This window comes from Lathyrus oleraceus, chromosome 6 (genome assembly GCF_024323335.1).
Source record: "Lathyrus oleraceus cultivar Zhongwan6 chromosome 6, CAAS_Psat_ZW6_1.0, whole genome shotgun sequence".
Lineage (NCBI taxonomy): Eukaryota > Viridiplantae > Streptophyta > Magnoliopsida > Fabales > Fabaceae > Lathyrus > Lathyrus oleraceus.
In genome coordinates this window covers 295243709-295315797 of record NC_066584.1, presented here as the reverse complement: position 1 = coordinate 295315797, position 72089 = coordinate 295243709, and positions in this window count along the sequence as shown.

Sequence of the window (72089 nt, the reverse complement as noted above, 5' to 3'; positions counted from 1 at the left end):
AGATTCTTAATAGGGAAATTATGCAAAACAAAGATAAGCAGGAGTCTTCTTATAAGTAGATCACCTGTGCAAAAGGCTATGATAATTCTTTACAAAGAAATCAAACAAAACCAACATCATTGGAGTTTTTCAACCACGAAAAACCTCCAAGCTTCTGGGAATTCCTCAAGATTATGAGTCATACATGACTTTCACGGAACCATCATGAAAGACATGGTAATTAAACTCTCTGTACGTGCCAAACAAACAATTGGACTTTTAACCGTAAGTAATGGATTACAACCAACTCTTAACAGATAGGTGCCAATAACAATTGGACTTTGACTGTAAGCAAGGGATTACAACCAGCTTTTAAGAGATTGGTGCCAACAACAATTGGACTTTGACTGATGTTGGTGACAACCAAAAATTCAGATACCAATTACAATTGTACTTACAAACAGACTGACAGTGATGCCAACGACGATTTGAACTTCTGAAATGATACTAGTGACAACTGGTCTTTGGGTCAAGGGATAATAATCAACAACGGGAATGAAGGGGTTACACACATGGGCACGGAGTACACTTTGAACCATGCATGACTTGATTTTTGTTTTATGCATGATATATGAATGATCATGATATGCAATGCTGACAATAGGCATACTGGGAGTTTGTATGGGCTGTTTACAGGGATTCTAATTCCTCAACACCAATAACTCAAAACCCGTACAATTAACAGGTGTATCTAGAGGAGAATCCATCATGATTCACAGTTAAATAACCAAAGGTCCATCCTTCCGGAGGATTAATAAGTTGTGTTCCATGGAGATTTTGTTGGTGATCCAGGAATATTTATGCAACCTTGAGACTTTCGGGAAAACAAATGATTTTCTCTTGATTTTCACATATATCAAAGTAATTTTGTTCTTTTCACTAATTTTCAAATTCTTTTTCAAGTTTCAAAACTTCATTATTAACAAATAAATGACACTTTGCATAACAAAGAAAGACATAGAAAAACACAATTAACAATGATTAACAGGCAAAACTTGTATTTTATTCAAGAATGGTAGCACACAAATGGCGTAGCTCCATAGAATGTTACAATCTTTTGGAAAATGGCAATAAGGAAAGGTTTACGTTGAATTCAGTGACCACTAACATCCCTAATAGATATGATTCTCCCAAAACCTTGCTTCTAAAAGGAGTAACTGGATTGATCTTCCGCCTCAGATTCTTCGGTGTTAATCAGTAACAACTGATGCAGTTTATGCCTTGTGCCCCTAAATTTTGCCTGGATCGCCCTTTCGGGTTTTCAATCCACCGGGACGCTCCTTTTTGCCTAAGTCGCCCTTTCAGGTTTTCAACTTAGCGAGCTACCATTTTTTTTATCCCTAACTTTTGCCTGGACCGCCCTTTCGGGTTTTCAGTCCACCGGGATACCCCTTTTTTCCTAAATCGCCCTTTCAGGTTTTCGACTTAGCGGGTTTTTATTAGGCATAGTATTTTTTAACTGCATCAGAATTCACGGGGTGTGAGAGCTCTTCATCATCCATAGTTGTGAGAATCAAGGCACCTCCGGAGAAAGCTTTCTTCACAACATATGGGCCTTAATAATTGGGAGTCCATTCCCACGTGAGTCCTTGTGTATTGGCAAGATCTTCTTGAGCACGAGGTCTCCTTCTCTGAATTCCCGAACACGTACTTTCTTGTCAAAAGCCCTTTTGAGCCGTTTCTGGTATAACTGTCCATGGCACAAAGAAGTCATTCGCTTCTCATCTATAAGGTTTAACTGATCAAATCTATTCTGAATCCATTCAGCCTCTTCTAGCTTGGTTTCCATCAGGATTCTCATTGAAGGTATCTCCACTTCAATTGGGAGAACTGCTTCCATCCCATATACCAACGAGAACGGGGTTGCCCCTGTTGAAGTGCGGACGGAAGTCTGATATCCGTGCAGTGCGAAGGGTAGCATTTCGTGCCAATCCTTATAGGTTTTCACCCTTTTCTGCAGGATCTTCTTGATGTTTTTATTAGCGGCTTCAACAGCGCCATTCATCTTTGGACGATACAGTGAAGAGTTATGGTGTTCAATCTTGAAGCTTTCGCATAATTCTTTCATGGTCTTATTGTTCAGATTCATCCCATTATCTGTGATGATCCGGCTTGGAACCCCATAACGGCAAATGATCTCTTTCTTGAGGAACCGTGCAACCACTTGTTTTGTCACATTAGCGTAAGAGGCGGCTTCTACCCATTTGGTAAAGTAATCAATAGAAACCAGGATGAAGCGGTGACCATTGGAAGCTTTAGGCTCGATGGCGCCAATCATGTCGATGCCCCACATTGAGAAAGGCCAAGGTGATGTCAAAACATTTAGTATGTTCGGAGGCACGTGTACCTTGTCGACATAGATTTGGCATTTATGACATTTTCTAGCATAATTGAAGCAGTCGGATTCCATGGTCAACCAGTAATAACTAGCTCTCAAAATCTTCTTAGCCATGGCATGCCCATTGGCATGAGTTCCAAAGGATCCTTCATGAATCTCCTTGATCAACAGGTCCGCTTCACGTCCATCCACGCATCTGAGCAGAATCATGTCATGATTTCTCTTGTATAACACACCATTGCTTAAGAAGAATTTGGATGCTAACTTCCTCAGTGTTTTCTTGTCAAGGGTTGTTGCATCTGTTGGATATTCTTGATTTTGCAAAAAGCATTTGATGTCGTGAAACCAAGGTTTACCATCGGCTTCCTCTACAACCGACTGGCAGTAGGCAAGCTCGATTTTCTGCTCGATCTGGATGAGGGGTGTAACACCCTTCTAAAATACCCCAATAATTAATTAATTCAACAAAATATAAATCAGAGTAGATATGCAATTTAAGGGTGTCACACTTGACACTTCACACCATTCACCATAATAACTTGTCATGCTCATTTATTAATCAAAATAAAACATTGCACAATTCGCAGCGGATAGAGATCTAATCAATCATGCAAACCATGTAATCACATTACATGTAAAACTGTCCAACAACCAAAAGGAAGACAAGGTAAAACATCCCGTCCCGATGTTACATCTACCAGAGCATGACCCACTAAGGAACTACACTAGACTCCAAGCACTAGCTTCTACTCAATCACTGCTCGTTACCTGAAACATAGTTGTAAGGGTGAGTTCCTCAATCGATATAATAAGCATTATAAAATATCATGTAATGCTAAGTAAATTAACACATTTCGTCACCCTAATCATATCACACATTCAGCAACGGCAACATCAACTCATAATCATACTCAACACAACACAACACAAAACACACGTGTAATATTGGAATACATCCATTCATATTATACGTCATACATACATTATGCAATGAGACTCCATGCATGCGGTACCGACTATTCGTGAACACATAGTTCAACCTCACCGATCAAATCCAGATACGGCTACCAAGCTCACTAGTCCCACTCATTTGAGACCTAGTGACTCACTCACTAATTCCTCACCATGGGAATTAGCTACCACCCCAAGGGCTATGCTATGCACGCTAAATCACCTAGCATGCAAACATCAACAACAATCCACAATAACTCACTCACTAATTCCTCACCATGGGAATTAGCTACCACCATAAAGGCCATACTATGCACGCTAAATCACCTAGCATGCAACCATCAACAACAATCCACAATGGACATATGCTCACACTCTAAGCCATAACCAGTCCATCCACAATTGCATACATAATAGATATATTCATAGCATTATGCATACCATCATACATTATCAGCATATTTATCACAGAATCATATCATGTCATGCCAAATAATAATTACAGTATTAGCACACTCTACTAATACCCCTACTGCTCAAAACAACGGGAAATGATCCCTACTATATCATACACCAATATAGGCCAATCATCAACTATGTACACAATATTTGAATATCAAATTTTCCCTTTTCCAACAGTGTTAACCGGTTAACGCCCTTGGTTAACCGGTTAACGCAAAACAGAACACGCTTCCTGGCACATTTTAACAGTGTTAATCGGTTAACGCCCTGGGTTAACCGGTTAACGCAAGACAGACAACAATTTTTCATAATTCATAACAGTGTTAACCGGTTAACACCCTGGGTTAACCGGTTAACGCAAGACAGAAAGCTGTTCCTGCGCTAACACGAACAGAATGCAGAATCCCCCGCATTTTCGCCGTCGGAGGACTTCCGGACCTCCGATTTCAATTCCGTAAAAAGCTACACGTCCAGAAATTTACGACTCACCCACATATAGATTCAATTACAGTTTTAACATAACTTATTCATCACCATTTACAGCATTCCTCATCCCAATTAGGGTCAATTCAATGGCTTATTACTACCCATTACATGTTAACCCATAATACCCATTAAACGACGATAAACCCCCCTTACCTGAGTTAATCCGGCAATCTTTTAGCTTCAAGCTTTTCCCTTCTTCAACCCTTGTTCTCTTGCTCTTCCTCTTTGCCCTTTTCTCACTTTCTGTCGCTTCTCTGGTTTTCACGTGAAAAACCCTTTTTACCAAATGGAACTCTTTATATATATTCCAACTTTATTATTCCAATAATAATAATCCAATAATATTCCAATTATTTAATTAAATTAATAAATATACTATTAACTTAAATTAAATAATTATCATATTTTATCGGGGTGTTACAACTCTCCCCCACTAAAAGAGTTTTCGTCCTCGAAAACATACCTCAAGCGAATAACTCTGGATAAGACTCCTTCATCTGACTCTCAAGTTCCCAAGTCACATTGCCACCTGCTGGTCCTCCCCAAGCTACCTTTACCAAAACAATCTCTTTACCCCGCAACTGCTTCAACTCTCGATCCTCGATCCTCATAGGTGATGTTTCAACAGTCAGGTTATCTCTCACCTGTACATCATCTACTTGGACCACATGCGACGGATCAGGAATGTACCTCCTCAACTGAGACACATGAAAAACCTCATGCAAATTCGCAAGTGACGGCGGTAAAGCGATACGATAGGCTACCTCCCCTATCCTCTCCAAAATCTGATAAGGACCAATAAATCGAGGTGTCAACTTCTTCGACTTCAGAGCTCGACCAACCCCAGTTATCGGAGTAACACGAAGAAACACATGATCTCCCTCTTGGAACTCAAGTGACTTCCTCCTCTTGTCGTGATAACTCTTCTGACGACTCTGAGCAATCCTCATCTTCTCCTGAATCATCTTAATCTTTTCCGTAGTTTGTTGAACAATCTCCGGTCCAACCACAGCACTCTCACCGGACTCATACCAACATAAAGGTGTCCGACATCTCCTACCATACAAAGCTTCGAACGGTGCCATACCAATGCTCGAATGAAAACTATTGTTGTAGGTAAACTCAATCAAAGGTAAATAACAATCCCAAGCACCTCCCTTTTCCAAAACACAAGCCCTCAAAAGATCCTCCAGTGACTGAATCGTCCTCTCAGTCTGACCATCAGTCTGCGGATGATATGCAGAACTCAATCTCAGCTTAGTTCCCAAAGCCCTCTGCAAACCTTCCCAGAACTTCGATGTAAATCTAGGATCTCTGTCCGAAACAATACTCGACGGAATACCATGCAAACTTACAATTTTCTCAATATACAACTCAGCTAATCTCTCTAACGGATAATCCATTCTGATCGGAATGAAATGAGCCGATTTTGTCAATCTGTCAACAATCACCCAAATAGCTTCAAAATTCTTAATTGTCCTCGGTAAACCAGAAACAAAATCCATACTGATACTATCCCACTTCCACTCTGGAATAGCCAACGGTTGCATTAGCCCAGACGGCTTCTGATGCTCAATCTTTGACTTCTGACAAGTCAAACAAGAATAAACAAAACTCGCAATTTCTCTTTTCATTCCCGGCCACCAAAATAACTTTTTCAAATCATGATACATCTTCGTAGCCCCAGGATGAATACTCAGGCCACTACGATGTCCTTCCTCAAGAATACTCTTCTTAAGTTCGGTAACATCCGGAATACACACCCGATTACCAAATTTCAAAACACCATTCTCATCAACTCTAAATTCACCACCTTGACCTTGATTCACTAGAGTCAACTTATCAACCAAAAGCACATCGGATTTCTGACCCTCTCTAATCTCATCCAGAATACCACTCATTAACTTCAACATTCCCAATTTAACACTATTGTGAGTACTCTCACACACCAAACTCAAGTCTCTAAATTGCTCAATTAAATCCCATTCCTTAACCATTAACATAGACATATGCAATGATTTCCGACTCAATGCATCAGCCACTACGTTTGCTTTACCCGGATGGTAATTCAAACCAAAGTCATAATCCTTCAGAAACTCTAACCATCTCCTCTGTCTCATATTCAGCTCTTTCTGATCAAACAAATACTTTAAACTTTTATGGTCACTGAAAACCTCAAATCTTGACCCATACAAGTAATGCCTCCATAACTTCAGAACAAATACCACAACTGCCAACTCTAAATCGTGTGTCGGATAGTTCCTCTCATGAACCTTCAGTTGTCTCGAAGCATAAGCTACAACCTGCTTATTCTGCATCAAAACACCACCCAAACCCAACAATGAAGCATCACAGTAAACCTCAAATGGTTCCGATGGACTTGGTAATATCAGAATAGGAGCAGTAGTTAACCTTCTCTTTAACTCTTGGAAACCTTCTTCACATTTTGAGTCCCAAACAAACGCTTGCCCCTTTCTAGTCAACATCGTCAACGGTAACGCCAACTTAGAAAATCCCTCAATGAATTTCCTATAATAACCTGCAAGTCCAAGAAAACTCCTTATCTCAGAAACTGACTTCGGAGCTTCCCACTTAGATACCGCTTCTATTTTAGAAGGATCAACAGCAACACCACCTCTTGAAACCACATGACCAAGAAAACTAACCTCTTCTAACCAAAATTCACACTTGGACAGTTTAGCAAATAACTTCTTTCCTCGTAGAACTCCTAAAACCACTCTCAAATGTTCAGCATGCTCTTCTTCAGATTTCGAATACACCAAAATATCGTCAATAAACACCACAACAAACTTGTCTAGGTACGGATGGAAAATCCTATTCATATACTCCATAAATACCCCAGGCGCATTAGTCACACCAAAAGGCATTACAGAATACTCATAATGTCCATACCTTGTTCTGAAAGCAGTCTTCTGAATATCCTCAGTTTTCACACGTATCTGATGATACCCCGATCTCAAATCTATTTTGCTGAACACACTCGCACCAACCAACTGATCCATCAAATCATCAATCCTCGGCAAAGGATACCGATTCTTGATCGTCACTTTATTCAGTTGCCTGTAGTCCACACACAACCTCATAGTACCTTCTTTCTTCTTAACCAATAACACTGGTGCGCCCCATGGCGACACACTCGGACGAATAAATTTCTTATCCAACAAATCTTCCAGCTGACTCTTCAATTCAGTTAACTCAACAGCAGACATACGGTACGGAGCCATCGATATCGGCCTAGTACCAGGTACCAAATCAATCGAGAACTCAACTTCACGCTCTGGCGGTAATTCATTCACTTCTTCAGGAAACACATCAGGAAAATCACACACCACAGCTAGATCGCAAATCACCAGTTTATCTTTAGCCTCCAAAGTCGCTAACAGCATAAACAACTCTGCCCCATCTGCTACCGCCTCATTCACCTGCCTTGCTGATAGACACAAACTCTTTCCTTCCTTAATCTCAGGAAAGATCACAGTCTTATCAAAACAGTTGATATAAACTCGGTTAAACACCAACCAGTTCATACCCAAGATAACATCAATCTGCACTAGTGGAAGACACACGAGGTCCATCCCAAAGTCTCTACCAAAAATACTCAAAGGGCAATTTAAACAAACTGAAGTAGTAGTCACTGAACCCTTCGCAGGAGTATCAATCACCATACTCCCATGCATCTCAGATATCTCTAATTTAAGTTTCACAGCACAATCCAAAGATATAAAGGAATGAGTTGCACCTGTGTCAATAATAGCTACAAGAGGAAAGCCATTAATATAACACGTACCTCGGATCAAACGATCATCTGCAGAAGTCTCAGAACCCGATAAAGCAAAGACCTTGCCTCCCGACTGGTTCTCTTTCTTCGGCTTAGGACACTGTGGACTGATATGACCCACCTCTCCACAGTTGAAACAAGTCATAGTCTTCAACCGGCACTCTGCAGCCAAGTGACCACCTTTGCCACACTTGAAACACTTCTTCTCAGTACTGGTACACTCATGGATACGATGTCCAGCCTGACCACATCTGTAACACTTAGCAGGGGCACTGGAGTCTCCCCCACTAGTTCTCCTCATCCCACTCTGTCTCTGGAAACCTTTGCCAGCTGCATACGGCTTCCCACGATCATTCTGATTCTTGCCTTTCCTATCAACCCTCTGCTGATAGCTCTCCGCTCTGGCCTTGGTATCCTGTTCAAAAATCCTGCAACAGTCAACCAAGTCAGAAAACACTCTAATCCGCTGATACCCAATGGCCTGCTTGATCTCGGGACGTAACCCGTTCTCAAACTTCACACATTTTGAAAATTCCCCAGTAGCCTCATCATAGGGAGTGTAATACTTCGACAGCTCTGTGAACTTAGCAGCATACTCAGTAACAGACCGGTTGCCCTACTTCAATTCTAAGAACTCTATCTCTTTCTTTCCTCTGACATCCTCTGGAAAGTACTTCCTCAGAAATCTCTCTCTGAACACCGCCCAAGTGATCTCAGCACTCCCAGCAGCTTCCAACTCAGTGCGGGCAGCAACCCACCAATCATCTGCTTCCTCTGACAGCATATGCGTACCGAACCTGACCTTCTGGTTATCGGCACACTCAGTCACTCGGAAGATCCTCTCGATCTCCTTCAACCACTTCTGAGCACCATCTGGATCGTATGCTCCCTTGAACATTGGAGGATTGTTCTTCTAGAACTCACTCAGTTGACGAGCAGCTCCCAGTCCCACAACATTCGGATTTCCTCCAAGTACTCCATCTAGCATACCCAGAGCCTCAGCAATCGCAGCATCGTCCCTACCTCTTCCAGCCATCTCTATTCTGAGAACCCAACAAGCTAAAACAATAAGTACTGATAGGGTTACACAACACCTATCCCATACAGGGAAACAAAATAATTACGACTCGACTCGACCGACTATGCTCTGATACCACTAATGTAACACCCTTCTAAAATACCCCAATAATTAATTAATTCAACAAAATATAAATCAGAGTAGATATGCAATTTAAGGGTGTCACACTTGACACTTCACACCATTCACCATAATAACTTGTCATGCTCATTTATTAATCAAAATAAAACATTGCACAATTCGCAGCGGATAGAGATCTAATCAATCATGCAAACCATGTAATCACATTACATGTAAAACTGTCCGACAACCAAAAGGAAGACAGGGTAAAACATCCTGTCCCGATGTTACATCTACCAGAGCATGACCCACTAAGGAACTACACTAGACTCCAAGCACTAGCTTCTACTCAATCACTGCTCGTTACCTGAAACATAGTTGTAAGGGTGAGTTCCTCAATCGATATAATAAGCATTATAAAATATCATGTAATGCTAAGTAAATTAACACATTTCGTCACCCTAATCATATCACACATTCAGCAACGGCAACATCAACTCATAATCATACTTAACACAACACAACACAAAACACACGTGTAATATTGGAATACATCCATTCATATTATACGTCATACATACATTATGCAATGAGACTCCATGCATGCGGTACCGACTATTCGTGAACACATAGTTCAACCTCACCGATCAAATCCAGATACGGCTACCAAGCTCACTAGTCCCACTCATTTGAGACCTAGTGACTCACTCACTAATTCCTCACCATGGGAATTAGCTACCACCCCAAGGGCTATGCTATGCACGCTAAATCACCTAGCATGCAAACATCAACAACAATCCACAATAACTCACTCACTAATTCCTCACCATGGGAATTAGCTACCACCATAAAGGCCATACTATGCACGCTAAATCACCTAGCATGCAACCATCAACAACAATCCACAATGGACATATGCTCACACTCTAAGCCATAACCAGTCCATCCACAATTGCATACATAATAGATATATTCACAGCATTATGCATACCATCATACATTATCAGCATATTTATCACAGAATCATATCATGTCATGCCAAATAATAATTACAGTATTAGCACACTCTACTAATACCCCTACTGCTCAAAACAACGGGAAATGATCCCTACTATATCATACACCAATATAGGCCAATCATCAACTATGTACACAATATTTGAATATCAAATTTTCACTTTTCCAACAGTGTTAACCGGTTAACGCCCTGGGTTAACCGGTTAACGCAAAACAGAACACGCTTCCTGGCACATTTTAACAGTGTTAACCGGTTAACGCCCTGGGTTAACCGGTTAACGCAAGACAAACAGCAATTTTTCATAATTCATAACAGTGTTAACCGGTTAACACCCTGGGTTAACCGGTTAACGCAAGACAGAAAGCTGTTCCTGCGCTAACACGAACAGAATGGAGAATCCCCCGCATTTTCGCCGTCGGAGGACTTCCGGACCTCCGATTTCAATTCCGTAAAAAGCTACACGTCCAGAAATTTACGACTCACCCACATATAGATTCAATTACAGTTTTAACATAACTTATTCATCACCATTTACAGCATTCCTCATCCCAATTAGGGTCAATTCAATGGCTTATTACTACCCATTACATGTTAACCCATAATACCCATTAAACAACGATAAACCCCCCTTACCTGAGTTAATCCGACAATCCTTTAGCTTCAAGCTTTTCCCTTCTTCAACCCTTGATCTCTTGCTCTTCCTCTTTGCCCTTTTCTCACTTTCTGTCGCTTCTCTGGTTTTCACGTGAAAAACCCTTTTTACCAAATGGAACTCTTTATATATATTCCAACTTTATTATTCCAATAATAATAATCCAATAATATTCCAATTATTTAATTAAATTAATAAATATACTATTAACTTAAATTAAATAATTATCATATTTTATCGGGGTGTTACAAGGGGCGCTTCATTATGGAATCTAACTTGGTACATTGAAGCCAACATAGCCAAAGCATCAGCAATTTGATTCTCCGTTCTCGGGATATGACGGAAAGTGACTTCGTCAAAGTATTTTATTAGTTCCATGACGTAGGCACGATATGGGATCAACTTGGCATCACGGGTTTCCCATTCGCCCTTGACTTGGTATATTACCAAGGCTGAGTCTCCACATACTTCGAGGATTTTGATTCGGAGGTCAATTGCTGCTTCAATGCCTAGGATGCACGCCTCATATTCTGCTATATTATTTGTGCAATCAAAACACAACCTTGCTGTGAAAGGAGTGTATCCCCATGTAATTGGAGGAACCATCGAACATGAGCTTCCACCGAGATCCGGGTTCAGGTCCTTCATCAAGCCCTGGGGTTTCACAATCTTTTACTACCATAATGTCTTCATCTGGGAAGTCAAACTTCAACGACTGGTAGTCTTCACCAGGCTGGTTTGTCAGGTAATCAGACAATACGCTTCCTTTGATGGCTTTCTGAGATACATATTGGATGTCATACTCAGATAGTAACATATGCCAACAGGCGAGTCTTCCAGTCAAAGCAGGCTTTTCAAAGATATACTTTATTGGATCCATTTTTGAGATTAACAAAGTAGTGTGGCAAATCATGTATTGTCTTAGACGACGAGCGACCCATGCTAAAGCACAACAAGTTTTCTCCAAGAGTGAATATCGGGTTTCACAATCGGTAAATATCTTACTTAGATAGTAGATGGCATGCTCCTTTCGGTCGGTTTCGTCATGTTGTCCCAGCACACATCGCATTGACTTTTCAAGCACAGTTAAGTACATAAAGAGTGGTTTCCCCTGAACAGGTGGAATTAGAATAGGGGGCTCTTGCAGGTATTGTCTGATCTTCTAAAAAGCCATCCGGCAGTCAGAGTTCCATTCAACTGCTTGATCTTTCCTAAGCAACTTGAATATAGGTTCACACGTAGCAGTCATAAAGATATAAACCTAGAGAAATAGTTCAAACGTCCCAGGAATCCTCTAAATTCTTTCTCTGTACGTGGAGCAGGTATTTCTTGTATTGCCCTAACCTTGTCTGGATCTACCTCAATTCCCCGTTGACTAACAATGAAACCAAGCAACTTTCCAGATCGGACATCGAAGGTGCATTTAGCAGGATTCAGCCGTAGTCGAAATTTCCGAAGACGCTCAAATAGATTTTGCAAGTGATCTATATGATCCTCTTCACTTTGGGATTTTTCAATCATATCATCTACATAAACCCCAATTTCCTTGTGCATCATGTCATGGAAAAGAGTGACCGTTGCTCTTTGGTAAGTTGCCCCAGCATTTTTGAGACCGAATGGAATTACCTTGTAGCAAAATGTTCCCCAATGGGTGATGAATGTGGTCTTTTCCATGTCATCTGGATCTATCTTAATTTGATTATAACCCGAGAATCCGTCCATAAAGGAGAAGACTGTGAACTTAGCAGTGTTGTCTACCAGAGTATCAATATGTGGCAGGGGAAAATCATCCTTTGGACTAACTTTGTTTAAATCCCTATAATCAACACACATCCTGACCTTGCCATCCTTTTTGGGTACGGGCACAATATTAGCTACCCATTGAGGGTACTTTACAACTGCTAGAAAACCGACATCAAATTGACGTTTCACTTCATCACAAATCTTGAGAGCCATGTCAGGTCTTGCTCTTCGGAGCTTCAGTTTTACTGGCGGACAATCTGGCTGTAGTGGTAGCTTGTGGACAACAATATCAGTATCTAAACCTGGCATATCCTGATACGACCAAGCAAATACATCTACATATTCTTGTAGCAACTCGATCAATCATTCTTTGATGCTTGCCCCAAGTGTAGTCCCAACTTTGACCTCTTTCTTGTCTTCCTCAGTGCCAAGATTGATTGTTTCCACTGGTTCTTGATGCGGCTGAAGGGCCTTTGACTCGTGCTCGAGCATCCTTTCCAATTCTTCAGGGAAATCACAATCTTCCTCACTATCCTCTTCCGCTTGGTAGATGGGGAGTTCAAAGTTATAGGAAGTAGTGGGGTCACCGAATTCAACTGGTTTATTGATTATTCTGCATGTTTTTTAATGATGGTTTTTTAGAAAAATGGAAATAAAATGCAAAAGAATTAAAAATATTTTTGTAGTTTTTGAAAGGATTGCCATTTTAAGAAAAACAAATGAATGAACGATAAGAATTTGAACAAAATGCTCTTTATTTGTCATAACGATTTTGAAATTTAAAGGGGCCCTACAAATGATCCATTAGCCTTGGGCAGAGCTAAGGATTTTTCAAAAAACAAAGGAAACACAATTACTTTGACACAGGAAAAACTTCTGGAATCTCAACTGCTTCCCAATTTGTTAGGGCTGCTTCACACCGGTATATCAGATTTGATGCTTCTCCATCTTCAGTGTCATCCTCAACTGTACCAACTTGATCTCCATGGATAAATCCTGTGCTTAGGAAAACTTCTTGTATGTTCCGTGCGCGGTCCTTTGCAGGGACCAGGGTTTCTCCCTTAGCAGAAGGCTTGTACCCCAAACCAAAACGATCGTTTTTCTCGCTGACATTAATGACTTTCCCCCAACCTGCAGGGCCTCCACTTTCAACTGCTGACCTTACACTATTCAAAGAGGCGAACGACAAATTGGTTTTCTCAATAGGATCCTTCACCTCATCCAGTGTGGCATTGGATATTTCAAGTGCTTGGAAAGAGGTCTCTAAGGCATCCTCATCAGCCTCGATATAACGGAAAGAGGAGAGTTAACTAATGATAAAATCTTCTTCACCCGAGACAATGACGAGCTTGTCATCGATAGCAAACTTCATTTTTTGATGCAAAGTAGAAGTCACTGCCCCAGCAACATGTATCCATGGACGTCCCAAAAGGCAGCTATAAGCGGGATTTATGTCCATGACTTGGAAATTGATGGGGAATACATGCGGTCCGATCTGGATTGGTAGCTCTACCTCCCCAACTACTGTCCTTCGAGAACCATCAAATGCTTTTACCACAAGTGCACTAGGTTTCAATTCCGAACCTTGGTAAGATAATTTAGCAAGCGCCCTCTTTGGTAGAACATTGAGGGACGATCCAGTGTCAACTAAAACTCTGACCAGAGCATCTTCTTGGCACTTTATGGATACATGTAAGGCGCGATTGTGATTCTTCCCTTCCTTGGGTAGCTCTTCATTGCTGAAACTTAGAGTGTTGCAGGCTGTGATATTGGCGACCACTCCATCGAATTGGCCAACCGTTATATCTTGGGTAACATGAGCTTGAGAAAGCACTTTCAGTAGAGCCTCCCTATGAGCTTCGGAATTTAGAAGAAAAGACAAGATAGATATTTTTTACGGTGTCTGATGTAACTGATCAACTATCTTGTAGCCGCTTTTCTTTATTATTCTTAGAAATTCACTCGCTTCATCTGCCTGCACTGCCGGCTGTGCCCCTCCATAATCTGGGGTAGGATTTGCAATTGTTGCTTCCCTGGTTGGTTCTTGAGGGTTTATATTAATACTGGAAGTGTAAATCCGACCGCTGGGGGTCAACCTGCTCGAACCTGCGATGTTAGTGATATTGGCGTCAACATTCTCCAAGCCTTTCTCACTTTCAGCAGCTTTGGGTTTTTCATCTACCACTCCATCTACCACAGTTATGTCATACTTCCAGGGTACCGCTTTGGTGCTTTCAAAAGGAAATGGGGTAGGCATACAAACTACCACGGGTGATGGATGAACAACATCTTTTCTATGATAAGTTATCTCAAACGGTTCTGGTAGATTGAAAACGGGTTCAATGACTGAAACTTCCTCGTTTGTTGTAGGACCACAAACTTGCAAAACACCTTGATCCATTAAGTTTTGAATATCAGTTTGTACCACTTTACATCCCCTTGGATGAACGACACATTCTTCACAGTTGTCGTGACATGTATCAATCAATCTAGCTCCCACCAATCTTGCATGAAGTGCTAGCAATGGAGTTTTAACATCTTCAACATTTTTGATTATACAAACATTAGAAGCATCCTCGATGGCATTAACGTCACCATGCGCCGGCAGAGGGTTACTTTTTACGTTGGGTCCGACATCCCGAAATGAAAGAAGCTTCTTCTCAACCAGCTCTCGTACAATATGCTTCAAAGCATAACATCCCTCTAAATCATGCCCAGGGGCACCCTCATGGAAAGGACAATGGGCATCTGGATTGTACCATGGAGGTAAAGGATTTGGTGGAGGACCCAAAGGTATGGGAGTCACCAACCCTTTTCGCAATAACGATGGGTACAACTCAGTGTATGTCATAGGGATTGAAGCAAACGGAAGTCTACCTCTTTGTACCCTATTTTGATTTGGAGGATTTTGTGGACGAGGAGCCTGTGCTCTTGGCTGTTGATAAGCAGGTGGTGCGGGCGCTTGCTGGTATACTGGTGCTTGTTGAATAGGTTGATAGACAGGAGCTTGTGACTGGTTGAAATTTGGTGTGATTGCTGCCACATACGGTTGTTGAACATACTGCACTGGATAAGTTGGTTGTTGCTGAGCAAATTGATGTTGCTTCTTCCATGAAAGACTCCTTCTTTGACTGGTTGACACTGCATTTGTTTCACCCTCTTTCTTTCTTTGAAAACCTCCGGTAAACTTTTTGGAATTATTACCAGATGTTTCAGAGGTGGTTATCATTTTTCCATTCTTTAATCCAAGCTCGACCTTTATGCCCACGGCAACCAAGTCAGAGAAGCTTGCCGATACACTACTAACCATCCTTTCATAGAACATAGGTTTTACTGTATCCATGAACCAATCTGCTAACTCCTTCTCAACAAGGGGTGGTTCGACTTGCGAGGCCACTTCCCTCCATCCATGTGCATATTCCTTAAAAGACTCGTTATCTTTCTGGGACATGTTGAGCAATTGCCTCTTATCTGGGGCCATATCCATGTTATACTTATAATGTTGGATGAAAGCATCAGATAAGTCTTGGAAACAATGAATTCTACTTTGATCAAGGCTTAAGTACCACTTAGAGGGAGCATCCCTCAAGCTGTCTTGGAAGCAATGTATCATAAGTTTATCGTCCTCTACGTGCGCAACCATTTTTCGATAGTACATAATAAGGTGACTTTTAGGACACCAGTGGCCCTCATACCTATCGAAATTTGGGGTCTTGAATTTTGCAGGAATCATAAGACCTGACACTAAGCACATCTCCTTAGCAGTAGCACCAAATACTTGGTCACCTTCCATAGCCCTTAACCTTTTCTCAAGAATCTGGAAATTCTCTTTCATCCCTCTTATGTCTTCCTGCCTTTCATCATCTTCTTCTGAAAAGTCTGGAGCATGTTGTTGATCCTCAAAATAAGGTTGCACATGTGGACGAACGAGAGGTGGTGCGAACGTGTGGACCACGGGATGAGTTTCATTGATGGTTGGTAGAGGAGCCGTCTGCTGAGTGGATTATGCAAAACCAGGGGTGCCTTCAACTGGAGGTGTGAAACCGGGAGGTAAACCATAGGCTGGCCAGGTGGTTGGTATTGTCCTTGCAGGTTAGGGTTCAATCGTAGCACCAACGATTTCTGAAATGACCGTCGTTTGGGTGTCCAACTTTGCCCTGATGACCTGTAGTATCTCCATGACTTGACCCATGTTTCCTCGTAGGTCTTTGAGTTCTGAGCTTACTCGCTCCAATTCTTGTTCTTGGCCCGCCATTCTTCGACGAGCGTTGGCTCTGGTGTTGTAGTGGTGTTGAGGACTCAGTGTGTAACAACTGATAGAGAAAACAGAATGAGTTTTTATTTATTTATATGGAGAAAGCATGAATGTATGTATGAATGCATTTTATGTTTATTTATTTTTAGGGATTCTTATAAACTTTGCAGTTGTTGAGCACGCACTTTGAAAGTAATGTGAACAGAAACAGAAAACAATAGTCAGAAGCTGATTCAAAAATTCAATACCCATTCATTCAATGAAGCCAAAGAGTACGAAGTACACAGTCAAAGTGGGTACAAAACATTAAGCCAAATACAAAAATTGGAAATAACACGAAGCAAACAACTTAAAGAGTCCTCTTAGCAACTCGCTCTTTGTGCGCCTTCAATTCTTCTTTGAATCTTCGCATCATCCTTTCGCAAAGCAAAACAAGGTCACGAGCCGAAGGATGAGTGTTATTTTCATCCATGTCCTCTAGAGAATTTTCTAATTTCCATGGTAAGTCTATGGCCACGCCATTACAAAACTCTATGAGGTTAGCCAACTTCGTACGGTATGCATCAAGACTTGGTTGCAGAAGGTTGATGGTGCACTCATACTCATCCAATATCTCATTCAAATGCTTCCTATGATTTAGCCAACCCATGCTTTGGCTCTTCAGAGACTCATATTGTTCCTTCCAATAACTAGCTAGCTTGTTGTTGGTATTCAACTCATCACACTTCTCTTCCCAGGCTTTAGGACATATTTGAGAGGTTCTTTGGGCTTGTTCCTTAAGACGTCTTTCACGCACCACTTCAGCTTCGGAGCTTCGAAGTTGCTCCTTCAGTTCTTGTATTTGGGCTTCAAGCTCCTCTCTTACCTCCTTCTTTTGCTTAGTGGCTAGGTCCCACCAACGCTTCCACTCTTGTCCATCTCTTTTAGCCTTAGCTAACTCATCACGGAGTGAACCTAATCCACTATCAGCCTGATCTAGGCACTCCAAGACTCTTTCCTTGAGATCTTGCTCAATTCTGTTCTTCTTACGACTCTCATCCAAAAGTTCCTTCCTTTGGTTACTCTTCCTTTTGAAAATCATATTTTTCCCAGTTTCTTTGTAGAGTTCAGATTGCAGATCATCTTTCTCCTTTCCAAGTTTAGCTACCATGGCTCGAAGTTCTTCCGTCTCTTCAAGAGAAATAGGGACTGGTTCTGGTGAAGTAGACCTTAGAGGAATCTCTATAGAAAAAGGGAGCTTCACAACTTTGATCCTCTCCGAGATCCATTGCTGATAAGGAACCCTTGCTGCATCATTCTTCTTTACTAATTCTGTTCCTTTGGTATGCACCTTTTCCCAAGATCGAATGATATTACGGAGGAGAAAAGGATCATCGGTTCCCATATCATTCAAAACCATCTCTTCTAAATCTTTATCACCGGGCTTCCCACGCATAGGGTATCCAAACTGTCGCAAAGCTAACATGGGGTTGTAGCTGATGCAACCTTTAGATCCTATTAGGGGTCATTTGGGAAACTACCACAACTGATAATGATTTCTTCAACATTCAGCTTGTGTCGGTACCAAATGATATCCTTACTAGACAAAGACACCAGAGTTCTTGCCCACTCCCCAGTGGACATTTCACTGATGTGATCATTAGGCTTGAACACATATGAGATAAGCCAATTATAGATCAATGGAAGGCAACATATTAACATTCCATTCTTCTTTTGATGTCGAGTATGCAAAGTATGAAAAGTGTCAGCTAGTAGTGGAGGAACCAAACTTTGTTTATCCTTCCAAACGGCCCAAAAGATACTTATGGCAGCTGAATCTATAAAACCTTCATGGGTTGGGAACAATACTAGCCCATATATGAGAAAAGCTAGTATATTTGCCAATGCATCCCAATGATGTATCACAAACAACCTTTCTGCTTCTTCTTCTAGGTAAGCCCTCCAAAAACCAAAGAGATTCTCCCTTTTCTTCCAATTAGCCAATGCATCAGATATGGGGATGCAGAGGGCAAGGGCTAGCATCTCTACCTCAGGTACCTGACCAATCCTATTATACGGTGTCCTTCCTTTCATAGAAAATCCCAAGATCCGGTCGAATTCCTCCAAGGTTGGAGTCAACTGAAAGTCTTAGAATAAGAAACTTCGAAGCGGAGGATCATAGAACTGAGCTAAAGCGGTGATGGCTTGTGCTAGCAACTGCGTGTTCAAAAATTCCCTGAAAACAAAATTTTGTATGAGTGTCATGATTTTATGCAAATGATCATGAATGCATGGTATTTGGTTTTGGGATAAGGTAACTAAAAACACCCTATTTGGTAGGCTTCTTAATAGATAGTTCTAAGTTGGTTACCCATAAACCCACTTACAGGATAGTTTCTACGTTTTTGATAATGTTCCCAGAGTCATGGACCATAATCGTATCAACATCATGCAATAGGCTAGCCGCTTTATGACAAGAGTGACGAAAGGTCTCTTCTGAGCGGGGTTTTCATATTGGGTGCAACAAGGAGAGGCCCTTGGAGTCCAACATTACGCAACCACCAAAGCAGAAACTGGTTCTAAGAGGGGCTCCTAGAGTCATGGACCCTTCATGAATCAACGTCATGCAACAGGCTAGCTGTCTTATAACGAGATCTAGATACAAGTCTACTCTAGGGGAGTCTTCATGCTAGGCACGCAAGGAGTGGCCCTTGGGGACTAACACTACACAACTTCCAATTCTAAACTTATGTGTTCTCTCTTCTTTTTCCAAAGCTCGGGTGTAGAGCTTTATTCATGATATCAAAATCCCAACACCCACACATAGATATATATACAGATATAAAAATGCAATAAAACAGAGATAAAGAAAGCATATAACAAAGGAAGAAAAATAAACAAACAAAGCTAACACACATACGAAAACTTAACTGAACTAGGGTTGACTGACTTAGGGATGTTCTTGTCCCCGACAGAGTCGTCATCTGTCGCACCTCGAAAAATGAGAACACGACTTTAAGCGAAGCGCAATCGCACGCTCGCAATGATGGACTGAACAGAGTCGCCACCGAACTTTATTTATTCCTAAAAAGGAAAGGGGAAATATCGATAAATCCCAAGAAAGAACGACAATGATTATGGTCGTCGCAACCAATATCAGGGTTCGGGAGTCGGTTATGCAAGGGGAATGTATTAGCACCCCTCACGTCCGTTGTATTCAACGGGAACCGTTTAGTTAGTTTCGTTTTGAATGTTAGCTTATGTTAGTCTTCTCAAGTTATTATGAGGGAAAGAAAGAATAGACGAAAGGAGAATGTTTTTTGGATTTTTCGACGAAGGACTAAACCTAAGTTTTTTATTAATGGGCCTGACAAGATTTACAAATCCTGCTCCTACGTATCTCAATAGAGAAGTCAAGGCTTAGTTCTGGGTAGAAAATGTTTGTATGTTGGTCGATTTTAGCGAAATCTATATTGTATTAATCGATGAAAAACATTATTTTACCCAAAAACAGATGAGGAGCGGACGTATACCACACATCGAACGGATTTACAAATCAACATTCGGAAAAACATCACTTATCTCGACTCAACAATCGTGGCCGAAACATTGTTTTGTATCAACTTAAGACAACATGTATTTCTTTTATGAAAAAGGTTTTTCCTAATTAATCGCACGGCGGAGAGAAAGAGTTTGATTGGTTGGATTTATTTTGAGCAATGGCGAGAACTTGGATGAGCGAGATATCCATCTCGAATCCTAGTCTCAGGAGTGCACGGTATACACCATGTTCCACTTCCACCTTTATTAAAAGAGTGTTTAATAAAGATTAAGTGTTTTGAATTTGATTGAGGAAGGGGTTTGAAGAAACCGCATTGACAATTTTAGTCAATGGCGAGAGCTAAGATAGGCAAGGCATCCGCCTCGAATCTTAATCTCAGGAGTGCACGGTATACACCATGTTCCATTTCCATCTTTATTGAAAAAGTGTTTAGGTAGGAATCAAGTATTTTTTGAGTTTTGAAAGACGAATATTTAAGAACGAGACATGAGCCCCGAGATTAATAATTCAGGGTTCCACTAGAATGCTAGATTCCAATGGTCCTTTTTCATTCGAATTATTTAAGAAAATTATTTAATGGACAACAAACACTTGATGAGAATCAAATGTTCAAAGGGTTATGCCAGAATGCTTGATCCCGACGGCCCTTATTTTGTCCAAGTTAATTATTAAGTGTTTTAAGAATGAAAGAAAAGAATGAACGGTTAATCCAAAACGTGAGGCTCAGGACTGATCATTCGAGGGTTCCCACCGGAATGGAAGATTCGAATGGTCCTCTTCTTTCGTGTTTTTTTAAAAAAGGAATTTAATAGAGTTGCAAAGATAGTTTAAAAAATAAAATAAAATTATAGGGATAAAATTAATTTTACAATTTTATATATATATCGAATTAATTTATATATATATAATCGAGTTCCCACCAGAATGCTAGATTCCAATGGGAGGAAATGAAATTAAATGTTGAAACTACGGAAAGTTAGTGAAGTTTAAATCGAAAATTTAGTGAATTTGAATGTGATTATTTACATGTGTAAAGGTATGAACATAGATACTAATAACCTAATTAGATTAACTAACACATGGAAATCAATTAACCGTACAAAATCCCATATAAAAAAAAGTCAATAATTAAGAAAATCTAAAGAAAACTAAACATTTAAAATCTAAATATCTAATTAACGATTAAATTAAATTAATCAAATTAAAATAAATAGTAAGAAGTTATAAAAAAATTAAATGAAATAGTAAGCATAAAAAATAAAAATATGAAGATGTGCTACTCCCAAGTATCAAACCCATCCCACTAAGAAAGTGAAATCGCTCTCTCTCCACTCGGCCAATGGTGGTCATTTGCTAAACCAACCAAAAGATTAGGCATATCACAAAAAAACGAAACAAAGCAGAAAAAGAAAAGAGTGGAAAGTCATAATGGGCCACGAAGTGTGGATCCTAAAAATAAAGCCCAAACAACGTTTGGACTGTGCTGAAATCGGGTCAACCAAACATTAACCAAAAAACTGGCCCACATGGAGGTGAACATGGGAATCCAATGGACAAACCCTAGCCGCATGGTTGTTGGGTGTATATGACGAGGCATATCATCATCAATGCCAGTAGACAGCAGTTAATGAAAAGCTGTTTGCAAGGTGAAGCCAAACAACTTTTAATGATACGCCATTCACCTTCCCAACAAATGAGCTTAAATGGTCTTAAACGTTAATCAAGAATAAACATTCCTATATATTTTTTAAAACATATTCCACTCAAAAGAGGAACCGAAGGTCATAAACGAAAATAGGAATGTTACAGAGTGCGAAGCGAAGAAGATGAACGGTAAGAGAGATTGACGGGAAGAAGATGGTATTTACCTATTCGCAGAGATGACAGCGGCGATGGAAAGAGCAATGTCGGATCGTCTTCTTCAAATGCCTTCCCTCATTTTGTATTCTCCTCGCCGTCTCTGAAAATACCGTTCCTAGGGTTTTTCGGCCGTCTCAAAAATTCCTTCTTCGTGGTCGCCCTCTCCTCTTTTTATACTCAGCTTGCTAGGGTTTCAGATTCGGCTTATGGAGATCAAAAGGGCATCTCTGTGAAATACTTTAGGGTGCTCAGTTTGTTTGCCCTATTTAAAGTTTGATTTGGAAACGATAATATGAATCCTACACTTTCCCCTTTTGAATTTGTCCTAATCCTTTTTGGGTTATTTGTTGAATCTTAACGCCTTGCTAATTTATTTGTTTTTTACTGCAGTGAAAACCGATGAGAGTAAAAACTCTAATTATCACAGGGATTTTTTATCGTGAACACGGTATCCACGTTTTTCACTTTCTTCAATTATGCAGGGTAGCTTCAGTTTCTGTTTTTTTCTCTAAAACATGCTTCAAAATTTTCTCTGCTTGCTCAGGCTTGGCTTTGTAGATGGGGTTAACAGACTCTAGAGTAAATTCCATGCCAGATATTTGACACATGAGCGAGATCAGCATGCAACACTATCTTGCGAGTTTGACGGTTGCATCTGAGAAGTCATTTGATTTGAAGCACAACTGAACCATGCATCTCAAACAGAACCAACATGCCAGGGAAGATTCTTAAAAATGAATGAATGATCTTATTCTTGCTCTTCTTCCTTTCTAAGTACTGATTCTTGGTTATCTAGTTTTGATAATGACCATTATGATTTGGTTTAATTTTGCAGGGCCACCGTTGTGTTTGTTGTAATGACCAAGCCTGTTGGAATGCATCAAGACCTTTATCTTTGACCATTATCAAACACAAGAATCGATCCAGACCAGAGGATACAAATAGGAGCAAACATGAGTTGACTCTGTCATGAACAAGAGTTAATGTGTATCTTGTAAGGTCAGACAATTACTTGATGAGAGGAGACTTGAACAGCCAGCCATAGCCAAAATCAGCTTGTTACAATCTCCATCAAAGTATTTTCTAAATCCTAAACTGCAGAATAGAGGAGTATATTATCTAGAAGGTTCCACTTAAGAGTTCAGGCTCAGCATCATGTGGAAGGAATATTGAAAGATTATCCAAGTTGGGAAAGCCTTGAAGTCTCAATCCATTCTCATTTTCCAAATGAAGTAGACATGTAAAGCACAAATGAGGAGATATGTCACTGATGTTTGCAGCAACATTGCATTCGGCAGGAAAATTGGCCAATAAATTCTTGAAGTATATTATTTCTTCTTGGTCCTGAACAACAGTAAATTTAGCAGATGCTTGAACTTGGTTGGCCTCGATGGCCTGAAATGCCTAAGGTTGGACCATGTTCTTATTGGCCTTATATGGTTCTTTACATATGTTTGATGCATTGTTTTTTTGTATGAACTAGTTAACATATGTTTAATGCCTTGTTTGACTGTATGATAGGCTGCAATGCCTCTGGCTAGTCCTTTTTAAGTCATGCGCCCATGGAAAGATTGTTGGATAATAGCTTGCAACATGGAGGTTCACCTATCTTGCACATGAAGTAGCGTTGCTACATGGCACAAACCCAACATCAATGGTGGAAAAGGGATTAGGGTAAGTGTTGAAAGAGTGTAATTTTGTTGTATTTTCCAAAACTGTTCTTCATTATGTTTGTAGTGTTGGTAAAATTTTGGTGACACTGAATTATTTAGCAGCTTGGCAGACGAACCAACGATTTCCTTTGAAGCTGGAGTTATACTCATCCTTTGTGACGATTCAAACTTTGTTCTGCTTGTATATGCATTTCTAGTAGCAGTGCCTGTGACAACCATTTTCTCAGCATCAAGAAACTGAACGGGATTCTCATCTGAATTTTCAAAACTAGACGAATGAACCTCGTCTAGGATATTCTCAACATTCAAATCAAGGCAGGTTTTAGCAGATTAGGAAAGGGTATTACGGTTAGAAATTTCTTATTTTTCTGTTATGAAAATTTTGCAGGTTAAGGTTGGTTTAAGATGGTAGCATGCTTTGCCTTTTTACCGTGCCATTCGTTCTATAATACTTATGCTTTTCTTTGCCATGGGCTACTGTCCATTTGTTTGTTTGGTTTTGCTGCCATGTCAGTTAGGTGAAAGATGCTAGGTTAATATTAGATGGATGGTGACGACTGAATGTTAGGTTTAAATTGATTTGTCAAGGTGAATAGTGAATGAAAACTGAATTGTGAATGTTTATTGATTGGTCGCATGTGAAGGACGTGTTTGTTTGTGCATTAGCAATTGGTTCTCTTTTTTACATTGCAGAAAACAAGTCATAACAATTCTGAACCGTTGGTTTTGTGGCAAGGTATTGGTCAAGGAGTTTGGATCGTGATCACATTTGGAGACGCACCTTTCGCTCATGGATGCTCGGAATCTTCCTATCTTGGAATTGTTGCTAATGAGCTAGGAGTTTGGCTATCATATCAAGTTGAACTATTATGGAATTTTGTTGTGAAATTTGAAATGAACCTTGTGAATTGGAAAAATGTAAAAATGTAATATATGTAATTTTTGTTGTAATTGGGTGTATGTATTTGTATGGTTTATATATGAAATGGAAAGTTTGGAAATTGGTTCAAACAATGGTTTTTGTATTGAAATGAAATGGTTTATGTAATAGGATCCCACATGTAATTGTGACTTGGGATTATTTGGGATTAGATTATGGTTGAATTATGATGTGATTTTGAATGTATGAAGAGTTATTAAATTCTATGAAAATAGTGAAATCTCATTTCCTTTTAAACGGTTTGAATGGCATTGAAAAGAGGAAATGAAATGAATCATGAATGATAGTTTGAGACTTAGGTTTGGAAATGGGTGGTTGACTTTGGTCAACACTTATATTCATCGGCTCTTCACATGGTTTGTGTTTAAGACGGTGTTGACTGCTAGTATAAACTACTAGGGGTTAATCTAGAACGGAAACTTAAGGTATTGGTATAATGGGTATTCAAATTGATCTCGCAGAAGTGAGAGATCTAAGGTGTCGGGACGATATCAATCTTGTTAGATTTTTCTCAGTTTCCTAACAGAACCTCTGTAAGACAACCGATATACTCGTAGGGTATGCATTTAATCTTAAGAACAAAAAATTTTGTTATGTCAAATTAGGTATAAATGAATGAACGATGGTAACGATTAGATAAAGACAAAAAAAAATTTGTTATGGCTAAAAATAGAAACAAGTAAAGGAAAGATAAGGATTTCCTCCCACATTTAAACAAAGCATTGTCCTCAATGCGACAATATAAATAAAAAGGGAAGAAACATGAAGATCACTACTCGTCGTCACGACGTTGGCCTCTGCGTGCTCTGGCTCTTGCCCGTGCACGCTCACTTCTTCCTCGCTGGGTAGGCATGAATTTTGTCTGTAGTAAAATTTGAAAATCCTTCCAAAAACGTGTGGTTCTTTGTTGAATTTCTCACTGAATTGTTACTGCTGTAAAATATGGATACGATGTGGTAGAAACTTGATTCTTTTTACTGCTGTAAAATTTAACTTTAACTGATTTATGATTTTAATTATCTTTGATTCAAAACATTGCCTTGTGATCTTCTGGTTTTCAGCTGATGTGAGGACTTGAAAAAAAGTTTGATTTGGATTGTGATATTGATTTTTGTTGTTTAACATTTATGTGGCGATGCTAATAATTTCCATGTTGAACATTGCATTGTTGTAAATGGGATTGAGGTTACTTTGTTGGATTAATTTTGTGCAACCTTCTGTTATTATTGTTGGTTGCCTTAACGGACTATTGTTTTTATTGGTTTGCAGGCTCATAGTAAAATCAAGATGACACAGATCATGGCGGCACCTGGAAGCCCTATAGGATACGCGGATGAGCTGCCTTATTGAGAAGCTCTCTTTGTCCTTCTTTTTGACTCAAATCATGTAATACGCGGCAAAATGTGTATTGAAATTTATACACATGGTTCATGTACCACAAACACTTGTAATGAAATGTAACAATTGACTAATACTTATGTGTTAATGAGGAATTATTTTTGGGCTCTATTGTCATATGTTTGTGAACATCTAAAATTTCAAATTAGAATTGGTAATTCAATGACCCAAAATCAAGTGAGTACTCTTCTCTCATTTCTCTTACTAGACTAAAGGCATGATTTTGTATGAAGTTAAAAATGGCCTAAATTTCACTTATAATCACTTATTGCAAAACTTGGACCTCTAATCTCAGCTTAATGCAATTTCTTATGGTATGACCTAAACATATCAAAAAGTGATAGTTGTCAAATGCAATGGAATGCTATGAGTCTCTATTAAGTCATTCATCATTAGTTTGTTGACTTTGATCAACTATTTGACAAAAAGACAACAGTTGATCATAAGTCAACCTAGGTGGACAAGATGCCAATTCAACATACACTGCTTGAAATGAGATGTAATAGACCAAAATGACGCACGAACTTGTAAATCAATCCCTCTAAAAAATTTGTTTGTAAGATGTAACTGGTACTTATGAACCATGCACTGCTTTTAAGATCTTGAACTGATGATGTGCAAGTTTTCAAGGTAACTTGTGAGTGAAGCAGATGATAATGTGGACTATGATGATATGCATCACCATGAATGGACGGCCAACAACCAATTAAGCCTTATCGTAGAGTTTTGATGGATTCTGGATTCTCATATGCAAGATGGCCCAAATCCACAATGCAAAGATACTAGGGTTTGATGCTTGGTAAAACCCTAGGTTAAGGTGATGCCAATAAAACCCTAATTTCCTCCTCTAATGAGATCCTCAAACCTTAAATTTGTGCATCACGCTTTTTGGTTATAAATGCTAATGAAAGTTTCAATCTGCCTGAACGAAATTAGGGTAAGACAAGTAGGACACACCTATTATTCTCTGAGAACCCTAACCAAATTGTTCCAAGAAAAATAAGAAAAATAATGGTTGCCTTGCAGAGCAAGAGTTATAGATATTGTATCTTATTAATATGAAGCATGTGAACTTGTAACAAGTCATTTGTATCCTATTAATACCAACATACATATATTAAACTTGAGCGAGAACTTTTTATTTTTATATTAGTTTATTATAAGTGAATCTCTCATGCTTAGGAGAATATAAGAATTTTTATTTTTACATTAGTTTATTATAAGGGAATCTCTCATGCTTAGGAGAATGAACAAGAGTATGGAAGAAATATTATATAGAAATCTTTCCGTAATTATCTTAAATTGAAACCTCATAAAGTTATGCATTAACATAAAAAGTGCTCCCCAGTCCACCTTCTGAAATATCCCTATTCAATTCCAACAAAAAGTCTTTTTATGAAAAAGCATGCCAGACTTAAGTCATCTTCATTAACCACCCCGAAATAATAGTTCTTCCATCCACTCCCAACATGCATGAGATAAATATAAATCTTGCAGAAAGGTATGAAGTAATCAAATATAAGCAATACAAGGATGCAATTGTTGTTGGTTTTGTGTGTGGTTGATTTTTACGTAACAGATTAATATATAAAAAACTCAGGACATATATTTCATAAAGGATGCAATAGCACTAGGGGTGGAAATATGCGGGGTTGAGCCAGACTTTGTTAAGTCTAAACATAGATTGTCAAAAATACTGAAGTCTAAGGTTGACCTATAATCTGTCATAACCTAATTTTAAGTCTGAGCTGGCCTTTTCGAATACCTGGTTAGCCCGTTAGCCTACATAAAAGGCTGTTTATTTAGACATATATAAATAGACAATTCGAATAATGTTTAAATAGACTAACAAACTAATAGATCAATAAAATTAAAAATTTGTTTGCATTGACTTATAACTTACCTATTAGTATAAGTTTTGTGAGACTATTTATTTAAAAGAACTAATGAAAATAACTTATGACATTGTTATAAGATTTTTCATCTTATTTTCATAATTTCTTCAAGATAACCAAATTTTATTTATGTATTTTAATTCAAAATACAAAACATAACATAGTGATAATAAAAAAAGTTATTCATATTATTTAAATAGATCGGTTTGATAGACTTTTTTTTAATGATCAAAAGCTTAGATTTTTTAATTAAATAGACTTATTAAAAAACATATGCCTTTTCTATTTTAAAAAAAAGCATGACCTGACCTGAGCCTATGTAGGCTAGGTTGTAGGTCCCTATTAGTCGGTCTGACATATTTTCACTCCTAAATAGCACATATAGTTGAGGGTTGTCAGTTTTATAAAGAGTGGACAGGTTGAGTAATCAATCATAGTTTGAAATGTGGCACAAATAATTTATTTCATTTTATTTTTTTAAAATAAAACTCATTTATTTTCTTTTATTTAATTTTCCATTCAATAACCAATCATAGTTTGACATGTGACATAAATAATTAATCAATAAATATTTTATAATTTATTAATTATATTAAATAATTTTTTATTTTAAAAATGTGACGTTGTATATACAATGTCATGCAGTGTCACGTCATAAAATGAAATATCAACAACACAAATCTGAAGGGGTCAAAAAAATGTTTTTAAAAAATATTAAATAATGGGATAAAAAGATAAACTTTTTTAAAGGGGATTAAAAAATTAAAAAATTAAAATTGAAGGAGTAATTGCGTTTAACTAGCCATGTTAGAGTGACAAAATATTCACAGTTGTTTAGGTGATTTTATTTTGTTAGACAACCTATTAGAAAATATGTGATTTATTTCCTTTTAACCCATTATTCTTAACCCAATCAGCTTAGAGCGTCCATTCTAATTTTAAAGATAATAATTATAACAATTAAAAATGACACATCAAAATATAATTATATATTAACAAAAATTAAATTAAATTATAATTATTTTGGATGTTGATCTATCCATTTTTTTCATACTAAATTTTTATCATAGTATTTTTTTAATTTATAAAGTTTTTATTATATTATTTTTTTTCTTTTTATTAATATTAATTAAAAAATTAGACTTTTAAAATTTGGCTTTTTAAATTCTGGAGCCCTGCAGCACTTGTTGCTCTGCATTGGCCTCTAGAAGTTTAGAATTCTTTACCAATTATATTAATCACATATTGTTGATTGTCATTTGAGATATAATAATATTAAAATAAAAATAAAAAACAAATTTAAGTCATTATTATATATTAAAATCAAATATTTTTAAATTATATAATAATATAATAATATATACTCTTGACTTAATTCAATAATATTTAATGTGGGTTGTGGGTTTGCGGCTAATTATAAGAGTTTTTAAAAAAAATTATGATAGATTTTTTTTTGTTAAGTAGGTTATTGTTTGAAATTTAAATCGTGAGTCTCATTGCATCATTTAATTGAATGAGTATGTGTTGTGTATGATGATGAATTGGGTGTGAGAATGATAGTTGTGCGAATATTGATGAATGTGTAGATGTTTGAATTCTACCTTGCAGCTTATGCCGTTAAGTTATTGATGTGAATTCTCACCCTCTTTGCTTTGATATTCTCTATCATGGACATCTTGTAGATAACCAGGATTAGAAGTTGTTGCTGGGAGTGGAAGATAACTTTTGAAGTTATTTCCATTTAGTGTTGTTGTTTATTTAGTGGTTATGCTATGATCATGTAACATTGGGTCTGAGACGCTTGTTTTACTTGTTGAATTCAAATTAATGTTTTGAGAAGTTTTTATGATATTATTTTGAAGTTGAGACAAATATGATTATGTTGAGTATTTTAATTTGATTTTTCTGCTGTTCACTATTATGGAAAAAACCTCTAATAACGGTTGAAAAAGTGATACAACCACGTCTGACCAACTGTTATGAGGTAATGTATGATTGTATGTATGATTCTTTCTACCACGGTCATGCGATCATGATTATAAGTCAAGTAGCGCGCAATCTATCACAACAGTTACTTTAAACAAATGTTGTTGTATGTCTCAACCTATCATAATGGTTACTTTAAAGAACCTTTGTTGTATGTCTTTTAATAAAAAAATGTTGCAGTAGAACAACAACAAGAAAAAGAACAACAACAAAAACAACAACAATAACAACAACAAGAAGAATAACAAGAACAATAACAACAATAACAACAAGAACAACAACAAGAACAACGACAAGAACAACAAGAATAACAAAAAAAAAGAATAACAACAACAACTAACATTGCTAACTTGAATCCATGTTTTCCTTGTCTCATTCAAGTCAGAGAAGAGGTGATGGAGTTTTGAAATTTGTTAATGAAAGAAATGATATTTTCGAGTTTTGTTTATGGAAGAAATGATGTTTTCAAGCTTGGTTTAGTGGAGAAATAGAGTGTCATAAACGGAAGATGATGTTTGGAGGTAGAAGACGAAGTTCGTCTAAGTTGGAAGTTCATCTAAGTTTTAGGTTTCACATCGATCACTAATGGTGGTGTCTTGAGCGTTGATACTCACTAAATGGACGATAAAGATTTGTTTAAGGACAGTGAAGAAACTTAATAAACACACTTATATTTTCCCATGATCCTGAGTGACTTTTCACCACGGTTGGAAGTTCCAACCATGGTAAAAAGTGGCTTAAAAATAAATAAAAACAAAAATGTAGGTGCTAGGATTCGAACATATGACCATGTGCCACTTTTCACCACAATTGGAAGCACCAACCGTGGTAAAAAAACGACTTAAAAATAAATAAAAAACAAAACTGTAGGTGCTAGGATTCGAACTCATGATCATGCACCACTTTTAACCACGATTGTAAGTTCCGACCGTGATGAAAAGTGACTTAAAGATGAAAATAAAAGGATAACACCTAAATGAATAGATTCTACCATGATGGATACTTTGGTCGAGGTGAAATGACGTTACAAAATGTACTTTTTATAGTAGTGACTATTTGGATAAAGTTGAGATGTTTTGAAGTTGGTAACCCTTTAACCAGCGTATAATGCTTGTTATATAAGTTTCGGGGTTAAGGTGTTACAAATATGTTTCAAAAGACTTTGAGATATTTTGGGATTAAAAAAGGATTGTACATGAGGTTGTACCATCTTATACATCATAACAAAATGGTGTTGCAGAAAAGAAGCATGTTAAAGAGGAAGAACTTGCCGAAAGAGTTATGGGGAGAAGCAGTATCCATAAGTGCCTATTTGTTGAATATGTGTCCAACAGCGGTATCCCTAATGGTCGGGATTTAAACCGAATCTGAACTATTTGAGAGTTTTTGGTTCTGTGACGTATCAACATGTTCTAGGGCAACTTAGAAAGAAGTTGTACGATAAGGGAGAAATGATGATACTTGTATGTTATCACTCATTGGTGGTTATTAGTTTTTTGATGCAATAAACAGAAGGGTTACGATCAACTGAGACATCATTTTCGACGAGATAAAGCAATTGCAACAGCTTGTGACTGGTTACGTAAAAGCTATAACTGGTTACAACTTTGAAAATTCAGATTTTGCAAAATTGGGAAGTGCAACAATGCATATTGTCGAAGCCCGCATTGAAGAGAATTTGAGAAGATCAACAAGGAAAATAGGTTTTCCTCAAAGACTCTAAGATTGTGAATTGTTCTGAGAAACGAAGTTAATGATGATAGTGATTTCGTCCATTTTACACTTATGATCGAATTCAAATCCGTTAAAATGGAAGAGGCTTTAAGTGATCCAAATGGATTTGTGCTATGAAAGAGAAGCTGGAATCTATTGAGAAGAACAATACTTGGGAGTTGGTTGATCTATCGGACAGGAAGAAGCTAATTGGTGTGAGATGGGTGTTCAAAGTGAAGGCAAATCCCAAGAGTAAAATAATCAAGCATAAATATCGATTAGTTACAAAGGGATTCTTGAAAAGAGAAGGCATAGACTTTGCAAAGGTATTCACACAAATTGTTAGGACTAAAACTGTTATGCTAGTTGTTGGTATTGGGAATAACAACAATTGGCCCATCTATCAAATGCCCGTCAAATATGTGTTTTTGAACGGATCGCTTGAAAAAGAGGTGTATGAAGAACAATTCCCTGGTTTTGTTGTGAGAAACCAAGAGCTAAAGTTCTACGAGTTGAAGAAAGCATTGTACGGATTGAAGCAATATCCAAGAGCTTGTAACAAAAGGATAGATGGTTTCCTAAAAGAGGTTGTCTTTAAGAAATGTGTATCCGAGTATGGCGTATATGTTGGATAAATAAATCCAGCGTCACCCTTAGGGATTCAAATGGGCTTAACATCCCAATCCATGGCGCTTAGAGGGAGCTTACAAACCTCACTTTAGGTGCAGCCCCTGAGGGCTCATACTATAAGGAAATAAAGTTGCACCCTCACTAACAGCAATTGCTTTTAGCGCAGTGGTAAGCGCTTGATCCTACAAGTGGTATCAGAGCATGGTCATGGGTTTGAATCCCCCCGGCTGACACTGGGGGGGAGATTGTTGGATAAATAAATCCAGCGTCACCCTTAGGGATCGAATGGGCTTAACATCCCAACCCATGACGCTTAGAGGGAGCTTACAAACCTCGCTTTAGGTGCAGCCCTTGAGGGCTCATACTATAAGGAAATAAAGTTGCACCCTCACTAACAGCAATTGCTTTTAGCGCAGTGGTAAGCGCTTGATCCTACAGTATATGTGAAGACGAATACAAGTGAATGAGTGATTATCCTTTGTCTATATGTAGACGACTTGTTGATAACAAACAACAATGGAAATTGTATTTCTAAGTTCAAGAGTGAACTTATGAAAGAATTTGAGTTGACCGACATTGACCTTATGACATACTTCCTTGGCATTGAGTTCCATACGTCCAAAAAAGGAATGCTCATGCATCAAAAAAGGTATGCGCTTGAGGTATTGAAGAAGTTTGACATGGAGCATTGCAATGATGCCATTACTCCGATTGAGTTGATGCTACAGTTGTCAAAGAGTGAGGATGAGCAACGTGTTGATTCAACTCAATATAGGGGGATGATTGAATCCTTGCATTACTCCGACTCAAATCAACTACGTTTTTGTCTAATAGATTTTGATTTTAAAATTGACTTTGAAAATCAGGTTTTGGTTTTCACAAAAGAATATTGGCAAAATACCCCTTTGGTCCCTTAATTAAACCATTGAATTCAGATTGGTCCCTTAATTTTTTTCTATGTCACCTTGGTCCTTTAACTTTTTAATAGATGTATATGGGTCCCTTCCGTATGTTTTCCTCAAACGTCCGTTTATTTAAGCTACGTGGTAGCTGAGTTGGCAATGGTAGGGCATGACTGTGCTTTTCTCTCCAGTCAATATTCTTCAAATTATCTTTTCCCATGAAGCACCATGAACAACCATGAAATGCTAAAATAGAGGAATGAGGAATTTCATGTTGGAGTCAATTTCTCCAAGATCAGCTCCAATACTGTAATTAAGCAAAATTTGTTTGAAGAATCCATGAATACTCCTCTACGGTTGAACAATTTTACTACAACACCATCCTCTAGAGATCACAATGGAACAAAGCTCTAAATTGACCAAATCAAATACACAATACAAAGATTACATAAGAGTTATTCTTATATCTGAGCATATCAGTGGTACTACAAACAACTAATACCTAAGCCATTAAGAAGTATCTTCAAAATGAAACAGAAACACTGGAAGTTGGACCTACATTTCACAGAGCCATAGCAAACCCCAGATCACGAACATGAACAGTCAAGAAAATATTACCAGCAAATCTGAATTGCCAGCATCAAGAACAATAACAACGAATATCAATTGGAAAACACCACAAACCACAACAGTGGAAGAAGAATTAGTCTTAGAAGAAATACGAACCACTTTATGCAAACCTAACCGCAATCCATCAATGACACAAGAAGATTCCACATTGGAGATCAATGATAATTGACAGTTAATCTCTTTGGCAGAAACATCAACGTCTTTGGAAAACAAATTTCTTCAATCGCTTCAACCGTTTTTAGCCCGACGTCGTCTGTGGAAGAAGAGCCACTTCAGTTTCTTATTTCTTTTCTCCTACTTCATTAGGTTTCTCAGTTTCAGTTGGTGTTGTTGTTAGGGTGACAGTGATTCTGATACTTGTTCGTTGTTCAACTTTTCTTTCTTGTTGTTTTCTTTAGCAGGTGGTTGTGATTCTTCTTCTGGTGTTGGTTCAAACTTTTGTTCATCTGGGGGTTAGGACTAGGAGTTGAATCTGAAGAGAATTCATGTTTGTTAAGTGCTTGTTGAATAAGTTGTTTCAGCTCTTGAGTCACATATCCACATCATCAGATAACATGCCATTTAGAAGCTGTTTTTTTGGCTTTGACTAACGTCCATTGACAGAAAGATAAACATGACAATATTTCAAAAAATAAAAATTCAAAGTGACACAAAAGAAAATTAAAGGACCAATATAAATCGAATAATATATAGTTATTTTGTCAAGAATATTTAAATATATCATGTGTTTTTCTAAATCAACCCTAGTAATCCATAATGTAATTTAAGCTTGTCTCTCAAGTCTCAACTTCTGAATCTTACTATTTTGTCACTACTGCATGTGCTGTCTATCTTAAATTAATCATTAACGTATCTTAAATGAGCTAGTGCTGCCCAGGGTCGACCTAGGTGGTTCCACCTGAAAAAATACAAAGGAAAATACTAATGAATGGTTTATGGACATTCTTAAGGGTTGGCAACAGTAAAGTTTTATACAGATTTGTATACTGTATTCAAGATATTATAAATTGAAATATTTAATTATTTAAAGCAATAATTTATTTATCTATAATTCTTAAAGAATGCTCTAAAACACTAGTAAAATCCTATAATTAATTTTGCTGTAGTAGTTTCGAATATTTTTGACCTATTTGTTCAGATTTGGCGTGTTGCTTATAATTAAACCCAACTAGAGATGTTATTACAGTACTCCATTACAGTATTAATAGTACTTTTCTCATGTAAATTATTGAAATTAATGTAGTTGCTTAATCATGAAAGTGACATGCCGACATTAAATTTGTTTTACGATGGAAATATGAATGTACAACTGTATGATTAAGGATTCAATCAACTTGCATGGAATAAAGGATCTAATTGATGCTAAAGTTTTTAGAAGAACCAAAGTGACATCACTAGTTTATGTTGAATTTTTAAGTTCAGTTACACGACCGGGTGATTAAGTTTTTGTTTGGTTGGACGTTCATTTTATCAAATTACGTTAAAAACTCACGTTAAACCAAAAACTTAGTTTTCTAATTTCACAAAATTATACTAAAAATTGCATTAGAAATTGAAAATGGTGGTTAAAAGCAATGTTTTTTCAAAATCACATGTTTGGTTCTATAGGAAGGAGAATTGATTCTGGGTGAATTGATTCTCATATTTTTATAAAAATAAGATGAAAAATAAATTTTAGTATAAAAATTATGTTTAAATTTAAAAGTTATAAATTATAGTTTCAAACAAAAGACAAAATCAATTCTACTTTAAAAAATCAAACAACTCAAAATCATTATAAAATCAATTATATATCTCTAAAATTATTTTTGATTCTTCCAAAAGTTAAGTTGGGGTATAAATTGGAGGTGAACACTTTTGTGAGAGATACACCACATATTCACCAAAAATTTTAAAGTAATTGTGTGCAAGTTCTTTTACTTATGAATGTTTAAATCTTCACATTTTTCTCTTATTATTCATTTTTATTATTTTGAACACCGTAAAACTACAATTACCAATCCCACAGTTAAAAAAAACCTAATTGTGTTTTAACTTTAAAAACTACCAAGTTCCAACTCTACAATTTGAATCCACGACTTTGTGTGAAACCTCTTATTCATTTTTCTTTCTAGATGATATTTGTTTGCATAAGGCTCACTTATTACTTTATTTTATTTTTAATGACCGATCTATGTATTTTAATTTTCTTAATTTTTTTAAAGATATAATTTTTTAATGTTAATTTATCTCACATAGAAAAGCCTCACATTAAAGTCTGTCTGTCCACAAATTCATTGATATTTTTGAACTACATGAATTGCTCATGCAACTATTTGTGTTTTTCTATATTCACAAGTTGATATGGTAGCAACTAATGCTTATTCATCAGCATATTGGCTATGAGAGGAATTATTACACTCACGGCAATGTTCTGGATGTGATTAATGATGTAATAAATGTATGTCTTTCATGATAGTAATAAATTGGAGGACCTTATGACTTTGTGGTTTGAACTCAATTGCTACCAAAACTTGATGTTTATATCTAGAAGGTTTTATTTATGTTTTTCATATTGCATTTGGATGCTTAAATTAACACTATATTAGCCTCAAGATGTTTATGGTTCCAGCACATATTGGAATGTTCGAATTTGGAATTTGTCAGGTTCTGTTGCCAACTAATCGATCACTATCTTCTCTAATGTAGTAGGCCGTGTTGAGGCCCTTAATTTGTACTGCAGAAATATGGGGGGCCTGGCCCGCGGCTGTTTTCAAAAATATGTTTATTTTTGGGGAGACCATATCTTACATTTGGAGAAGAGAATTATGGAGGAATATATATGTACGTGAGAAATAATAATAATAATAAAAACATGACATAATAATAATAATAATAATAATAATAATAATAATAAATGGAAAATATAGAGTATGAAAAGTTTATTGAAGTTTCAATTTCTTCCGTTTGGATTTAGAGGTGACAAATGAGCATGTCCGTCTCGTTTAAGCCCATTCTGCAAAAGTCCAAAAGAAATGAGAGTCTAAAATTTTGGTTACGTCTCCGTGGACGCTGCACCTGTTAGGCCTAAAAATACAAAAATTCATGTAAATACACGTGTCCGCAAAAGTCCACGAAAAAAGCGGGGCTAACACATTTGAGAGTGTGAGTCTGAACTCTTGGTCCATCCCGCACTAAAGTGCGGATAAAAGGGGAAAGAGTCCAGACTGTTTTGCCACCCATATTTAATTTCATGTTAAAGAAGAAAGAAAGTACATTTTTATGGGGCCCACATGCAAAAATCATTCACCTCATATTTGAAAAGAAAGTAGCCAATAACTTCAATTTTTTAAGTCAAAGTTAGCTATAATTTTACATGTGTTTGTTGGATTTGTTTCTTAAAACCTTAGTCTTTTTGCGAGTCTGGTTGCATACAAAACCCCAATTAGTTCTAGGGTTTTCATTTCCATTCTAAGTTCTAGCAAGGATCTTGTTGTCTACTTCAAATTCCACCTCTAAGAAACAATTGCTAGTGCGTGAGGAATTTTAGTGAGGGGAGAGAAAATGAGAGAGAATAAAAATAAGGATTGATATTATTGAATTATGATTGTACAAAATGAATTATAAAATATGTCTATTTATATACAACTAACTTGTATACTAAGTAATAAACCTTAAACCCTAATTAACTTTGGGTTTGGGCTACACAACTTGGATTATATCACAACATACCACCCTATAATCCAAGTTGTTGAACATACGCTAATCATAGTCGATCTGAACTATTCCTAATTTCTTTCTCAAATTCAGAAATTTGTTGATCTTCATTCCTTTAATGAAAATGTCGTCCAACTGTGCTTCACTCGAGCAATGACTCGCTTCAAGTTCACCTTGGTTTACCTTCTCCCTTAGGAAATGAAACCTAGCCTCAATGTGCTTACTTCTCCCATGCAAAACTGAATTATTCGCAAGATTTATGGCTGACTTGTTGTCGATCTACAACACCAGAGGTTTCTTCACTTCAACCTCATTCTCTTCCAACACATATATGATCCAGATTGCTTGATACACAATAGAATCCTGCTATATATTCATCCTTACATGATGACAATGCTACCACAGGTTGCTTTCTCGAACACCATGAGATTGGGAAACCAAATACTTAAATGAAATAACCAGTTGTGCTTCTTTGGTCTTCCTTATCTCCACATCAATCATCATCTGAATATAAAGTAACCATAACTTCTTTGCTTTCAGAGTCTCGTCGAAATAGAATTCCATAGTTTATTGATCCTTTCAAGTATCTCAGGATTCTTCTTCCATCCTTCATGTGTGACACCTTTGGTTCACTCATATATTTGCTCACTAATCTGACTGAGAAACCTATACCAGGTCGACTATTGCACACATATCTCAGAGATTCGACAATTTGTTTGAACAAAGTTGCATTGACTTTATCTTCCTCTCCATGCTTCTTCAACTTCAAATTTGGTTTGACGGGAGAAGATGCAGGAGGCGAATCATTCATTATGAATATCTTGAGTATCTCTTTGACATGCTTTCTTTTATGTAGCAACATACCTTGCTTCAACATTTGAAATTCCATGCCTAAGAAATAAAGCAAGTTTCTTAGATCTGACATTTCAAACTCCCTCGTCATCAGCTCTTTGAACTTCGACAAGTTCTTTAAGCTATTTATAGTTACCAGCAAGTCATTGACATATAAGAAGATGATTTTTATATCTCGTGCCACAACCTCTGCATAAACACCATACTCAGACCTGCATTTGATGAATCCCAATTCGACCAAGTATGAATCGATCTTCTTGTTCCATGCCCTAGGTGCCTGTTTGAGGCCATATAGCGCTTTGTGCAACTTATACACTTTTCTGGATTCCTCCTGTATCACAAACCCAGGAGGTTGTGTGACATGTACTTCTTCGTCTAAGGGACCATTAAAAGATGATGATTTCATATCTAAGTGAAATGTATACCAGTTTTGCTTGCATGCCAAGGCTACAACCAATCCTTTAGTCTCCAATCTTGCGACAGATGCATATACTTCAGAGTAGTCGAGTCTGCTCTCTGAATAAATCCTTGAGCTACCAATCTCGCCTTATGTCTTGCTATCGACCCATCATCATTTTACTTCATCTTGAACACCCACTTCACTTTGATAACTTTTTTATGTGCCGATAATTCGACTAACTCCCATGTGATGTTTCTTTCGATTGCTTGTAACTCTTCGACCATAGAAGACTTCTACTTCATATTCTTTAAAGCCTCGTTATAGTTGAATGGTTTAACACCTGCAAGTAAAGCAAAATGAACTAATTCTCCATATGGTGCGACTTCATCATCACCAGTCACTTCGTGGTCTTAAAGTCTTGGTGGAAGAACTCTAGTTCTTTGAGGTCTCTAGCATATGCTAGCCATACCCTCTTTCACTTCGACTGTTTCGGGAATGTCAACAACTACTTCGACTGGAATATCGGCAATTGCTTCGACTTCGAATTTATCGGTTTCTTCGTCAACGCCATAGCTCATCAATGACTTGTTAACTGGATCACAAGAATTCCAATCCTAGGCAGAATTTTCATCAATAACAATACCTCGACTCATCATGATCTTCTTATTGATTGGATTGAATAACCTATATGCTACAGTTTTATGATATCCTACTAGAATGATAGGTTCACTATTGTCAGCAAGTTGTCTTCTTCTCGCATCAGGAACATGCTTGTAAGAAATAGAGCCAAACACATTCAGATGACTCACCAGTGGTCATTTTCCACTCTACACTTCTTCAGCAACCTTGTTCTTCAAATTTCTGGGAGGGAACTTGTTCAAAATATAAACAGCAGTGGAACAACTTCACCCCATAAGGATTTTGGCAAATTCTTTTGCTTCAACATGCATCTTGCCATGTCCAATATGGTATTGTTTCTTCTTTCTGTTATTCCATTATATTGAGGCATGTAAGGAGCAGTTACCTCATGATCAATACCATGTTCTTCACATAATTCTTCAAACATCTTTGATGTATATTCTCCACCCCCATATGTTCACAAAACCTTGTTCTTCTTTTCACTCTGGTTTTCGACAAGTATTTTGAATCTCTTAAAGATTGCAAATACTTTGTCCTTTCGCTTGATCACATAGATCCAAAGCTTTCGACTTAATCATCGACAAATGAGACAAAATACTTGTTTCAACCAATGTTCTGATCCTCAAACGGGCCACATACATATGAATGTACTACTTCTAGTATGCAATAGGATCTCATTGGCATAGTCAAAATGAAGGACTTTCTAGATTGCTTTCCAACTAAGCAACATTCATAGAGTTTGTCGGGAATCTCAAGGCTTGGCATACCAATTACCATATCTTGAGTAATCAATTGGTTGAGTGATCGAAAGTTCAAATGTCCAAACCTCAAATGCCACAACCAATTATGCTTGTGGTCGATAAAAAAAAATTTATACACTGTACTTTATTCAAACTGATCATGGTCTTGAATGTCATATTCTTTGACAAAATAGATTTAAATACCATATTATTCTTAGTGTTGAACATTTCCAATACTCCATATTTCATAATCATTAAGAAACCTTTTTCTACCAGTTGTCCAACACTTAGCAGATTGTGTAACACCCGAGGCCGAAGAGGGCGGAGAGTGGATGTAACTCTTGAAGCCGAAGAGGGCGGAGAGTGGTTGCCAAATTCACATCGGAATGAGAGGGATCTTGAGGTTGTTCAGGGATGGGATTTCATGGTTGAAGGAAGTCTTATAAAGATTGATTGCTACTACCTAACCAACACGATGCATCTTCTTTTCGGTAGCCTAAAAAATAAGAACTCCATAGTTAAACGTGCTTGACTTGGAGTAGTATTTGTATGGGTGACCTTCTGGGGAGTTTCTTGGAAAACGTATGAGTGAGGAAAAAGCATGCTGAAAAGACCCATGTTGGTTTGTGGGGTCAGTCGATAATCCTGAAAGCAGTCTCGGGTGTTACATATTGCATTTCATTCTAGGTACATATAATACATATTTGATTATAGCTTTTCCTACATCGCTCCTTTGAATAACTATGTATCCAATACCTTCTGCTTGCAACGAGCTATTATCAGCAAGTTTGACCTTGCTCTTCTTCGACAAGTCGAAATATGCTAACCATACTTTTTGACCAATCACGTGATTCGAGCATCCCGAGTCGAGGAACCAGATCTCGGAGTTGACATGGTCATCTGTAACTGCAGCCATAACCACCATATCTTCAGAATCATTTGAATCTTGGCGTGCAAGGTTCGCTCCTTCCTTCTTACCTTTTGTCGCTCACCTGTCTTTATTGTACCAACAATTCTTGGCCAAGTAACCCCACTTCTCACAGTTATAGCAATGCATACTTTTTTTTCTCTTTGTCTTTCTGATAGGAGTTTCCTTATCCTCTTTACGAGGATTCAGAAGCCCTATCATCGACCTTATGCTTTGAGGATTCAACAAAGACTTCTTGCTTTGAGTCTTGTCTCTTTTTCCTTTAAACTTGTCAAAACCAATATGCTTTTTCCAAGCCTGAGCCTACAATGATTGTATCAAATCTTGAACATCTTTCCTTTCGACAATCCTAATCTCATGCACCTCCAACGAACCAACCAAAATTTCCAGTTTCAGGGTTTCAAGATTGTTGGATTCTTGAATAGATACAATAACATAATCAAAGTGAGAGGTCAACGTACCCATTACCTTCTTAACTATCATCTTATCAGTTAGGGTTTCACCACAATCGTTCATGAGATGGACAAGATTCTGCACCTTCGACACATAGTCTGCAATCTTTTCATCTTCTCCCATCTGAAACAATTCATACTTCCGTCGCAAGGTCTGCAATTTGACGACTTTGACTTTCCCACCTTCTTCATAGAACTTGAAAAGAATATCCCATGCCTCCTTCATTGATTCAGCATGAGAGATCTTGTTGAAATTCATTGAATCTACGGTTGGTTGAATGTAATATGCGGCCTTGCAATATTTCTTCTTCGCCTCCTTATTCGCGACTCTTTGAGCATCGATTGCATTCTCAACAAGCTCAAGGACGCCATTAGTAACCACTTCTAGGGTTTCATGAAATCCAAACAAGGACTTCATCTGTTTTCTCCATCGGTTAAAATTTTTTCCGTCAAGAATCGAAAGAGAATTTGGAATTCCGTTAGTAGCATTCATCTTTGAAACGATTGATTAACAACCTATGATCCCGAAAACACAATCACTGATGTGTGATTCTTGAAAACACGATCAAGAATCTAACCCGAGCTCTGGATACTAATTTATTAGTGCGTGAGGCACGTTTAGTGAGGAGAGAGAGAATGAGAGAGAATGAAAATAAGGATTTATATTATTGAATTATGATTGTATAAACCGAATTATAAAATATGTCAATTTATATACAACTAACTTGTATACTAAGTAACAAACTCTAAAACCTAATTAACTCTGGGCTTAGGCTACACAACTTGGATTATATCACAACAACAATCCATAACTACTATATCAATTGCTTTTTTTAGCATCATAACTTCCACGATTAACAGGTCAATATTACCCTTTATGCTACGAGAGCTAGTTCTCACAATTTTCCTTTTTTCATCTCTGAAAATGGATCATAGACCCCATTTCCCATTTTCTCAAAGACAAGCATTCAGGTTGCATTTTATGCACCTCTTTTTGGGTGATTTATAGTTGGGTCTTTCATACTCTTTTCATCAGGTGTATTATTGTAGTTTCCTTTGTTATTATAATTCTAATTATTTCTTTATTATTTCTGACCATTTAATCCTGTTGCACATGGTTGATCTGATAATGTTTGTTCTTTCCAAGGTTCATGTTGGGATTCTTATGGATATTTCTAGAATTTCCATACTCTTTTAATGTATGATTTATTTTTACTTTTCCATCTTCCTTGTTTTAATTCCTTGTATCATTGTTGTTTTGGATAACATTCACATGTTCTTTTATTTCAGCAATGTTATTCTTATAGTTTCTCTGATCTGAGTTGTTTGTGTTGGTTTGATTACCTCAATATTTTGTTATATTGTATGATAAACCTTTATCCTCTTTGTTCTTTTGGAAATTATTTTTGTTGTTCTTTTAATTTTTTTTTAAATTTTTAGTTTTTTAGGCTTGGCTGCTATCACCTTCTAAGCAACCCCACGAGTAATCAACAAATAGGCTTGATAGCTTATTTGTCTATAAGAAGGAATATATTATCAATAATGTAATTGTTCTAACAACTGTTTTCCCCATTAATGAGGTCCTTAACTCCAACCACCCTTGTTTCTAAGGGTTTTTGTGTTAGGACTTTAAACGCACATTGATTTGGAATCCAATTGTAACTCCATATATTGACTTTCTCTCCATAACCTATCATCCAACATATACCTTTTTTTATGATTCATCCACTTTAATGTATGCTTATCTATAATTATCTAAGGTTTTTATAGTTTATCTTGAAGGAAGTTATTTTTTAACAGTATTTATCTTTTCAGGTTTTTGAAACTAAGGATTTCGGGTTAGTGAGGAGCCTCCAACCTTGTTTTGATATCATAGCTTCATTGAAGTCTCTAAGATTCCTAAAACCTAGACCTTCTTCATGTTTCGGTCTACATAGTTCTGCCCACTTCTTCCAATAAAGATTTGGGATACTAAAGGAGCTCATGATACAAGTAGGTATAACATGGGCTATTGCTTTTTTAAGGGTTGTACGACCTGCATATGATATGGTGCTAATTTTCCAACCTTTAAGCTTCTTCCTGATCCTATTAATAAGAAAATTGAAAGTTTGGTTTTTTGATAAGTCCATTTGAGTGGGAATGCCTAAGAAGGTGTATATTTTTCCAATGATAGGTATTTTTATTCAGCTAATGAAGTCATCTTTCTTCTCTTTTAGTAGTATTCTTGCGGGACATTATCTCCGATTTGTTGGAATTTATGTTATGTTCTAAAGCTTTTTAATAAGTGTTAATGGTGTTACGAAGAATCTTTGTTTCCTTTTCACGAGTCCTACAAAAGATCAAACTGTCATCTGCAAAAAATAAATGGGTAATGTTAGGGGAATTTATGGCAATAGAAATATCTCCTAAGAGTTTTTTGTTTAAGGCTTCTTTATTTAAGTTAGAAAAAACATCAACATGTATTATAAAACGATAAGGGAAAAGAGGGTAGGTTGAAAAAAGATGTCTAATTATAAAAATCTTGACTTATAAAATTGTTTAAAATGATTTTATATTTGAAACAGAGAATAAACATCAGAATATTTGAAAGAATGAAAATCAAAGAGATGAATATAAGGAAATGTTGCGGAAAAAAAAACTAAAAAGTAAAAAAGATAAGGGGAAACATAAATGCACCAGTGATTTATAAAGGTTTGACCTAATTACTAGGCATACTTCTGTCTCCAAAAATTTCTTCTTGCGAGTTTCCACTATATCAGACGTAAGCTTTTCATAGTTTATACTCACAAACCTTCTTACAACCAAATAGGAGATTTTACACTAGCTAATCTCCAATCCAAACGAGAGATTTTACACCGAGGTAATATCATAACACAACCAAAGCTTTTACGCCAGACTAAGGTCATGAACCAAACATAGTTGTTGACAGCTAAACTCAATAACCAAACGAAAGCTTTTAACAGACCGAGTTCACGAACCAAATAGAGATTTTACCTGGCTAATTTCACAAACCAAAAAGAGATTTTAACTAGTTTAGCTCAAGAGTCAAATATCAACTTCTTTAAAAGGTATTACACAAGAGAAAAAAACCTCTTGACTAACTTACAAATATTCTCATAGCTCTAGAACAACAAAAGTCTCACTGATATTATTCACTCTCAAAGCACTAAGGCAATTTCATGAAAAAGAAAGAAATGAAATGAAGAGAGTAGAAAGTGAGAAAGTATTATAGAAATACATTTTCGGGTGTATTTTAAAATGCAGAAAAGACCTATACTTATAGAAGAAAAATTTGGCTCAAAAAGGAAAAAGATACATGAGCCTTTTAATAACCTAATTGATTAAGGCATATGGTTAATCAATTAGAAGCTTTACAAATATGACAACCCTAATTCCAAAAAGAAAACCCTATAACGATTATGTTTCTTAATCGATTAAGAAGCCTTTTTCCTTAATCTAATAGATTGGATAAAGTCCCTAATAGATTAAGCAATGTACAAATGTTTCCTAAGTGATAAGGAACACACAATTGGTCGTCCCGCAAGCACCTTGATGGTTCCTTTATAGGTTTTAAGGTGTTTTAGATAAAGAGAGAGGTTTAAAGATATTTTTAAGTGCGTCTGTGAGTTGTCTTAGTAATTTTAAAAATTATTCTTATATCCTTACAATATATTGATCACTCAGGCGCAGACCCGCCGAGTTTTCACACTTTCTCTCTTTCACAATCTTTGAAACTTCAAGTTCCTTGCTTGATTAATCATTTATGCGGTACTTCATTTGGGACTTGACTTATTCTAACTAACGAGGCTTGATAAAACTTCTTTGATTGGAACCATCATTAGAGATTCCTTGACTAGAGATCATTAGGGATTCCACCAAATGTTGCTTAGCATTAGGTGTTGATATCTTGATCTCACAAGCAAAACATCTTGATCTTGATAGAACGTCTTTGATCCTTAATTCTTCTTGACTAATGAAGACTTCACATCATAGTGTTGTCATCAACAAAAACCATCGTGAACATTTGGTTGTTGCAGATAGTTGTATATGCAAGCACATAGATCCACAACACTCATTAGAGGTATAAGGTTTTTAACCTTTTAAGACATATGAAAGTTTGATTGAGGTCTCTAGGATCACCATCTTCATGGAGAATGTTAAGGACAACCGAGGTGATGTCTTCTTCCACTATACTCCAAAAAATTGATAGAAAAATAATCGGTATACCATAAAAACCAAGGATTCCTATGGCGTTAAGTTGATTTATAGAGTTGAGAATTCCTCAAGGAGTAAAAAGGGCGTTGAGATCATTCTTCACATTATCTGAGAGTTTATCTTTCATAATTCTATTAGTTTGGTGGAAATCTTAGGGGTTAGTAGAATTGTTATTCATATTTTGATATTTTATATTTATATAAGGGTTACCATGTCAATTACCAAATTTATGTCTTTCTTTTCTCTTACTATCTATCCACTTTCCCTTTTCCCAAACAACAATAAAATCATTTGTTTTTTCATCAACTTTTTACCTATTTTTAATTCTTTCAACATTCATTACCCTTATTTTCCTACTATCTTCTTTTCTTATCTAAACAAAGTATTAGTTTTCTCTAATCACTTGTAGCTGTATTAAGTAATTGTTTCATTATATTGATTTTTGGGATTGCAAAATTTCAAACTTCAAATAAGCATTCACACTCAAATCATCAATGGGCAACAAAATGGAAAACCAGTGGTATCATCGTATAGTGGGCTAAAAAGGTCTTAAGTTACGTGGTTTTCGACATGAAGCCCAAGAAATAGAATTCTACTACCATTCCAACTCAAAAAATATCTTACTTCCACAATTATATTCCTACCCCTATAATTTACACAAACCACCCATTTAATTTAATTAAGACTCAAAAAATAAAAGGAACACTAATTTAATACAAGGATGATCTTCATCATCATGCTTAAACCAACTTTGTTTTCTCCTTGGCTTAATTTTCTCATTCTCAACTTCTAATTCAACTCCATATTCCTTATAATGTTGTCATTTCACAATTAGATCACCTCGATTGGTTCTTTGGGTGAGTAACCAAGGAGGGCTTCTTGAGCTTCCAGAATTCGACCATTTCTTTGGAATTTATCTTATAATTAATAACACAAGCCATAGTCATGCTTAAATTAAATTAGTGTTATAAATTAATTTGACAATTAGTCATATAAATTACTACACAAAAACTAATATCAATTAAAATTTATTTAATTAAAAATTTAATTAGTCTTATAAATTAATTTGACAATTAATATATATATATATATATATATATATATATATATATATATATATATATATATATATATATATATATATATATATATATATATATATATATATATCAGAAAAAATTATATCCTTTAATCAACCTAGAGCATACGAAAGTTTATATAGAGTGACACATCCCATCTTATAACATAAATGTGTTAAAATATTTGTGCTTTTTGAAACATACTTAGATCAGAAATTCAAAATTTAAATTAATCAAAATATATTTGAATCATCAGGAACACACACTTAGATTCATGTAAAAGTATAGAATTAATTTATTTAGTTTTAAAGTTAGCACTCCACCACACTTAGATTCATGTAAAAGTATAGAATTAATTTATTTAGTTTTAAAGTTAGCACTCCACCGTCAAAATTAGTGGGAGAATGAGGAGTAATGTGAAAGTTAGAGTAGATTAAAATCATACATTTTTCTTCACGTGAGGTACATTATATATGAAAGTTGGTTTAGGTGGCCATGCTTCGTTGCTTGGAATGAGGGAGATCGTTAGATGATATCCAACGGTGATCGGGGATTAATGGTCTGGATTAGTTGTGGGACTTTCTCTTATTGGACATTTGGATGGCTTATAACATAGTCTACAAAATTATCCCTCATGTTTAACAAAGAATTAGGATGATAGTTTTATACCTGTATTTGGTCTCTCACTCCGATATAAATCTCAATTTTGACTATCTCCTGCTTTACCTTTCTATTTGAAGCTCTCATATTTGTTTGGAAGACTTCTGATCGATTTTTCTAATTGGTTTCGGTATAAATTGGTTGCAAAGGTTTTAGCGGTTAAATTATCTTTGTCTATGGATAATCGTATCTCTCCAAACCAGCGTGTATTCGTCTAATGGAAACAATTAGTTGATGGGGTGATTTGAGATGAATGAACAGTGAATATGCTCACGAAGTTTAATGATGATTGCCTTATCTTTAAACTCTACTTTAAAAAGGATTATGGATTTGCTAGTTGAAATTTATGGATTACATTGTGAAGATTTGAGTTTTGTTATAGATGGCGTACTTGGATATGTGCATGTATGTTCTATGGGAAACTTGTTTTCCTAGTAAATGGAAGCTCAACTCAAAGATTAATATCTAAAAATGGTTGAAACAATGGTTTTGCAAGCCAAATGATCTAGGGTTTTTCTCTGGTTTTAAAGTTGGATACTTTGGTTAGGTGGCTTCTCATATGTAGTATGTAAATGATACCTAGATATTTGGAAATACCTCTATTAAGAACATTTAGATTATTATTATGGGGTTTATAGATAGCCTAATTTCTTTAGACGACTTTTACTAAGAACAATCTCATAGTGGTCAATGCAGCACCGATTTTTATATATATGGCAGAAGTATTTATGCATTGCAAATAAAAGCATATTTCATTTAAGTATTGGGGACTCTCGATTAGAGCCAACCCTTGCTTAGAGTTTACTTCGGAGTCCCATATCAAGCTCATCTTTAGAAAGCTTGACTCTTGGATTGATAAGTATGTAAGTTTGGAAGAACATGTGGTTTGTATCATGTTTTGTAAGGTTTATAAAAGGTTAGATAAAATTCATTGGAAGTTGCTAAGAGGTGGAATTAAAAGAGGGTAAATGTTGATTGGGTTTAGTGTATTATGTACGCAATTCAAATAATAAAGGATGATTGAGAATTAGAGATATTTGCTTAGTCAATATGTTACCGTTAGGGAAATAGAGTTGGATATTACTTCAGTAGATATCATTTTCTGCAAGGTTTGAGGCTCATATTGTTTAAGTATATGTGGAAGGAAATGACAAACATTTTAGACTGACATCAATTTGGTGGAAGTGGATAACCCTCCTAGGAACATATCAAGAATTGACGAATGTTAGATTGACATCAATTTGGATGTGATATGAATAATCGGTTATGAACATAAAAAATCCCATGGATTCTTTTCATTTTGAACCACATTTTTACTAAAAAAGGAAGGAGTCTCATCACTTTAAAAAAACACGAGATTTCATATTTCAATTATCTTTTTTGATTCTCACTTCTCTCTTTTTTTTATTCTTTTACTGAAAGTTTCCCGTAGTACCTTGTTGACTGAAAAACTCTTGTGAGCTTTTAGTTGAACTTGTGTTCAACTTTTTATCTAAAGTGTGATACTCTTTAAGTGTTTCTCTTGTTTGGTTGTTGAGATTATCCAAATAAAATCTTTATTTGGTTTATGATATCAACCAGTCAAAACCTCTTTCTTGGTTCGTGAGTTTATCATATCAAAAGTTCCATTTGGTTTGAGGGATTCGCGTGTTAAAATCTCACTCGATTCTAAGACGGTTCTTGGGCATAACTTGGTAAAATCCCAAAGATATTATTTTAGTTGAAATCTCAAGATTAATTTCTTGAAGAGAGGAGTATGCCAAGAGATCGATCGAACATCTATAAGTCCTGGTGCAATCTCTCTCTCTCTCTCTCTCTCTCTCTCTCTCTCGTACTAACACATATAACTAGTTTAAGTAATAAAACTTGAAATTAGTCACGAATTTTGAATACCACAATTCATCCTCCTCTTGTGCTTGGAGACACCTTTTCAACATGTGACTTTAGAGTCTAAGTCATGTTAAAGACTAATTGTCTCTATCACACCATAACAAAATGGGCTTGTTGAGTGTAATAATCATACTTTTTAAGATATGGTTAAGCTTATGATTTTTGCCAAGAATCTTCCCTACCACTTTTAGGGAGAGGCAATAAACATTGTTTGGAATAACCAGAAATGTGTAATCATTCGACCAGACACAAAGGTCACCCATTATGATATGTGAAGAGGAAGAAAACAAAGTGTGAAATAATTTCATGTATTTGGTAGCAAGTATTATGTTCTTGCTGGTAGAGAGCAACATGTCATAACTAATGGTCCTAACAAGAATACCAACATCATTCTACCAGTTGAAGATGAGAACACAAAAATTTATGTAGATAATGCTCTAATAAACATAAAACCATCCACAAGGGTTTAGAAGAATCTGCCCATTGAAAATATAATTGGGGACTAAATGAAGGAGTCACCATCAAAGCAAAAGATCCTATCAATTATAGAGAATTGATAGCCAATATGTTCTTCATATCCAAACGTGAGCCCAAAAATGTCAAGGAAGCACTAAAGGATGAATATTGGATAAATTCCATACAAGAAGAACTTGGTCAATTTAAAAGGAATAAAGGTTGGGAATTAGTTCCTAGAACTCTCACAACATCATTGGTACCATATGGATCTATAAAAACAAGTCTAAGAAGAATGAGAATGTTACAAGAAACAAGGCTCCTCTAGTGGTTGAAGGATATAATCAAATAGAATTTCGATGAAACCTTTGCATTTGTCGCCCGTTTAAAAGCTATAAGATTATTATTATGAGTATTGTGTCTTATGAAGTTCAAACTATACCAAATGGATGTGAAAAGTTCCTTTTTGAATGGATGTTTAAATGAAGAAGTATATGCTGAACAACCTAAAGGATTCATTGATCCATTTTCTCCAGATCATGTGTACAATCTTAAGAAGGCACTTTATGGGTTGAAACAAGCTCCAAGAATATTTTGTCCAACAAATGCAATCTGAATTCGAAATAAGCTTGGTTGGTGAGCTTACTTGCTTTCTTGGGTTTCAATTTAAACAAATGAAACATGACATCTTTATTTCCTAAGGCAAATATGCTAAAAATATTGTTAAGAAATTTTGTTTGGAAAATGCTAGGCATAAACGCATCCTTGTTGCCATTCATTTCAGACTTACTAACTATGATCAAGAAGTAATTGTTGATTAATGTCTCTATAGAAGTATGATTGGTAGCCTATTATATCTTATTGTTAGTCGTCCCGACATCACTTTCTCTATAGGTGTGTGTGCTCCTTATCGACTAAATCGAAAAGGCAGATAAAAATGCATTGTGATATTTTAAATATTCAAACATATTTGCAAATAAACATTTAGGAAAGGAAAAACATCACTTTTTTTATTAATTGAAAATTTCTAGGAATTCAAAGTACAAAAGGAAAAGTTGCAAAATTGAAATAATACGGAAAGCGAGAAATTTCAGAATAAAAGTAACAACGAAGGAAAAAACCCTAAGACACCTAAGTGAGTATATTCATTTCCATAAGCATAATCATCCCTTATGATGATTTTCTTGATCTTCTTCATATCCTTGGCTAAATTCTAACACAACTGAAAAACTTTATCCATCTTTGTGTCTTCTCATTACTATAAATAATATATTTCATGACAAAACTTTCACCTCAACCAATTTAAAATCGAGGTCAAATTACCTGGAAAGCGCCATTTTATTTTATTTTTTGAAAAAATTAAATCTTATCCCTCGGCTTTTTAGAAAACCAACAGAAAATGTAGCTCAGTGCTTAAGCTTGAATTCCCAGCTTCTGCAATTTTGTGCTTTATTTAGAACCAAAATGACGCCCTTATTTTATAAATCATCTTATCCTCCAGTTTTCTTGAAAACTGACATGAAATGTTGATTAAAATTTAAGGTGGATATATCCGGTAAAGCCATACATGAAGATCTTTAAAGTGTATACAAAAAATCACCATCGTTCGTAAGCTTCAATCCTTAAGCGCTACATCATAAAAGAAACTATTGAGTTTTGTATAAACTATCTGTCAAAAGAAAACTCTATAGGAACTCACGAGTCTTGTCATGATGGAAGATATGGAGGTAGAGGTATTCAAGGTTTAAATGTTAAGACAATGGACCGAGATGTAGTTCTTCAAGCACATATGTATATATTGGATAACATTGATGAAGTTCAACCTTACTTGTCCACTCACAAAAGTTTTATCAAGGAAAAATCCCCATGGATGAGCGAAAAACTGATGTTGACAGAGCATAACAAAACTTTCATAAATTGGTTTATCGAAAGGGTTCTAAATTTACTAGTACATCTGAGACAATTAAATAGATGTCATATATGCATAAGTTTAATGTAATAACTTGGAGTGCATACGACATTATTAAATTTTCATTCTATACAAAATCAAAGGATGATCGTAGTACCATGTAAAATAGTGGGGTTATAGTTGAAGTTGAACCCATGTACTTCTATAGTTCCAAAGATAACAAACTTGTACTAGGATCTAGAGCGAACTTTGGGGTAATTGAGGATATTTTCGAGATTGATTATGTTAATTTTAAAGTGCCTTTATTTAAGTGCAAGTGGATTGACAGTAACACTGGTGTAGAAACCAATGAAATAGGATTCACACTGATTGATCTTCGAAAGACAAATCATATGAAAGAACCATTCATCATGACATCCCAAGAAAAATAAGTTTTTCACGTCATCGATCCTTCTAACATTATGTGATTAATTGTTCTACAAGGAAAACATATTCTTGATATTTATAAAAATCAAGATTTAAATTTCGAGACCCCTTCTTTCGCAACACATGTACGTTTCCTACCCAAAGAAAATAATTTAAATGATGTGCATGCTATTCATTATGATCATCCATAAGGGATATGAGAAAACTAGTAAACAATATATATATATATATATATATATATATATATATATATATATATATATATATATATATATATATATATATATATATATATATATATATATATATATATATATATATCTTTCTGAACATGTAGAGATGTCAAAGTATACCATATGTTGCATGGTCTTAGAAGTAAAAGTAAAAAAACTAAAAACCCCTAAGGTAAGTGTTATTCTTTTTTTCATTCATTTATGATTATAAATTATTTATGTTAGATGTAGTTATTGATGCACGTTGTTGATATTGAAGTTTGAATGTTATTATTGTTGTTGTTGAGATTGAAGTTTGATTGATTGTTGTTGTTGTTATTGTTATTGTTGTTGTTGTTGAGATCAATGATTTAAATATTTAATGTTGTTGCTGATTATCCTAATTGGTTTCGAATGTTTAAATTATAGGTGTTTAACAACCGGTTACAAATAAAACTAGAAACCTTTTGAACGATCATTCAAGAATTTGCATTTTGGTTTTTGCTTTTGTTAGTTAATCATTTATTTTAGTTTTGTTGTAAAAATATAAGGTGTGTGCCATTTTGGATTTGTAATTGGTATAAATAGTGAATATTTTTGGTTCAATGTTTCTGTTTTAGAAATGGGAAAAATAGATTCTTTAGTACACGTTAAAACAAAAAATATAGAAATATAAAAAATTAAATAAGAATGTTTTCTCCTCAGTTATTTTAATAAATCGAGGTGATAAGACTGATTCTATTACCTTAGTTTTTCTTATAACCAAGAGAAAATATGAGTTGCTAGGGATCTAAACCACGATCATTAAGTCTTTCCGCTCAGTGGAATTTGAGGGAAAAGCAGCGCATATTTCTTGACACCCTTAGTTACCTTGCATATGAAACCGGGGTTCACCCCTTTTCTAATTAAGGTAAAAGGAGTTTTTCGTGGTAGTATCTACTTCTTCTAACTCTTCTTCTAGCTTGATTATTGGGTCATTTTTTATTTCTCCATATTTTACGATAACTTTAATTTATCTGAGTGCAATATAGGTGATCCTATGGTAGCTCGAGTATTTCTCTTTGGAGTGAATCATGTGGTGAAAGATTCCTTCTACCAAATTCATTGGGATTTCTTGGGTTAAAAGCCAGAGGGGTATGACATCTTCTCAAATGGCATAGTTGTGATTCACATTCCTTGGAAAGAGGATTCTAGTTTGAAGATAGTGGAGGATGAGAACCTTTGGTTTTAAATGGGTTGATTTGAAAGGGACTTCCCTTTTCTCCATGGGACTGAAACAAAGGGGTTTATGGCTGTGGAATGTTTGAAGTTCCTAAATCCTGCTGGTATCTCATGAGTATGGGTTTTCCCTACAATTGGTAACTAAAAACTTCTTCCAAGGATCTTAGTGAGGTTCTTACAGTCTTAAGTTCAAGTAGAATTCTCTAACTAGGTTTGGGAAGGTTCTATTCGGTACCTGTGTAAAGAAACTCTTAGAGAATCTTAAAATATTTGATGTTATGGTTTATGACTTCTCAAGAGGCTTGACTCCATGTACCATGGTTGAATCACTTTCCTTCCTAGGATCGTCTTCTTCTCTTATTGGTTTCTATTTATCAACCTAGCGGTGAAAACGTTCCTTTTTGGGATATTTTCATATTTATGACTTTTGGAAGAGGCCATGATGATACTTATGGCAAGATAAGGAGAGCCCGCACAAGAAATATGCTAGAAGATGTGAAATTTGAGATGCAAGAAATAGAGAGAAGACATACATATTCATAATGCGTACTCTGACGTTTTAACTGTGCATTTCTGGAACATACTTAATAGAAATTGTGCTGATTTAAAATCATATTTAAAACTTTCCAAATAGGTGTTTCGGTTGATTGTCTAATAGCTCAAATCAATTGGATATTCAGATCTTTCAGGATTTTGAGCATTCATCATTAATGTTGGTATTTAGTTGCCTTGAAGCACACATTTAGCTTGGATATAATATGAAAATATGAGCGACATATTTCTCTAATCGATTGCCCATGTGCCAATTGATTGGGCTTTAATTGATCAGCCTCCTTAGTGCATTTTGGGTTTTGTGTTGAATTTTATTGCTTTTCTACACCATTGTTTAACTTTATCGCACCTCTTTTATATAAAACACTAAAAAAACATCTTTTTGGTTAGTAAATATAATTTATTGAGATGAGAAAAATTAAATCCACTATTTTAAAGGATTAATTTGAGTTTTTCAATCACTTCAACCTTAAAATAGTGTACTGCCTCTTTTATCAAAAGGCCTTGATAAACACTTAACTTAAAGGGGTACACCAATCACATTATCGTGCGTCTTTCTCTATGTATCGTTGGATTCTAGAGTTGGTTCAAGCCACGAGATAGATAAGTCTATCACAAACATATCTACTCAATCTTTAATGAGGTTGATTGGTCACTAAGGATCATAAACATTGAGGTATCCTCAAAACTCTTGCTTTGATCATTGTTATTCATATTCACCACTATCGTATATTCATGGATCAAAGAGTTATTGCATACTTAAGAGTATACCTCTTTCTTTTCACATCTCGATTAATCATCATTAAATGTTTGAGTTGCAAAGCATACCTGCTGTCGCTACGCGATAAATACAGAGTTGCCCTCAGTTTTTATTTATTCCAAAGGAAAAGGAAAATATCGAGAAAACCCCAAATTATGGTGGTCGCAACCACGAACAGGTTCGGAAGTCGGTTATGCAAGGGGAAGACATTATCACCCCTCACATCCATGGTACTCCATGGGAACCATCTAGGATGTTTGCGCTTACGTGTGTGTTATTTATCGAATGTTTGCTTGCCAAAGGTTTGCGGAGTGGATGTAGATTTTAATATAGTGTACTCACCAAGGAAGGAATCACTCTTCATATTTTTTTATTGACGTTTCTATTTGTTGATAATCGTCCAAGGACCCTCTTGTACCTTACTATCACTTTGAATACCATTGGCATCCACATTCTTGTCTCCCTCATGGACACCATCTCCCTCCTAAGCTACTTGAGTTACTTTCTCTCCACAACCTTCCATATAGTGACCAAACTTCCCACAATTTAGACATAACAAATGTAACCCTTTGTATTTCACCTTATAGACTCTATATCTAATCGTGAACATAGAAAGTAGTGCTTTTGATAAATCAACTTCCACCCACAATATCACATGCTTTCCTCGTTACTGAAGAAGAGTGATATTGTCCATCTTCATTGTTCTACCAATTCTGTTACCAGTGAATGTAAGAACCTTTGCATCATAATATTAAATTGGTAACTCTAAAAATCTCACCCAAACTGCCACCTTCTCAACTTGATCATTTTATGGATGAAAATTAGGGCTTCATTCTCTAACTATGAGATATGTTGGAACAAGATTTGTTCTAGCCCTTAAAAGGTTTTGATGATAATAAAGTATTTAAAGAACAATAGGGTTTACTAATGGTTGTTCTAGTGTGTAGGACCAAAAAACATTAACCTTGATACAAATAAATTTAATCACTTAGAAGAACCACTAAAGAGAAGCAATGTTGTTCTGCATCTAAAGGATCAGAACACTGCTTGCAAGATTTGAAGTCAAACTACATCAAGCTTTAAAGCATATCAAAAGACTCAGTTCCACAAAAAAGTGATTTAGATTCTGATTGATCAGAATCTGTAAGTTGTTCATCAGCATCTAAAGGCTTCAGACTCTGATATCGGTCCAGCCTCTGATGATAACTCAACTTCTAAAAGACTGAAGAGCATATGTTCCGTACACTGTACCATATCAGTCTTGTCTTATCAAAACCCTGGAATTTCGGACAAAATCCACTAGGGTTTTATGTTGCATGGCTCAAGAAATAAAGATGTGATATCTTCAGTATGCTCTACCCTTTGGTAGATATCTAGTACCTTGAAAGATATTGGGAGCGTTGCTATTATTCAATGGATGAAGCTTCAAACCAGAAGCTAATCTCCAATGGCTCTCTTGACATACTGTAGCGGTAAATTCATGACCATCGAGCTATTGGTTAACTCAACATCAATAAAACCAGATTCGCCACCGCACTTTTATTGTTTCCAAAGGAAAAAGGAAACGTACGAACAAAACCCAAAGATAATAAGTTTTCAAATCAAAACTAATAATATGTCAGAGATTACAGGTAAGGGGTTGGTTACACAGAGGGGAGGTATTAGCACCCAAAGTGTATTAGGTACTCCTAGGGAGCCCTTTTTTGTGTGCAAGTGTTTTAGTTGAAAATGATGTTTGATAAAAAAGAATGATGGGATGAGAAAAGAATTCTTTAATTACAATTTTGTGTTTGACAAGACCTTCGGTCTTATGTCTACGTACCAACCTAAAAATGAGGGATCAAAACCTCGTAGTTCGTGGTAAAAATTTCAATAAGATTGGTGGATTGATTTTAACAAAAGCTTAAAGATCTTTTGTTATCCAAGGGATAATACTCAACCAAGCATCCGCCGATAATGAGTGCTTTACAACATTTAAGAGGGAGGGCTTCAACTTGGATTTAATCAACAAGTATGCCACTAACCCCTAATAAATGGAAAGACTTATAATGAAATATCATGGAAATGGGAGAATCATATCTCAACTAAAGATAACTCAAATCTAAATGCTCTCTTTTTAAAAAGGTTAAAAGAAAAAGGAACAAAATGGCCAAAATATTTAGATGAGATGGTTAGTTCTTTTTGTATTTTGAAATTAAAGTCAATATGGTTAAGTTTATTTACAAGTTTGATTAAGAAAATATTTGAAAATTCAATGGCATAAGGCCAAGGTTTCTAATTATTAAAATATGTCTAAGTTTGAAATCACAAGCAAAGAAGATTTTGAAAAGAGGGAGAGATTTTGAAATTAAAGAAGTGGGAGGAGATGAAGGGACTATCCTAGACAAAAATTAAAAGTTTAGAGTTGAAAAGATATGACAAATGGGATGCAATCCACAAGACAAAAATGTCAGATAACGACCCATATCCTTTGGATTTTTAAGCAAGCAATAAGTATAACCATTCAAGCAATAAATATGAAGATCAGAGGCATCAAATAAAGATGGTCAACACCCAAGCAAGCATTCCAAAAGTAAGCAGTCTTCAGTGTCTTCAAAATGTATCATATGAAATATTCCTTGTGGATACTCATAGAAACAATCATCAGATATAAATAACAAGATCAAAATATCAACTTAAACACATACACAAAATAACAGGTAAACCAAAAGGGGGACTTAAGGCTTGTCTCAGAAGAATGGCATTGGCCAAGATAACTCAGTCTCAAATAATGGCATTGGCCAAGCCCTCAAAGCATAAGGGAGTTGCCTATTCTAAGTCCAAAAGTTCATATCCAACCAAAGGCAGTGGTCCAATAGTCCACCAATATATTTTTTAGGATTTTTGTTGTTATTAGGTATTTTAAGGTCCTAAGACCATAAACGGAACAATATCACAAGCACACAATATACACAATTACAATAATATGGCTCAAGTGAGCAAAGTGAAGATGACTGAAACATAAGCAAGTTGCATGAAATGTAAATGTTAATGAATGATAGTGGTACTAAAATTTAAATTACATTAAGTAAATGACATACAAGTAAATCAAATAATAAAGGAAGTTAGTCAAATGTTAGTGAAGAGTTCAATTTTTTTTAGTCATTCTTTGGAGAACACTCAACCATTCATTCGCAAGTATGGAGACATGAACCAAGACATCATCTATGAGAAGGGATCCAACTTGGATAAATCAACAAGTATGTTACTAGCTCTCATAAATGGAAAAAAGGTCAAGTCTTCACACAATGCCATGAAGAATTGGAGACTTACAATCTCACTTATAAGAGTGATATACCTTTTGGGGCAGATTTAGCTCTATGTTAAGGCAATCGTAATTGGACTTATGTAGAAGTCACACCTATCTGAGACCGGGTAATAATAATATTGGTGTTAATGCATGCTAGAGACATGGTACAAAGAACCAAGCTCCTAAAGCATACCACATACAAAAATAAAATGGGAGGGACCTATCTCAACCAAGCTCATGTTGATTCATCTGACAAAGGGCCATTGATGAATCAAATAGCATTTGGATTATAGAGAAATCATTGGTCAATGAAGGATTGGGAAGAATGGGGATGAAGATGAAGAGGGGAAGGGAAATGGAAACCTAAATTGATCATGGGAGGAATTTCATCTGATCAATATTATCCATTCATCTTAAGGGATGAAATGTACACTTCATCAACCTCCTAAATCCAATAGTATTGATCAAATGGAAGTTCAAATCAACCATGATCAAGGCCAAGCAGAAGATGAAACATCACAAGGTCAATCAAATGGCTCAATAATATTTTTAAACAATTAAACAATTAAAAAACATTTTTCAAAAGGAAAAACCTCAAATTCTTTCAAATCACCAAATGAATAGCCAAGGGATTTATCCTAAGTCAAACAAGGTCAAAGGACCTTAGACAAAAAGTTTGGGAATTTTTAGAAAGTCAGAAGTATTTAAAAATATTTAAAAACAAGTCACAAATCATTTAATTCTCAAAAAATATCAAAATTAATCCAAAAATGATTTTAATTCAAAATATAAAAGAGGGAAATATTTAAAGATTTTTGGTGAAAGTCCCATATTTTTTGGATTAAAAATGAATTTATTACGAATTAAAGAAAATAAGGCTATTTAAAATAAAATTAGAAATTAAAATAAAAAGAGAAAAAACAGGGGCCATCAGATCTCCCTTATTAATTAAGGTGGCAAATCTGATGGCCACACGTGTGGAGTCCACCATACACTGAGTCAAACACGTGGGAACAAAAGTAATTCAAACCAAGGGCCATGATTAAAACATTGGACCAAGATCAGATGGATGAGATGAAGCCAACACACCATCAGAGCTAGGGCTCCGATCATCTTCTCCGGTGGACCTCACTGAACTAGTCCATCACCAAATTTCACCAAAATTCAAGATCTACATACTAAATTAAAGGAAAAATGATGGAGAGCACGAATCTAACCTCTAAATTTCCCAATTCTCACTATATAGAGATATGTGTGGAATTAAAAAACGAGGTGTATGAACTGAGTTGCTTAATTTGAGCTCAAAGCAACTCAATCTTGTTGCCTACATTGGTAGGGCTTCAGACAACCAAGAATCAAGAGAAATGAGAGAGAATCGAAGAAGGAAAAAATCTAGAAAATCACCTTCTATTTGTTTTAGTGGAGCTCGATCTCTCTTCTAATTTGCTTGAGCTTTCTTCTACCAACTTACATGAAGTGAATTGGATGCAAAAATGGCTTGAACCCTTAGAGTTTCAAATCCAAAATAGAATGGGAAATGAAACTCGATTTCAAGTGAAATCCTCAATGTTGTTCTATCAATGGAGGGTGGGAGTGTTGCAGATCAAAGCTTGGGCAAAGGGGTCCTCGATTCTTAGTAGAAGGAGATGTATTCATAGGCTTGCAAGTTGCTTTCCACACACTTTCAAATTTTGGCCAAAATAGTAACATGGTGTGCATGGTTGCATGGGCATGCAACAAGGCCCAAAAATGATGTGATCCAATCCCCAAATCGTGTGCAAAATATTGTGAAGACTTAACATGAATCCATGCATTGTTAATTGAAAGTCGGTCATGAAAATTTCTAAATGGGCCCATGCATTACACCCATACGCAAGTCATTCAAAAATAATCTAAATGACATGATCTTGGACTTTTCGGAAATCTAACATTAAGGGGAACAACTTTGATGTTGAAACGTTTTTCATTTGGATCTTGGATCATGATGAATTTTGAGGTGGAAGTTGGAAGAATCAAACATAGTTGTATATATTTCAATTCTCTTCAATTTGGTTACAAATTTGACACCATTTGAATCTTGCATGAGGGAGTTATGGATTTTAGAAGTTGAGGAAAATTGCTTGTTGAATGATGATGGCCCAAAATGACCTATAATGTTTCCTCTTGGTACATGCCCTTTCAAGTGAAATTTGACCTTTCTCAAATAAGAAAAGTTGGATAAGACATATTTAAATGGATCACGAAACTTGTATGCTCTTCATATCATAAAAATTGAGCAGGTTATGGTCCTTGGAAGTTGACCTTCTATCTAGGGCACAAACAAAATGACCTATAATCTTTCACCATAAAAAATGAGTTTCCAAGAAAAATTATATATTTATTCCAACATTAAAGTTGTTTTTAATTTCATAAACTTAGAATCATTTTGATATGACAAAAATCGTAGGAGATAAGGTCCAGGGAACCCTAGATTTGACTAGTTGACTTTTCTGGTCAACCTCCTTGAATCAACTTGCAAACTTGAAGTTCCTTTGCTCTTTGGGGTTAATGGAGAATCATATATGCTTAAGATGATGTTCAAAAAAGTATCCCATGATATCTTTGACCAATTGTTGAAGAAACTTGCTAAGGAAGTCACATAAGATACCCAGATGGATTAAGGTTTCCAAGGCAAATAAGATTCAAAATCTTGATGAATTCTTGATCAAATGACAAATAAAGAACACGAGGATCCATATATGATGCTTATAACCAATGTGAACCTTTTCTTGATTGATCTCTTTCATTGAGAGTCTCAAACCCTAGATATGAGCTTGACGATGGACAGGTGGATGCACACACTACCTAGAAAAGAAATAAAACAATGCTAGGCATATTTTTAGTATTTTGGTTAGTAAGAAAAATAAAAATAAAGTATGATAAAATCAAATATGCTTGGTGATATCTCCCAATGCAAACCCAATGAATGAGGGGTGAGGAGGATACTAAGGTGTGATCCCAAAGCCAATGCAAATTGATGAGATGACATGGGGGATCTTAGGGTCAAAATTGGGGTCTTACACATACTTCTTCAACAAGCCTTCTCATTATGTTCAAACTCTCCAACGACTATTTTCCTAGTCCTTTAAAAGGAAGTTCAAGGATATGAAGAATATGTTGAAAAATGATTGATCAAGTCGACCATCATAGGTTCGTTGACTTTGGTTGAAAACTATGAATATGCTGAAGATTCAAATACTATGAAAGTCTTCGGATAAGCTGTCAACAGAACCATACAACACATATAGGATCTGATGCAAGCCAGAACACTTATGTATATTTGTTATCTTGTACACTAGAGTCTTAAGATTTCTTACCTATGTTAGTCTTAGAAATCTTAGAGACATCAAGATATGTGTGGTAATTATGCAACACTGATAAGAATATCAAGTGCATTTGTAATTACTATTCTAAGTTGTTGATTAGAATATGTAAGAAGTCTCTTGTTGAGTGCTTAAGCAAAGAATTCTCTTGTTGGGTGCTTGAGTAAAGAGGTCTCTTTCAAGGATTCATTGAGAATTAAAGTTTCATGCTTGCAGGCAGAGCATAAGTCTCTTTCTGGATAGATTGAGCATTGAAGTCTCATGCTTGAGGATAGAACAAGGAAGTCTCGATCATTTTGATTGAGCATTAAAGTCTCATGCTTATGGGTAGAGTAAGAAGTCTTGAACGGGTTATTCAAGCATTGAAGCCTCATGCTTGAAAGCAGAGCAGAAAGTCTCGATTTGGTATGATTAAGCAGGAAGTCTCTTTCCGTGGGATTGAGCAGGAAGTGCTGAAAGGGTTAGGCAATGAAGTCTCTTGCTTGAGGGCTTGAGTAGAAGTCACTTTCTAGTTTGATTGAGCAAATTATAATATATTGATTATAGTGAAAATCTCTTATGTTGCAAAGGGACTGAACTACTCTCAATTGAGAGGAACCATAATATATTGTATGTATATTTATTTACTTCTGCATTTATATTCCGTTGTGCAAACAAACTTTGAAGTCATGATCTCATCTGATTCAGCCTTTTACTTGTATCAGAATTTGAGCTTGACACCTTAGGTTCTGAAACCAAGTTAAGAAAAGGAAGTAAACTTTGCACTGTTGTTACTCACTCTGGTATCAGACTTTGAATGTGGTTCAGAATCTGATATTCCAGAATCAAAAGTGAAAAGAGATTTTTAGGCATACACAATTCAACTCTCCTTCTTGTGTAATTTTCTCACCTTCAATATACTGATCATATGTTAATCAAGGGCCATCCATTAAAGCATGATTTTGATAATCTTTATCGAAAAGTGGTAACCCTAAAAATCTTATCCAAATCACTACCTTCTCAATTTGATCACTTTCCAAGGCCCTATATCCAATCTTCCTACCAAGAAGTTTAACATAAAATCCTGATTTCGATGGTTTGGAAATCATTTCCTCTTCCTTTCTCGAAAGTATGAAAGTTGGACAATCATATTGACATGCCTTCCTTTCTTCTACCAATATACATTTTTCCTCATCATCCCTTGAAAGATTCTCTATTTCTTCATCAGTCAAAATAACAATCATAGTAACATTACTCTGTTTATCTCCATCAGAATTCCCCATTATTAAATCCTTATAGGAATTTTTAAGTGCATAAATTTCTTGATCATTCTTCTCCATTGAAACCACATCCTCATATACCAAATGCATGCTCAAGTCTTTTTTAATTTTGATCACTACCTTTAACTTTTTTAGAATTGTGCTCCAAAAGATCTTGTTCATCTTGTGAGATTTCATATTTTTTAGTCGCAAACCCTAACAGAGGATTTTCAACCATGCAAACCTTAACCCTATTTATGTTAATTTTTTTACTTTTCATGTTTTTATTGATTATAAATGCTTATTTAATCATTATAAATGTGCAGAAAGGAGTGTATATGAGTAATTTTTTCTACCATTTGTCTAAGTTGTGTGGCCCATATCTTACGTGTGTTATACAGATGTCAAGATTAATGCAAAAAAACATCAAAATAAAAGAAAATTTAATTATTTTTAAAGACACTTATTCGAATTATCTTACACACTTCATACCAGCATTAGACAACGACATGTGTTGAACATAACAACACATATAATTGTAGAGATGCCCTAACTTAGTAGATAATAATAGTTGGTTAAAATAGTCTGTTGGTCTCTATAAGTTAGCGAGCTTTAGGTTTTGGTCCCTGTAATTTTATTTTTTTGGTCTGAGTCTCTATATATTATTTTTTGTGTTGGTTTTAGACCCTAAAGTCAAAATCCATAAGAAAATCTGCAGGTTGCAGATTTTCCTTCGGATTTTATTTTTAGGGACTAAAACTAACACAAAAGTAAGATATAGGGACTCAGACAAAAATAATTTACAAGGATTAAAATAAAAAAACTCGTTAACTTATAGGGACCAAAAAACTATTTAGGCCATAATAATTTGATGAATAAAACCTTAAGACTTTATTTATGAGTTTATAGGAGCCTGGAGGAAAACTTTGAAATAAGAGAATGATTGAGTGAAAAGATTTATGTCGGTAGGAATTTGAGAAATTTATTTTAATTCAAAAATCAAAATGTCCATAATTTAAAGAATTAAAAATTTGTATTAGATAAGAGATTTGAAGAGTTTTGGAGAGTTTAATCAAATTTTTCAAATATAGTTTATTTTATTATAGTATTTTAAAAATTAAAAATATATTAATAATAAGTATTTATTTTTAACAAAGGGGATCGAAGCCCCAAAAAAGAAAAAAAACTACAATAAATTCAATCTCAAGAATAAAGTTCCCATTACATCTATATCTTGCCATTAATAAAAAATTGAGGATCTTCTAAGAATACCACGTCTTAACCACTATCGATGTCAATTTTTACTAATGCATTAGAATATTTATTTGGTTTCTTATAAGAGTCAACAACCTTCACTTCTTCGATCACTTAATCCTTCAAATATTTTCTATGATTCCGTCCGAAATTCCATAAATTTTTAAAGAATAAATATTATTTTCATTATATACAAAATAAAATAAAAAAACAATAAATTTTTTTTATATCTACAAAAATCTCTTTTCGAAAACCTTTTTTAAATAAAAGAAAAGTTACATTTTATAAAATATTGATTTATTGCATCGGAAAAATCAGAGAGATAACCAGAAAAAGGTAATGATTTTAGCCTGCGCCTCCCTTGGATCACGAGCTTCTAATGCTTGCTTTCCTTTCAAGTTTCACTGCTCTAGCTGAACAAGTCTTATCTAGAAACTAGTTATGTGATGTGATGTAAATTAAATGCATTAGATTGTACTCCTTGCAAGTAAAAAATTGAAGGATCTTAGAATTTTCACCCCTTGATTTTACATGATTTGATGGTAGTGCTGCTTCCATTGTGGTTGTCTGTTAGCAAAGGCAGTGACATGTTTGCCATTATGAACTATTAATATCGCTTTCTTTTCTTAATATGGGAGTGTTACTTTTTTCCATTTTATCATGCCTCAAGAATTTTAGATTGTATTTTCTGATATATTGGAATATGCCAAAGTAGATGTCATGTCACAAATCAGAATTGCACTCTGCACCTAAAACTAGTGATTACCTTTTCGGCTACTCGCAGTGCTACTGAGATTTGATAACCAAAGTTTGGATTTTGGAGTATTCATTAATTGTATTCAATTTAATGCTAGTAGTATTTATTTACCTAATCTACATGGCTCACCTTCTATTTTGTCTTGAGGTGGACATCATCATCTATTGCCTCTTGTTCATTTTTCTAGCTACCTATGTCATGCCACCTTTGAATTAATAATAATAGCAGATTACTATAGTATATAAAAATAACCATTGGGTTTTATATAGTGATCCTTAGAGGATTAAAATATTATTTTTAGTTTCAAAACCACTTTACCCTTTAAGCACTTAAAAGTTCTATCATTAAAGTTAACTATTATGGTAACCTAATCATCATGCAAAATTAAATACTTCAGATATAAGATAAGATTAGATAAGGACATGAGAGGATTTGAATTCCCCTTAAAATATTGATCGATGTGAAGTAAAGTAGTGTATGACTGTAGGTTACAAACTACAAAGTACAATTTATGCAACAATTATATATTGAGCAGTGTGTGAAAAGCAGGTAATATTTCACAATTAATATTGCAGAAGATAGGAGTACATAGTAGTAGGTAGGTTAGGACAAATTTCAGCCGTCGATTAAAATCGATCGATCCATTTTCTTTGATGTACAAACAAATTGAATTGAGTTAGTTATCTGATTGATTCAATTGTTTCATTTGAATAGTATAGGATTGATTCGGTCGGATTTAGATAATTATTTTAGAATTTTTTTAAAATAATCATTTTTTTTAAAAAAAGAAAATAATTAATAATTCAAAAAAATATCAAAATAATCGGGTTTTGTAAAGGATGCACTAGATGAATTGACGTACCCCCAATGCATGAAGAGGAGGTGCCAATAGCATTGACGCATGCATTGGGCTCCTCATGAGGAGGCGCCAATGCTATTGGCGCATGCATTAGCCCTCATGAGGAGGCGCCAATGCTCCTGACGTCTAGATGCATTTTGGATAGTGTATGCGCCAATTCATCTAGCGCATACACCCCTTGTATATTTTTTTTTTTTTTTTTTTTAATTTTTAATTTTTAGTTTTGTTTATTTAATAAATAAAAAATAGTAATGGAAAAAAATAAATTTATTGATGATGTAATAACTGGTTACATTGAACTGACAATAAACTAATGACCGACCCGATTATAACGCCCCCTTGTTCCACATCCAGGTGCATTAGTTTGTCTCCGAGGTCTCCCACGATTTTCTTGAGGTGTTTGAGGTCTTTGTGTGCTGACCTGATCGAGCGATGGCTGGTGGGAAGGTCTGGCGGAAGTTCCAGCGGTATTTGACAGATGTGTCATCATTTGCTCTCAATATCCAGAGGGGCTCTGGCCAACGACGTTCCCGTAATGGAGTTCGGTGCCTATGTCATCGTAGTTAGGTCGTTGGGATTGAGTGAATTGGGGACGGTATAGTTGCCCAAATTGGGTCATTGAGTCGTTTTGGAAATGAAACAATGGTTTCTGGGGCATACTATAGTTAAACAATGGTTAGATGTTATGTTGATGAGATGTTTGGATGGTCATTGATGGGGGGCTACAATGAAGTGACTTATATGAATCATCTGGACTATAGACAATTGTGATTGTGGGGTTTGATTCTTGGTTTTGTGTTTGGGTGGGTGGTATGAATGGATTGCGACGTTGGATGGTTGGTTGTTGGGTGGATGACATGAACTGGTTGCGAGGTTGGGTGTTTGGTTGTTGTGTGTATGTGTTAGGTTGATGTTGTGTGGTTGGTTGTTGGGTTTGGGTGGGTTCACATTGGTGTTGGGTGGAGAATTGTTGTGGGGCGTACGATGACAAAGCAAGTTGGCGTGGATCCATCAAATATTGCAGCTCAGATACAAATTGTTGAGTTGTTACCGACCTAAACCATGCCATATATTGTTGAGTCGGTCTTGCACCATGGATGACTGGTTCGTTTAAGATGTGTTGTCGTCGATTCCTCCATTGGTGACACATCTCTTTTGCAAAGTCTCTCCAGTCAGAATAATCCCATTGTGCATCAACCCTTTTTTGATGTCAATTCCCCAAACACGTGGGAGATTCTGGAATCTGTTGTAGCATGCTGAACTGCAGTTTGATCTGGTCACTCTGGTGCATTTCCACCGTAGTGAATCGGATAATCGGTGTCTTCGATGTCCAAACTGCAGCATAGTCATGGTTCACATCATGATCCAGACCCAGATATGGCCTCCAGATAAACTATAAAATAATACGAAACGATTAGATGGAAAATAATTTGATAAGTATTTTTAAATTAAAATATAGTTGTGTAGGATTATTACATTGTCATGTCCAATGTGGTCCAATAGATTGCGATAGACTACAATAGCGTGTTTCAGACACCTATTGTAGTTCATCCCCCTTACTGACCACCTTAGATAAAAAAAAGTAAGAAATATTATTTATTGTTAATTATAATATAAAATATAATTAACTAAATGGTAAATGGTAAAGTGTTAGACTTACTTGGTTGCAAACGGGAACACGAATGGACACTCATTTATCGGGGCGAGCGACGGCATTCTTGACCAACCTCGAGCTTGGAGCAAATACGCACATGAAAAAAAAGTACATATACTCTTTTTTGGAGTTTTACACATTGCACTATATACATGGGCTAACACAGCTGAACTCCAACTATAAATGTGTACCTTATTAATGTTGCGTAATAAAGGTAAATACATTATATTTACAGAATTACCTGTACTTTCTGGAAACAAAAAATTACCAAATAAAATCATAATATAACACCGAACTTTTATTATTTTCTCGTACTCGATTGAATCTTCGGACAATACTATATTGTCATAATATTGTTTAAGGTATTTTACATTTATACCTTGCCCCCTTGCTTGACCGGATGTCTCTCCCTCAGTTTCGTCGTCTAACAAAGGGGCACCCAATAATTTATTGCAGATATTGTTGTCTTGATTAACTCTACCATTCACAGTCTTTCCATCTATACGGAGACCTGTCGCATTACGCGAAAAACCGGCGGGAAAACAAGAACAACAGAGCCGCCACCGTGCGTTATTTATCCCAAAAGAGGGAAAGGAAACGCTCAGAGTAAACCTGGAAAAAGCATGGTCTCGCGACCAAAAAGAATGGGATCGGGAGTCGGTTATGCGAAGGGAAGGTATTAGCACCCCTACGCATCCGTCGTACTCGACGGGATCCACGCACAATAAGAAGGAAAATGGTTGCTAAAACACTGCTCAAACACACACACACACTGGCTGAAAGAGACGCAAGAAAACAAACAAGACTGACTCGGCAGGATATCACATCCTGGGCCTACTTAGTCTATCAAGCATAGACATCAGAGTCAAAGTAGTTTGGACTAGGGGAAAACATGCTCGCTAGGATGTCGCATCCTATGCATACGTATCTCTCTTGGACGAAGGAGAATCAGAGCATTCGTAGCTCGGCTAACACGCACACAAACAAACACAGGCAAAGGCAAACGTGGAGCCTGAATGCCAATCACTGGACTTACATCAGCATCCGAACCAAAACACACACAAGAAGGCAAACGTGGAGCCCGAATGCCAATCATTGGACTTACATCAGCATCCGAACCAACAAACCCACACTAGAACCCGAATGCCACTCGATGGACTTACATCAGCTTCCAAGCACACAACAACACAAAACAAAGACACAGGCGCCCGGAGAGATCTGCTCATCTCCTGCCTACGTACCTCATCTGGTATGAGGATCAGGGCGACGTAGTTCCCCTACGAAGGGACACAAGACTAGCCTAACCAGATAACAGAGGGAGACACAACTAGGGAGACTACGACTCGAGCCTAGATGTTATCATGCAAATCATCCCTAAGTTAAGGTTTCTAGCTAACTTGCACAGGAAGCAAGCCTATCCTAAAGCACAAGCAGTAGCAAACAATCATAAACAACACACACTATATACACACAAGTGGGGCTCAATCAAAGGGTAAGACTGCAAGAGCAAGTCATCTGTACAGGGGTAAGGGTAGCTCTTAACCTTGACATTGAGAGTCAAGATGAAGCTAGATGAAAGGTGAGTGAAGATTAGACTTCACAGCTCTTATCCCTGGCCAGGGAGAGCTTTAGACAAAGAAGTGTGGGTCCAGGAAGCGGGAACCCTTCTACACTTTAAGACACTGACACAACTGTACACTGTACAAGATCTTGGGTTTGTATCCCAATGCATCAACACCTTGGTGTGAGCAGAGGGATGACTCAACAGAAGAGCGGGAGATAGATTGCATATCTCTCTTATCCGCCAATTGCCTCATAGAGGTCTTTACCTGCTTGGGGACAAAAATAAACAAGCACAAACATCGCCTCTTAAGGAGGACTTCAGACAGGTGCCTGGCCAAGTAACAGGCCAGGTCTTCCAGACTACATGGAGACAAGAATGTTATACCTCAGTGCAAATTGCTTATCAAGCAAAGCAAAGCAATATTAGCAACTAATGTACCTGAAATCAATCAAATACAATCAGTATACCAATCACAGAACTAAACAGCAAATGGTTCACAGTTAACTACACACAGATAAACACAAGCCAATGCACAAAGGTGCAAGCCATTAAGGCTCAAACTCAAGTATCAATCCCTGCAAAACAAAGTCAAAATTAGCTATACACAAGTCACAAATCAAGTCCAATGGAAGCACATCATCAAGCATAGGCCATTTGTGCTATTAACCTGAAACACAACTCAAGAGTGAGATCACAAACCACTAGTCCAAGACTAGGGCCAAAAGGAGATGAAAAATCCAAAACAGCAAGTGAAAAATGATCAAAACCAAGATAAATCAATTAAGAAGAGAATCCAATTGGTCTCACATCAAAGCTATGCACCAAATTCATTTCATGCACAATTTAAGTCAAACTAGGCAAGTGTGAACCACATATGAGTAAACAGAATGATCATAATCAAACAAATACCAAAACAGCTCAATAAATTCTACAAAAATTCAAGTCTAAACAGAACACATTCAATGAGCTTCATATCAAATTTCATGCTATTTGGACAAATGGAAGTAGGGAAATTAAATCCAAGAAGTCAGGACATACAAAAATCAATCCAAACTAGATCACAAAGCATGTGTCAACTTCAAGCAATTGTAAAACAGTGAAAACAAATAAGAAATGAATGGGACCAAAGCCAAAGTAAACTTAAACATGTTAGGAACCACTCCATCAAATTTCATCTTCATATGATAAAGTATGGAAATTTCACAAAGCATGGAAGTTAATCACTCAAGAAAAACCCTAAAATGACTAAACAGCAAACAAAAATCCCAATCAAATAGGAAATGGCTCAACAAATCCTGCAAAACATCATGGCAAAACTAGGCATACAGATGATATCACATGTAAAAATTGAGAGCAAATGGCAAAGCATAGGCATGGAAACAAAATTCAAGAACACAACACAACATAGTGTGACACAAATTGTCACACTCAACTTGAACACATCATATCTCTCAAACCATAAGCTCAAAAATCACAAACTACACATCAAAATCACCAGAAATGAGTCAAGAACAAGCCTATAAAATTTCATGCATTTTGGCTAAGGCATCAAGATTTCATGTTAAAAGTGGTGAAACATACAATTGAAACACACATATCAAAGGCATTAGACAAAGTCAAAAAATTCACCAGGCACAACTTTGACTATCATACCTAAAAAAAACTAGAGACAATTTGGAGATCAACACAAAAATCCCCATCCAATTTGGATTAAAAATGAATTAGTTGTGATTTTTTGAAGTTCATTGATGAAATGAAATTTTTATTTAATATTTAAAATGAATTAAAGGCGCTGAATGGCAAATTTGTAAATACTGAGAGCCTGGCCAAAACGCGGCCGTTTCATTAAACGGCCTGGCACGTTGTGATTCGCTGATTCCGGCGGTAAACACGTTTTTGAACGCAAGCCATGGCAGTGAAGATCAAACACGCGATCTGGACCATCTTCTTCACCACGTTCATCAAACAACTTTCCAGAAAATGCATATGAACAATTTCTCACTAAAACGAACAAATCGCACATGGACAGACTCGTCATTCAATGAGGATTAACAATATCACAATGATTTCAGCTAAAACTCAACCTATAAAAAGCTTCGATCAAGAACAGTTTGAATATCCAAACTTAAATCCTAGATTTCTCAATGAATATCCAACGAAAATGCACGATTCAAGCTTCAGATTACTCAGCAATGAATACTCTATCGAATCCATATCCTAACTTAAGCAATTATGAAGATCGAAATCCAACCTTAATTTGAGTGCAGTTGGAAATTCGATGAATTCGAGCCTTGAAATCCAAAAACAGATGCGCAGCAAGGTGTGGATAAGGAGATGAAACCAACTTTTCAGCTTGAAGCAACTCCAATTCGCGGCAATCTTCAACTGTCATACACAAAGTGCAAATGCCATGGCCATGGATCTTCAAGGTTCTTCTACTGTGAGCTTCAACAGAACTCTTACTCCACCTACAAATGATGATCCACAAGAGAAACAGCAGAAAAATGGAAGAAATCTTGATGAATCACGAAAAAAAGTGGAAGTGCAAAGTGTGAAAAATTGAGAGAATTTGTGAGATTTTCTGTTTAGATCTGAAAGAATGAAAATGTAATTATGCATTTCTGTTACAATTATCTCTTTATACCTTCTGCTAATCCAAAATTTAATCAAGATTAAGCAAATGGAAGTGATTAGCATAATGTGCATTTTCAATCAAAGTGGCCAAAATGCCCTTTTCCAAACCAGTCAATGTATCAGTCCAAATTTGGTTCAAGCAAATTCCAAATGCTATTTGTGAAGTGTTGCAACTGGTCCCATGTGCATAGGCCATGTATTTCTCAAAATCACTATGTCATGCCAAAAATGCAAATGAATTCACTTGAAAAATGCCATTTTGCTATGAGAGTTTTTGATAAAATGTGATTATGCACCATGAAAGATCACATGAAATGTCAAATGAGACTTATATGGACATGAATG